At 34.4% G+C, this 72,089-nt stretch overlaps 1 protein-coding gene across 3 annotated transcripts; it reads left to right on the forward strand.

Annotated features, from left to right (window-relative positions):
- The first annotated feature begins 32,570 nt into the window (after nucleotides 1-32,570).
- On the forward strand, nucleotides 32,571-34,224 carry LOC149190306 (uncharacterized). Of its 3 annotated transcripts, none has more exons than XM_089412105.1 (3): nucleotides 32,571-32,990; nucleotides 33,104-33,220; nucleotides 33,693-34,224. In XM_089412105.1, exons 1-3 carry the CDS (start codon nucleotides 32,907-32,909, stop codon nucleotides 33,801-33,803), a joined length of 312 nt encoding a protein of 103 aa, XP_089268231.1. In that variant the 5' UTR covers nucleotides 32,571-32,906; the 3' UTR covers nucleotides 33,804-34,224. The 3 variants fall into 3 exon arrangements, with proteins under 3 accessions (XP_089268231.1, XP_089268232.1, XP_089268233.1); XM_089412106.1 differs by having other exon boundaries at nucleotides 33,696-34,224; XM_089412107.1 differs by having other exon boundaries at nucleotides 32,573-32,990; nucleotides 33,641-34,224.
- Nucleotides 34,225-72,089: the final 37,865 nt, after the last annotated feature.

The following is a 72,089-nucleotide window of genomic DNA, read 5'->3' on the forward strand; positions in this document are numbered from 1 at the left end:
ATTCCAAATATTCATGAAGGAATACCACACAATGTATCCTCCATGGAAGCTGATGAATTAAGGAACATAGGTTGCGGGCATTAGGCCTCAAAAGTTTACTAGCCAGATAGTTATGGAAGAAACAACAAGCCAAAGAAGTTGCCATAAGGAAGGTTGTTAATTCTAATGTATTAGTAGTCTCCACGAATCTCTATGGGACCTTATATACTCCTTCGACATCTCCTTCTTGCCTATCCCACTCTCCCATTCCTGCACTAGCTCCCAAGATGGCATAGACTCCCTTCCAATCTCACCCACTTCCGCTGGGCCCTTCCCCTTCGATCATGATTGATGATATGCAACTGAAATTTCAAGTCAGTGGGGCAGCTAATAATGCACAACCACAACAAGGTTTGGGTTCTTATGGTTTTCTTATCGTTGAGGAGGAGCCAGAGGATGCACTAGAACAATTGTGGCCCAATAGCACACTTGATGCTCAACAACCTCCAAAGGAAAGAAAAATGTTTGAAGCGTCCTTTTGAATGACTTGTATTCTTAGCCCTAAGGAAAATTCTCTCATGCTTTTTTTGTATTACGATAACCAGTTATGTATGGTACTAACTTTGGATTTGTCCATAAATAGATATTTCTTTCACCCTAGCTTTCAAGCAATGACCTATTGGTTTTCCCATGGTGGGAAGATGGTCTAAAATCTAGCTCCACAGAAGAACTGACAATATTATGGTTGTGTAAATTTTGTACATCATTTTTGCTAGTTTTAAGTTCTTGACATTCTTACAAAAAAAGTGTATAAAATTATTTTCTTTAAGGTTCACATTGAAATATTTTATATATTATCAACATTAGAATATTATTTCTTAATATGTGTAGTGTAGATATTGAAGTATACTAGTTGGAATGAATATTCAAATATTTTATCCAATTTCGGTACTGAAATAATTTTAAATAAATGAATTACACATCTTCCCAATATTGAAAAGAAAAAAGACAACAATAATTTTTTTGAATTATTTTATATCTCTCAAATTGAAATAAAATTATGTTAGTTATTATGGACATTAAAATATTTTCTTATTCACTTATTATTTAATATAAATATTAATTCAAATGTCATCTCAATTTCATCTTTGCTAGTTAAAGAATTACATATCTTCATTGTACTAAAGAAATAAAAAGAAATTAAATATCTATTATCATTATTATTAATTTGATTTTTTTTAATGTAAATTTTAATTATTTTCCTATATGACTAAGTTACAAAAAATAATTTATGTAACATAAAAACACTAAAATTAGTTTTATGTTATAAATATTTTTTTATTATTACGATTTTTGTGTGTACAAGAAACTAAATATAAGTAAATTTTAATTCGTAAAACTATAATTAATATTTCACTATTCAACATTAAATACACATTTCAAACTTTCCCGATTATCATTTATCATTTTTAAGATAAAAAAATATCATATCAAAATTTTGATTTTCTTAAAAAAATAATTTAAATGTAAAAATAAATATCATGTTAATAATATAAATTGTTTAGGCTGATAGACCTTCCTATGCATCAACAATTATCAACACTTTTACCTTGCTCAATATGTCGAAGGTATATATGTATTATCCATTTTATTAATCTTGTATTGTTTCTTGGGAATGACTGAAGAATTATTTAGAGGTGTTTAACAGTTAATTGATGTGCAGGAGATGGTGTTTAAATCGACCATAGACGATAAGAAAAGCAAAATGAGGGCCATGAAGGCTGTTGTAGGGTCTGGAGGCACGGATAATCATTACCTTTATTGCATATATAGGCAAAATATTTTCCATCGATTTACTAGAGTTTTGATGTTTCATACTCCTTTACTAATGTTGTGATTGCTCTGTTTGAGTGGACTCTATTGAAGTCAACAAGGAGGTAAAGATAACTGCTATGGGAGAAACATATCCTATGTATCTTGCAAAAAAATTAAGGAAATTGGGCTACAAAGCAGATTGTTGAGCATAGGTCCCGCAAAGGAGGAGAAAGAGAAGAAGGAGAATATACCTATTGTGTAGCATGTGAATCCCATTTTACTGGATAATACATATACACGATATTTTTTCCATGGGTTATCGATGGGAACTGGAGACCCATAAGCATTAAATAAGAAATTTTATATTTTCTACAAAAACTTCGTTTATGTTTATCAGATTTTCTAAATAGAAATTTCATAAGAATACTTTAATTGGTTAAAATTTCATTGTGATACATTAATCGACTAAAACTACATTGTAATATATATGGATTTGGATTGGTGTATAGTTATGTTTATAAATATCGTGTGTATATATATATATATATATATATATATATATATATATATATATAGTAAGTTTTATAAGATTATATATTTATTATGTTGAATATATTACCTCAATAATAGGGTGGGGAATTGAATAGGTAATTTCACATTAAGGAGTGAGGAATTGAACATGTAACTTTATATTAAAGAATTCCTTAACAGAACTCCTAATCACCTGAAGACCAATATGGTATATTTTATAATTTTCATTTAAAAAATAAATAAAAAAATTACAAATAGTCTAAAATTAGTAAGTTGAGAATATTCTTTGTCATCAGATGCATTTAAAAGTTTTCAAACTATTTTTTTATTACAACTTTATTGATATTACAAATTCTCATCATTAGAAATGTCACATAAATATTTTTATCACATTTTACCTCTATACTAATATTAGAAATTAGTATCATTACAAATGACACATAAATATTTTGATAACTATCCATATTTATCCCCTATTTAATCTATAAATACATGCTAATTATTAACCATTTAATCTATAAATATTTGTTACTTATACATCTAATTATCCATAAATCTTTGCTGCTTATACATCTAATTATCCATAAAGGTAGCTAGTCTGTAAGAGGATTTTTCTTCTTCATTGTCAAAAATAATATATCAGTCAAAGTGGCACATGTTCGTGTTCCCCTAGAAAATAACATTCCAACATCATCATCATATAATATATGCAAAACCACTTATGGATCTTTAGCACAATTTACTATCAGATAAATAGCTAAAATTGTGAGGGGCACTATTTTATTGACGATTCAATTTCATAAGCGCTTTCTATTCACAGGCAACATGGTCTCATTAATACTTCTTTCTGTAGTTTCGAAAAACTATTCCAAATTCTCATTATTACGCCTCGCTTTAGCCATATCGTCTTATTGATAACCAAGGTCAATCCTAAGTGATCACTAAATTCAGTCATATGTGGAATCGACGGATCAAGTTTTACTAGAATCAGAACCTTAGTCTTTGGTTGAATTTTTGGTCATGCCAGTTTTTAGAATTGGTACAACATTATAAGGACATAAAAATCTTTATTTATGTTGACAAATTTGACCAAAATTTTATTAAATTTCAAAAAATTACTTATAGCTAAAAGAAAATACATTTTTTTTTTCAAAATTTTGAAGTTAGTAATAATTAATTTTCACTTACAACTAAAAAAAATTGTTCACATTACGAGAGCTAGAGAAGTTGTATTAAAGAATAATATCATAGGAAGTTGGAGCTAGAAATCTTCTAGTAACCTAATCTAGACAAGTTTACCCAAACCACCTTAACAATCCCTCTTTTAAACTTGACTATGGGAGATTAACCTGGTCTCAATCATTCATTAGCCATCTCACATGAGATGTCACATTCCACCCTTCAAGCTAGGATACTAGTGGACCTGCAACCCTAGTACTTATTCAAGTGGTCCATTTCACAACTTGGTGACTCCATGCTCCAATGTATGACTCGTCAAAGCCTTATAACAATCCATAATCCTAGACATCACGTATGTTTGAACAACATGCCTTACATCATCCTAGGGAAATGCACTTTTATTGAACCAAAACCCTTAGGGTGTTCACACACCCCTGCTATTATCACACCATTACCACTCTCAATCACAAGCTAGCGCCTTCATATGTTCAAAGACCATTAACTCTCTAGCCACATCTCTAGCTTTTTTTATCCCTGCCTTCACTTAATCTCTCTTTCCTTACATTCATACTTTTAGTTTCCCTTCCTATCATAAACAAATTCCACAAAGCTTTGACAATTTTGAATCCATTACATTTTGTTATTCTAATATGCTCTCACAGTGGCTCTCACTTTCGTTTTGATACTAGTTGTTAGGATCACTAAACACCTAGAGAGAAGTGGTGTTGTCTAAAGACACTCCTACTAGAATCTCACTAGTCAACTAGAAAGACACTCTTGCTAGAATCCCATGGGTCACTCATACCAATTAACAAAAAATCGACTCCATTAAAAAATAAAACCATGGTGAAAACTATAGATTGTAATAAACTTGGAACTGAAAACCACTACTAATTTGACCAAGTAAAATTTTCACAGATTATCTTAAAAAACTATGTCTAAATAATAATATAAATCTAATTAATGTTATCTAACGCATTTTCAATAACAAAATTAATAAGTATGTCAACTTTAAAAAATAATACCTTTTTCAACTAGCAAAAAAATTCAAAAAATTCTATACAACATTAGACATCTAATGAATTTTCAATAACAAAGTTAATCAAGTATATCAACTAGTAATTATCTCAAAAGGTACAAAGAGAGGCCGATAGAATTATTAAATTGGAATTGTTGAATTTTTCTAGAAGAGTTAATTGGTTTGTGGAAAACCTTGTTTTCTTGGACTGGATCCTTGTGAAATTACTTTTCTTTAGATGTTTTCTTTATATCTATATTAGAAGGAACGCATTGAATGTCTTATTTCATTTTAAAGTTAATTACCCAAAATCAAGAAACCTCTATAGATGGCCAAGCATATACAAAGTTTGCTAGTGACCAAGGCAATAACCACCATGACTATCCCCTACCAATATATTTCATTGAAAACCATAATTGTATATTGCATTTAGAAAGTCAAAACATAGTATTAGAAAACATGTTGATATATTGCTATTAAAAAGTTAATTCCATTAGAAACCATGATATTATTATTATATTTTATAAAGAATAATATACATATATAGAATGATACTACATTGAAAACCATAATTGTTTAGTGAGATTAGAACGTCAAAATATAATATTCGAAACCATGCTAAATATGACATCACTGTTCTTTATTAAATTTGGTTTGTGATAGTGTATTCGTTTGAGAATAATGCTCATAAGCATAAGCTAAATAAAATTAGGTAACGAGGATGCACATAAGCATAATGCCAAATCCTATCATGTGAATTCTTTAAAACTCTATGGGTTTGGCCTAGCAACCCCAAGACACCTACACTTCTATTTGGGGTCTCAGCAATTATGTTATATATTTTTAAGATAAGTTATATATTTGATTTTGGGTAATTAACTTACTCTAAAATGAAATAAGACATTCAATGTGTTCCTTCTAATATAGATATAAACAAAACATCTAAAGAAAAGTAATTGCACAATGATCCAGTCCAAGAAAACAAGGATTTCCACAAACCAATTAACTCTTCTAGAAAAATTCAACAATTCCAATTTAATAATCCTATCGGCCTCTCTTTGTACCTTTTAGGAGAATTGCTAGTTATACATATTTTTAAATTTTAGCATAGTTAGAATGTAAAATTGAAATGCAATGTTTTACGTTACCTGTTTTTGTGAATATACAATCATTTTGTCTGTAGAACATAAAATGTTATTATAAAATTATGTAAACCTTATCGTTCAACTTTTTGGCGGCTGTGTATGAAATACAAACGAAATTATCATGTATTTTTCTCTTATTTTAAATTAAAGATATTCTTCTAATATATAAAACTTTATTAAATTTTTATATTATCTGATTTTTTGTTTTAACATTTCCATACATATTTTTAAAATATATTTTAATTTATAAATTGTTATTTTGGAAATGTATTTTAATTTTTAAATTCTTACTTTTTACTTATAGTGTTTTTAAAATCTTAGAAAACCATATTAATAATAATAATTAGAAAACAAAAAAACTCCAAAATAAAAATGTGAAGGATGTTGAACGTTACCTAATTTTCTTGAATTAGAAAACGACATGAACACAAACACAAATAGTAAGTTTTTTTTTGAAATAATTAACCACCACATCAATTAATTAATTTATAATAAAAATGAGTTTGGCTGAAAAAGTTTTCCGTTGGAAGAATTGGGAGTGCGAGTGGGAGTGGGACGATAGACCTCCCTAAAATAGAAATAACTATCATGCATGAGTTGGACGGAAACGCGTGATTTGTAAAAAGCCAAAGAAAGCCGAAATATACGCTAATCTTTAAAAAGCAAAGAAAGCCGAAATATCCGCTGATCAAAGCCGAAATATCCGCTGATGTGTAAAAAGCGAAGAAAGCGGAAGAGGTACAGAGAATTAGGCATATCGTTTATAGAGAATCAGGCATATCATTCATCTATTTTAGGTTAAAGTAAAACGAGGCGGAAGCACCTATAAATTTTAAATTTCGTTTGTGATATGTTTTCTGGGAAGAGCCTCCATTTGGGTGTCTGGTTCTTGTGTGTTTGTGGAGAGAGAACTTTATAGTTAAAATTTAATGTCCAAAATTTGTATGTTGCCAGAAGAGAATGACAATGGATTTGGACCTCTAGTCTGTTTCAGAGAATCCTCTGTTGGATGCAATTTTGATGAATTCTCGACAGAATAGATCCTCTGTTGGATGTAATTTTGATGAACTCTCGACTTTCTGTCGATGAGCACAATGGATTTTTATGAATTCTCGACTTTCTGTCGATGAGCACAATGGATTTTTATGAAATCTCTTTCTGTTCCAGAAGATCCTCTGCTACATCCAATGGATCGAGCACGATTGATTTGGTCTGTTCCAGAAGATCCTCTGCTATTTCTTGATTCGGTTATTGATTTAGATATGAGCTCTGTCCCTTTGAATGTATATATCAAAGTAAATTCATTTATCATTTTATGTACAGGAACAACCAACCGCTACGGGGAGAGTTGTTATATTACAATGCGCTCTTGTTACTGCTGCTACACAAACCCTCTTTCTCCTTGTGCTATTCTCTTTGCCTATTCAAAATTGGTTTCAGGTACTCTGTTTATTTCCTTCCTCTGTGTTTATTTAAATTAAATTTAATGTAATTTGTTCTTCTCATAAAGTCTCTATTTCATTTTCTTTAACTAGTTTAACCTCCCTCGCCTTCACCTTAGTTTAGTTGATTTTGATAATTAGTTTATCTTCTTCGATCTAGGTTTCATTTATGTCTTAGCTTTCAAATTTGTGTTGGTTGCAAGAACAAGTATAAAATCATTTTTCCAGTCTCGCTTAGGTTCAGCTTCCAGAACAAGTATAAACTCATTTTTCCATATTAGCGTAAAATCCATTGACTTCTTGATACTAATTTCAACTAGCCGACCTCTAATACTAATTTCAATTACTTGAATACTATCATTCATTGCTCCCTGACATTACGCGTGAACCATGGTCTTCGTTTTCTTCTCTGCTCTAGGGCTTTCATATTATCTGTTTGTAACGAGGATTGATCCTAAGGCTGTGCACAGAAGATTTGTGAAGCTGAACGAGAAACTTCTAAAGGCAGTTGTCAAACCCAACGCCTTTACAAACATGGAATTCGCAGATGCCACCAGTGTGTGACAGATAAGGTATGCTAAGTAGTGGGCGCTTGGAGTTGATCAAACGTTCAAACCAATTTGAATGTAGATGCCAAGTAGTGGGCGTGTATTTTTCAGAGGCAAGTTTGTTATATTATCTGAAAATAAAGAAGCATCTGACACTCATAATGCCACGTGTGTCTGTATTGCGCTCCTCCAACGTTCAATCCACACCGGAAATACGTATATACGGTGGAATGTTCCAGATGGGTTGATCCAACATTCAAACCTGAAATTCAGGTATCCGGTGTACGGTTCCAGGTGATACAAGCCGTTCAACCAACTTGGTAAATGGCTATATATCTCTCTTTCGAAGTTCATTTATTTGAATGTAGATGCCAAGTAGTGGGCGTGCTTTTGTCAGAGGCAAGTTTGTTATATTATCTAACAATAAAGAAGCGTCTTACACTCCATAATGCCACTTGTGTTTGTATTACGCTCCTCCAACGTTCAAACCCCACCGGAAATACGTATATACGGTGGAATGTTCCAGATTGGCTGATCAAACGTTCAAACCGGAAATTCATATATCCGGTGTACAGTTCCATATGATACAAGCCGTTCAACTAACTTGGTAAATGGCTATATATATCTCTTTCGAAGTTCATTTTGTAAATGGCTATATATATTTCTTTCAAAGTTCATTTTCTAAATCGTAATGTCGGAGTGTATAGATTCAATATCATCAAGAACCCTTGGGTACCCATAATTTTGATATTTGATATTTCTAATCCAAATTAAAAAAAAAAAAAAAACTTCTCGATTTTGTTATAATCTTGACGTAATTCTGTCAGGCCAGTGTAGCTCCACATTGAACGAGAGAAAACACTGATTGATTTTATTCATTAGCTAACACATTATTTATACATATACAAAACGGATCAGTTCATCTTCTAGATGACTGTCCAGCTTCACCTCATCCGTTTCGGATTAGGTGTCAACATTCCCCCCCTTAATCTAAAGGGATGTTGGTGAGTCCAAGCATCATTCTGAATCTTTCAAGCTTTTCTCTTCCAAGTGCTTTGGTGAAGATGTCTGCAATTTGCTCGTTTGTGGAACAATGACGGAGATGGATTGTTTTGGCCTCAACATGATGTCGGATCAGATGATATTTAGTATTGATGTGCTTAGTATGATCATGGAACTTTGGGTTCTTGGCCAACTTTATTGCAGATGTGTTATCAATCATGAGTGGAGTTGATTGTATTTGTTTTACCTGCAAATCTTCAAGAATTTTCCTGAGCCACACAATTTATTTCGTTGCTTCAGCTGCTGCCACATATTCTGCTTCTGTTGTGGAATCTGCTGGTACTGATTGTTTGCGTGATCTCCAGGAGACAGCTCCTGATCCAAGACTCATAGCATATCCTGAAGTAGATACCCCAGTTTCTTTGTCTCCATCGAAGTCTGAATCAGAGTATCCAATCAAGTTGAAGTCGTCCACCTGTGTATACTTGATTCCAAGGTCTTGAGTTCCCTTCAAGTACCTTAGAACTCTTTTTGCAGCAGACCAATGTCCTTCACAAGGCTTTTGCATAAACCTTGAGAGGATTCCAACAGCAAATGAAATGTCTGGTCTGGTAGTAGTGAGGTAGATGAGACTTCCTACGAGTTGTCTATACTTTGTTGCATCCTCAAATTCTTTTCCTTCAATAGATGTGAGCTTCAAGTTTTGTTCCATTGGAGTAGAAAGGGGATTGCACTCTGTCATGCCAAATCTGTTTAACAAATCTCCAATGTATTTCTTTTGAGAAAGAAATATGGACTTTGGATGTTGGGTTACTTCAATGCCAAGATAGTAGTGAACATAGCCCAAATCAGTCATTTCAAAAAAATTTCCTAATTCTTTCTTTATGGATGCAATATAACTTTCATTGTTCCCTGTCATTAAAAGATCATCTACATATACCACAAGATATACAACTGTTTTGCCAACTTTCTTGACAAATAAAGTTGCATCATCAAGATCAAAATGTTTGAAGTTGAGTTTCAGAAGATGCTCAGTTAGTTTTTCATACCAGGCTCGTGGTGCTTGTTTGAGGCCATACAAGGACTTCACAAGTTTGCATACTTTCTGTTCATGTCCTTTCACAGCAAATCCTTCAGGCTGGGACATAAAAACATTCTCTTTTAGATCTCCATTCAAGAATGCAGTTTTTACATCCATTTGATGGACTTTCCAACCGTTCTGAGCAGCTAGTGCAAAGAGTGTCCGGATGGTGGCCCATTTTGTTGTGGGACCAAAAGTTTCCTCATAATCGACCCCTTCCTTTTGTGCAAAACATTTTGCCACAAGCCTAGCTTTGTGCTTGTCAAGTGAGCCATCAGCTTTGTACTTGTTCTTGTAGACCCACTTGCAGCCAATTGGTTTGGTTCCAAATGGAGGATCAACCAGCTTCCAAGTGCCATTATTTATGAGGGCATCATACTCCTTCTGCATCGCTTCTTTCCATTCATCATGAGAAGCAACTTCTTTGAAGGAAGTTGGTTCAAAATCTGTAGACAAGTTCAATTCACAATCATAAGTAACATCCATATCAACAGGTGAATTAGAGTTATCTACATCACCTCCATCTTGTCGGTTTGAATATCTGGTTCCTGTTTTTCCAATTTCATCAGGATGAACACTTTCAAGTGTCTTTGTCAGCCACTTTGGGGGACCTTTCTGAGATGGTCCATGCTGCTCTGTTGATTGAGTTGGGTATGAATCAAGATTGAGTCTCCCAATTCTATCAATTACATCACTTAAAGCATCATCCGTTGTTGGAGTGTCATGTAGGGGAGATTGTTCTTCAGAAGAAGATTCCACATGTTGATCTAGTATAGGAATCCCCCCTTCAAGATGTGGAATCTTATTATCAAACTCTTGGAATGATTTCGGTTTTGTGAATCTATCCAAGCGATCAAGTTGCCGCTCAACAACACTGTCTGATTTGGATGATTCAAGAAAAATGACATCTCTAGATAAAACAAACTTTTTATTTACTTCATCATAAAGGCGGTATGCTTTAGATGTGTTTGAATACCCCAGGAAGATACACTTACGACTTCTAGCACCAAGTTTGTTTCTATGTACCTTTGGTATTAAAGCATAACAGGTGGAACCAAATATCCTGAGATGTTTTACCGAAGGAACATGTCCATACCACAATTCATAAGGAGTCTTGTTTCTTATAGCACTAGATGGACATCTATTCTTTATATATGCAGCACATAGAACAGCATCAGACCAAAACATTGTCTTTACATTTTTGAAGAAATGCATGGATCGTACCATATTCAAAATTGTTCTATTCATTCTTTCAGCTACACCATTCTGTTGAGGATTATAAGGCACAGTTGTTTGATGTTTAATCCCATGTTGGCGAAGATAGTGTTCAAATTCATTTGATGTATATTCTTTTCCATTATCAGTGCGAATAGACCCAATATGAGATTGTGCATCATTTTCAATCCACTTATGAAAATTCTTGAATGTTTGAAAAGCATCAGATTTGTTTTTCAATAAGTAAACCCAACACATTCTTGTGTAATCATCAATAAATGTCATGATATATTTATTTCCATTTGCAGAAGAAACAGGCATTGGACCACATAAATCTGAATGAATAAGTTTAAGCTTCCTATGTGCTCTTGAATGTGAATCATGAAAAGACAGTTTGCTATGCTTTCCTAGAATGCAAGCATCACATTGTTTATGTTTTCTAGGAATTGTAGGCAAACTAGCAACACCATTTTTCTTCAACAAGCGGAGACTATCATAGTTTAAATGTCCAAATCTAGCATGCCATAATAAACTTGATGGAAGTGCACCTTCTTCATGATGAGAAATATATGAGAAATGTTGTGCATGAGCAGAGGTTCCTTGCAGTTTAAGGAGTCTTTCTTCTTCTATACTCCTCATGACAAGTGAGTGGTCAGATGCCTTTCTTACCTCAAGCTTGCCATCAAACATGTGAATGGAGTGACCTTGCTGGCGGATGTGGACCAGGGACAACAAGTTTCTCTTCAGCTGTGGGAGATATAGAACATGATCCAGAAGAAAGTTTGGAAGACCAGGCAGTTTAAGCCTGATTGTACCAAGCCCTGATGGCTTGATTTTTGACTGATCTGCAAAGTATATTGCTCCATCAACATTGTCAGTGAAATCTTCAAAGAAATCTCTCCTATAAGTCATATGACAGGTTGCTCCTGAATCAAGCAACCTGTCATTTTTCGAAGAAGCAAGTGAAGCATTAAACAAATCTTCCTTTACTCCAATGTTACATTGTGCCTCAATATAGTGAGCGGATTCAGGTGCTTTACCTTTCTCTGAGTCATCAGTTTTACCTTTCTGCTGATTTCTTCTCTGCTCAACTTTGTCCCATGGTAGCTTGCATGTAGAAGCATCATGTGATCCATTTCGTTTGCAGCGAATGCAATGCAAATCTGCCTTTTCTGCTTGAGGATGTCTGCCCCCCCTACCTCTGAAGTATCTTCCTCTTCCTCTTCGTCCACCTCTTCCTCTTGTAGAATCTTGAGCAGGCTGCTTTTCTTTATGAGCAAGGCAAACAGTCTCTTCAGAAGATTCAGGGACTGTTTTCTTTCCAAAGGCTTTCTCTCTTTCAGCAAACTTTTTCACAAAAGTGTCAAAGGTTATATCTTTAAGATTTCCATTTGCTTGTAAAGACTCAAGATAGTTAGAGTAGGTAGGATAGAGTGCTTTGAGAAATGCAATAAGAGAGATATCCAGCTCAACCTTAGTGGATTTAATATCATGCACTATAGACTTTATTTCAGATGCAAGAGTAAGAGGATCATTATTTTTCAGTTCAAGAGTGAAGAGTTTAATCATGAGCTGAACAACTTCAAGTGCAGAATGTGTATCATAGAGTTCTTTCAGCTTTTGTAAAGCTTCAAAGGCAGTGGAATAGGATGAAATATGACGACTTACTTCCTCATTTACAGATGCTGCGATCAATGCAAAGGCTTTGCTGTTCTTGTTTTCCCAAATGGCGAGTTCTTTGTCTGATGTGGGCTGCACAGGGTCTTTATCTTCTTCTCCGACACACACACCTTTCCACAGCTCATTGTAGATGAGGGTGTGTTTTACCATCCGGTACCATTCAGAATAGTTCTCCTTGCCAGTGAGAACTATTCCGACCATAGAAATGATTGAATGCATTCTGTGTAAAAAAAAAATCTTTGCCAAAAACTTCTGTAAACAAAATCCTTCTGAAAAAAAATATCTCTGCCAAACTTCTGTAAAAAAATCCTTATATCATAGCCTTATGCATTTTATTTTTCTTCTAACATTCCATCAACATATATATATCACTGCTCACATATATATCATGTATATCACTGTTTAAAGAAAGGGCGCTCATATACATATCACTTCTCACATATATATCGATGTATATCACTGTTTAAGAAAAGGGCGCTCATATATCACTTCTCACATACATATCAATGTATATCACTATTTAAAAAAAAAAGGGCGCTCATATACATATTACTTCTCACACATATATCAATGTATATCACTGTTCAATAATAAAAGGGCGCTCATATACATATTACTTCTCACATATATATCAATGTATATCACTGTTCAACAATAAAAGGGCGCTCATATGAAAACACTGTGGTATCCTCGGGGTTTCATGCCACGTTAGCCGTTGCCCAGAGGTGGAACACATATTGATTTCTCGTTAGCTATACTATACCCCATCTGAAATGGCTCCTCCAGTACTCGGCCTTGTCTTTGCCCGTTGACATACACTGGAATGAAATAAACCAATAGTCCCGAGAACAGTCTTTAAAAAACGCAGCGATACCAATTAGAACAGTCTTTTAAAAAAAAAAAATGCAGCGGTTCAATGCACCAAGTTACCATGTCTTCAACGTAGTTACCAACAGTCACAATCAACCATTTCAAGCTTTTAAAAAAACGCAGTCATCTTTACAAGAAAGTCGATGAAGGCATTTACAATTCGTCAGCACAAAGGAGAATCACTTCTAAGCTCTCAGGCAGCATTCAATACAACGCAATTTTGAATACCATAAAAAAAACGCAGTCTACAGTAAAAAATGCAGTAGCATCTTTATAATAAAACGCAGTCTTGTTGCGTTGCTTCAAATACATTAAACGCAGGCTTCAATACATTAAACGCAGCTTCAATACGTTAAACGCAGCATCAAATACATTAAACGCAGCTTCAATACATTAAAACGTTGCTTTCCAGATGTGCAGAAGTCACAAAACACACCATTAACGCAGTCATGAAGGCACCATCAGTTTCGTTTGAATGGAAGGAGATAGGTTTTTACCAACATCAGAAAACGCATCAACGCATAGTTCCACGGACAGAGGGCGCAGTCTCCATGTCTCAGCAGTCTCAGCAGTGTCAAGAATCCCTCAGCAGAGGGCGCAGTCTCAGCAGTGTCAGGAATCCCTCAGGATGATGCAGCACTCAGCAGGAGTTACACTATTTTGGGACCTGTGCTCTGATACCATGTCAGGCCAGGGTAACTCCACATTGAACGAGAGAAAACACTGATTGATTTTATTCATTATCTAACACATTATTTATACATATACAAAACAGATCAGTTCATCTTCTAGATGACTGTCCATCTTCACCTCATCCGTTTCGGATTAGGTGTCAACAAATTCTCATTATTTTTGGACTAATTTGTGAGTTTTTTAGACTATGCTATAAAGAAAAATGAACCATCACATTAATAATTTATCATCAATATTAAATAAAATTACAACATAAATCAGCTGTGTGCTTATTTATGGATGAATATATTATAAAATTTTGTGTAAGGAATAAAATTGAAGGTTCAAATCTCCATATATCAAGCTTAAAACAAATAAAAAAATCACCATACAAATTCAAAAATGATTAAATATTATATAATTTTGTGAAAAACTAGTAATATATAAAATAAACATTATTATAAATAAATATAAAAATAAATAAATATATGTATGTAAAATTAACAAATTCAACAACTCTTGGCATATGATATTTGAAATCTTCACAAAATCCAACTCCATCATAATTTGATTGTATATATCATCAACTCATTTATGTATAAATAATGTTAAAAATGAGAATAACATTTGAAATGAAAATAGCAACAACAAAAAATTAATCCTCAAAAGGTTTTTGTCATAAGTAGAACAATTTAAATAATTTTTAAGAATGATGTTAATGAAATCTAAAATCAAAATAGAGAAAGCATAAGAATGTTGGAGAATGGTGGTCGACTAGGGTTAATGTTAATGGAATTTAAATTCAAAATAGAGGAAAAAATATTTAATGATGGTGACTGAAAATATGTTGATGAAATTTTGAATTAAAATGAAAACAAAAGCATAAATAAATAGAAAAACGTCATACTGAAAATATGTTGATGAAATTTTGAATTAAAACAAAAAAAAAAGCATAAATAAACTGAAAAACGTCATAATGATTGTATTTGAAAAGCATTGCAAATGTGACAATCGATATCTAAAAAAAGAAAAAAAAGGGAGCATCCACTAATGTTGACTAAAAAAAATACATTAACTGAAGCTTTTAAGGACCAAAGAGTTTAATGATCATGAGTGAAAAGCCTTAAGACATCTAGTGATCGTGATCGAAATCCATTAACTAAGTCATTGATGGAGAGCTCTTGCAACTTTTTTAAACTTTAAAAACTAAAGAGAAAAATGACGAGAGAGATGGTAACTGAAAAGCACATACAAAGTGAACCGTTGAGAATATATATTAAACATAATGAATCGATGGTCAATATCAAAAATTCATCCAACGCTAAGTATAATAAGAATTTGAAATCCCTAAATATAATAAACAATTTAAATCAAAATAACAGAAACATTGAAACAACTGTGGCACCCAAAAAAAATAGATAAATAGAATTTTTTAGATAATATATGTTAAAAATGAAGATAATGGAACCTAAAATCAAAATAGAAAAAACACAAATACTTTCCAGGATGGTAACTAAGCATAAATGTTAATTAAATTTAAAATGAAAATAGTAAAAACTGTCATAGAATCATTTAACTTTCCATAAAATAAATTGCCATAATAATGTTTAAAAATAAAATAGCAAAAACTTGGAAATTTTAAAAGGGATGCCCAAAAAAATAAAAATGAAAATTAAAAAATATAATAAAATATAAAATCAAAACCAAAATTTAAAATAAATTTTGAATTAACGAAACAAATAAGAATATCGTAAGACAACGTCTTGATGATGGTATACTAAACCCATCATAAACTTGACCGTTGAGAAAAAACATGATCATCCACTGAAGAGCGTCCACTCACTGTACCATTGATGGGACAAAAGCGTTTAATGATTCTGAGATAAAAGCGATATAATCTTAACCGTTGATGAAAAAGAAAGAACATATTGAGATTGGGACTGAAATCTAATAACTGAACACCTTTGTTGTAATTATTTTGAAATTTAAAATGAAAATAGAAACTAAAGCGTCTTTCAGTTAAATCCATTAACTGAAAGACCGTTGTTGCAATTATTTTAAAATTTAAAATGAAAATAGAAAATTATTATAAAATTTAAAATGAAAATAGAAAAAGCACGAGAGATCGTGACTTAAAAGAACATACAAAATAACCGTTGATCACTTCTATTTTGGGAGAACTCAAGGAAGTCCACAAAATGAAACATCAAACATTGTCTCTCTCCTATATATATATAAGATCCATCTATGATTTTGTTGGAAACGCTTTTTATCTGTGTCTCTATGCTATATATATATGATCCATCTAGGTAAATGTCTATATATATGTTTTGTTGGAAACGCTTCCTATTTGTGTCCCTCTGCTTGGGTGTCCAAGACCAATTTAAATTTGGTTTTTATTTATGTCTCAGATTTAAATTTGGTTTTGTTTTGTGTCTGCGAGTATTAGAGAATTCAATTTGGGAGAAACAGAGAACGCTGGATGGAAAGAGAATTGGATTTTAATGTCTCGCAGAAATGAAAACCCACTTGCTTATTCGAATTCTACATTAAATCCAAATGCTTGACCATCAAAGCACTCAAACAAAACGCGAATATAGAGAGTTATCAAAGGCTCTGCATAAGCCGATGGCTGCTATGTACCCAGTATCATTATTATCCCGGAAACTTCTTTCTCAATGAATTCTTAGCGCTTTTTTTAAATTCTATTGACGGGCTTGTTTTGCATGCATTTACTTTCGTTTTTAATTATTGCTCTGGAAGAATCCAATAATTATCGATTTGAATTCCAGCAAATATAACTCATATTAAATTTTAATGTCTTGCAGAAGTGAATGAGCAGCTTGTACCATCTTTTGGCAGATTTTTGTGTTTGTGGTTGCACTTTGTGGGTTCTGCAAGTGATGCGAACTTTGTTGCTTCATCTAACTAATCATGGAATACTCGTTGTAGAAAAATCTATTTCAGATACAAGCTTTCGATATATTTTTTCAGCATTTACTTTTGCAATTGTGAACGTCGTTTCTTTTCCCAATTTGACAATTCCATCCATATCAATGTTTCCTATATAATGGTTTCTTTTAATTTAGAGATCATATCTGTCTTTTTCTTTCTGCGCGTGAATTAGTTTCAGAGTTTCTTAGCTTTCCTGTTCACCTTGGGGCTTGAATTTCCTCTATTCTCCTTGGGGTTTTTATTTTAAAAGATGGTATGTATGTATTGCAGGCTTCCGTTAATTTATGTGCCTTTTTCATCTCTTTGTGCATTTCTTCATTAAGGTATTCTATCATTGCAGGATTTGGACTTGACGATTTGGGTTTGCTTTCTGGCTTTATTCGAACTCTGCTTTAAACCCAATTCCTTGACCGCCATAGCATTCAAACTAAACGCGAATACATGAGAGTTATCAATGTCTCTGCATGCGCCGATGGCTGCTCTGTCGTTCAAGCGCTTTTTCATCTTTGAATATTTTGTTGCAACTCCAATTAATTGTGTTTTTCAATCTCCGAACTCCACATCATCTGAATAACCTGCTTGACTTGGTTAGAGGGTTTGAAATATGGTTTTAATATTAGTTGAGATGTTTACCTTTGTCTCTATGTTATTCTATACTATTCTCCTCCCTAGTTTCTCTTTTTCCAGCCCTAGCATATTTTGAGTCATGGAAATGAATTTTCCATATATAATGTGTATGTATATACTAGAGACTTCCATTGATTTAGAAATCAGCTCTGTGTGTTTTTTTATATATTGTTATATCTCTCCATGAATTCATATATGAGCTCTTGATTTAATTTTTCTGCAATTTTAGCGGGATCCCTTTGCCTTGGATGGTTTGGACTTGACTTACCTCTATTCGCCTTTTAGGGTTTGGCTTCAATTTCCTCTATTCTTATGGGAGGCCGTGAAGAACAAATAAATAAGTATGAAGTCAACCTCGAGGCATGTGATGGTCGTTTGAATGTCATTTTATCTTTGAACATATTGTTGCAACTCCAGGTATGTATGTGTCTTAATCTGAGTTTTTTTATTTAACATGTTTAACTCTAATTTAGTGTCTGATATTTGCTTTTGATTATGTTTAGTGATTTATTTTTTCCTATACTGTTCTCTTCTCTACCTTACTTTAGATTATGCTTTTTTTTCCCATGTTTTCAGCCTTGCTCTAGTTTAGTTTATGCTCTTTATTTTTCCATGGCTTTAATTAAATAGAGTTCTATTTTTGAAAAGGCCTGCCTTAGTTTAGTTTATGCTCTTTCTTTTTCCCTGGCTTCAGCTCTTTCTTTTTCCTTGGCTTCAGTCGTACGCTAGTTTAGTTTATGCTTTTTATTTTTCCATGACTTCAATTTCAATAGAATTTTACTTTTGAAAAGTAAAAGTTGATAAGTTTTTCTAGCAGCGAATTTAAAGAGCCTTTCACCATCATATATGTGAGATATTAAGCAACTACACTATCCATATACACCATGTTTTAATTTATTTAACAATTCGTCTTTTTCAAAAAGTTTGTGTGACTTAAATTTTTTTACTCATGCTAGTTTGTATTTAGTAGACAAAAATATTTTGAATATCTTATATTATTTATATTTCAATTTTATAATCTTTGTATATTTTTTATTATTATATTTTATTTATAAGTATTTATTCATATTTTTTATATAGGTGCATTTACTAAACTTGGAAATAGGAAAAAAAAATTTCCTCCTTTTTATATTAATATGGAAGGTTCATTTTTTTTTTTTCATATTAATTTGTTTAGGATAGAATATGATATGCTAGGCTAGGTTATGTCACCTTAGGCAAGGCGAGGAAAGACTATGTTAGGCTAGGCTAGGTTATGTTACTATAGGCTAGGCTAGACTACATTAAATTAGTATAGGCTAGGTTAGGCTAGGTAAACGTAGGCTAGGTTAGGCGGCTTGGTTGGGCTACACTAGGCTAGGTTAGTCTAGGCTAAGCAACACAAGGCTAAGGCTAGGTTAGGTAAGGTTAGGTTAGGCAAGGCAAGGTTAGGCTCTGATAAGGCTGCGTTAGGTTAGGTTAGGTTAGGTTAGGATAGGTTCGGTTAGGTTAGGTTAGGTTAGGTTAGGCTAGGTAAAGCTATTTTAAGATAGCCTACATTACGTTACGTTAGGCTAGGCTAGGTTAACTTAGCCAAGGCTACGTTCACCTAGGCTAGGCTAGGATAGGCTAGCCCAAGGTAGGCTAGGTTAGTCTAGGCTGGGCTAGGTTAGGCAAGGTTAGGTTAGGCTAGGAAGAGGTACAGAGAATCAAGCATAAATTTCGTTTGTGATATGTTTTCTGAGAAGAGCTTTCATTTGGGTGTTTGTTTTTTTGTGTCTTTGTGGAGAGTCTCCGTCCAAAATTTTTATGTTGACAGAAGAGGATGACAATGGATCTGGACCTCTGTTCGATGCAATTTTGATGATTTCTCTTTAATTAGCACAATGGATTTTGATGAATTCTATTTCTGTTCCAGAAGATCCTCTGCTACATCCAATCGATCGAGCTCTGTAACTGTTCCTGAAGATCCTCTCCTATTTCTTGATTCGGTTATTGATTTAGATATACGCTCTGTCCCTTTGTATGTATATATCAAAGTAAATTCATTTACAAATTCATTTATGATTTGATGCACAGGAACCACCAACCGCCAAGGGGAGAGTTGTTATATTACAATGCGCTCTTCTTGCTGCTGCTACGCAAACCCTCATTCTCATTGTGCTATTCTGTTTCACTACTCCAAATTGGTTTCAGGTAGTCTGTTTATTTCCTTCCTTTGTGTTTATTTAAATTAAATTAAGTGTAATTTGTTCTTCGCATAAAGTTTCTATTTCATTTTCTTCAACTTAGTTTAACCTCCCTCGCCTTAGTTTAATTGATTTTGATAATTAGTTCGATTAGGTTTCAATTCTATGTTGGCTTTCAAAATCACTTGTAAGATTTTGAGGGTCTCCCTTAGGTTCGTCTTCCGTATTAGTATAAAATCCATTGAGACGAATTTCAACAAACCGACCTAGGAAGCATGAGATCAGGAGACAATGCTTATTTGTGATGAAGCACAATAACTGTTCAATTACTATCCTTCATTGCCATTTTCGATAGATTTCAAGGAAACTGCACTAGCTCTCGCTGTATGGTGGCCCAGCATGTAAAACAATGACTTCTATCTTCATTTAAATCGTCCAGTTTCCAGTGAAGCCCGTAGGAGAACGAATCCTTCCTCCAGCTGTGCAACCCAGATTTTCACAATTTCAACCAACCTAAGACTATCCTTCATTGCCATTTTCAATAGATTTCAGCGGCAATGTTTGGACCTCATCTCATCTCATCTTCTCGTCGGAGGAGATAAACTTCCATCTTCATTTAAATCGTCCAGTTTCCAGTGAAGCCCGTAGGAGATCGAATGCTTCCTCCAGCTTTGCAACCCAGATTTTCGCAATTTCAACCAACGTGAACACTATCTTTCATTGCCATTTTCAATAGATTTCAGCAGCAATGTTTGGACCTCATCTCATCTCATCTTCTCTTCGGAGGAGATCAAATCCTTCGTCGAGGAGTTTCTAGTGAAGTCCGTATAGAAAAAAAATCAGAGGAGATCAAATCCTTGGACTACGGACTAAGAGATTGTTTCATCGTTTCTATTTCTATTTCTGACAAGGGGATCAAGTTCAGCAAAATATAATATCACCCAAATCTGAAGGGTAGTCAAATTGAAAGCAATCCATCTATCAATGCCACAAAATCTGTACTACCTAACCAAATAAATAGTGAGCTATTCATCTATAATTGTGAGATTTCCTTCCCGAGTCATCCCTTTCCAGTTGACTATCTATTCTGTTCGGAAAGACGCCGATGCACTATCCTGTTAGTGTTTGTTTTGGAAATATGTAGTTTAATCTTTTACAAATAATGTAGTATAAGACACAACCCATCATTTAACGTCAAATAATGGCGTGATTGTCAAGTTGTGCTATTTGAATTTTTATTGCATTCAAGGACCTATGAACTTCGAACATTAAAAATGAACTTCTTGTTTACGGAACGTTTGAAACGCTCCCTCTTCTTCCAGCCTTGTTTTCTGCATTTATGGATAATTTGAAATGTTGACTACTTGTTTATAATTATTTTTCTTCGACTATTGAAATACAGCTTAGTGAACCAATACATACCGACAGTACTGTTGTTTTTGTAACCTTGTGTTTCGGCCACCCTAACTTGATTCGGCCCAATGACGAGGAACATATTTGTAGTTCCATTTCAGAGCAGATGTGCGAGATTATAATATTATTATTATAGCGGAGGTTTTCTGAAGTATTGTTGTCTTTGTGTTATACTTATATTTAGAGGTTTCTAGAATCTATGTTTAAGATAACTGTGATTGTAGTTTATTTTATTTTTTAAAGATTTTATATAATTAATTTATTGATTTTAAATAGTTTTGGCCATTAAGAATAAACATTGACTTCTATGCGATCTCTTTCAACTGCGTTTCATTATATTTATATAAATCTTACAATTTTTTATTAATTAAATTGTTGTTTTCATAATTACTTATTTCTATTGCAATTTGTTTTTACATATTATTTGTTATATTATTAGGTATATTGATATATGAATTATCATGCTAAAGAATGAATCAATAAGTATTATAAATAAAGAGGTGGTGGTGTAGGAGGAGGTGGATGTGGTGGAGGAGGAGGTAGAGGAGGAGGTGGCGGTGGTGGTGGAGGAGGAGGTGGTCGAGGTGGGGGAGTAGGATGAGGAGGAGGTAGATGAGGAGGTGGCGGTGGTGGTGGAGGAGGTGGTGGTTGAGGTGGGCGAGTAGGATGAGGAGGAGGAAGAGGTGGTTGAGGTGTAGGAGGAAGAGGAGGCAGAGGTGGTAGAGGAGGAGGTGGTAGAGGAGTAGGTGGTCGAGGAGGAGGAGGAAGAGGTGGTTGAGGTGGAGGTGGAGGTGGACGAGGTGATGTTGGAGGTGGAGGAGGAAGAGGAGGCAGAGGTGGTAGAGGAGTAGGTGGTCGAGGAGGAGTTGGAAGAGGAGGAGTAGGTCGAGGTGGAGGAGGAGGAGGAGGGGTTGGATGTTGAGGTGTTGGATGTGGAGGAGGGGGTGGAGGTTGAGGTGGTAGAGGAGGAGGTGGAGGAGGTGATGGTGGAGGTGGTGAAGGCATAGGTGGTGGAGGTGGCAGAGTTGGAGAAGGAGGAGGAGGTGCTGGAAAAGGATGGGGAGGAGGAGGAGGGGGAGGATGAGGAGGAAGCGATGGAGGAAGTGGAGGTGAAGGTGGAAGAGTTGGAGTTGGAGTTGGAGTTGGAGTTGGAGGAGGAGGAGGAGGAGGAAGAGGAGGAGGAGGTCGAGGTTGTGGAGGGGATGTGGAGGAGGAGGAGTTGGATGTGGAGTAGTACGAGGAGCAGGTGGACGTGTAGGAGGAGGCGTAGGTGAAGGTTGAGGAGGAGGAGGTAGAGGTGGAGGTGGAGATGGAGGTTGAGGAGATGAAGTTAGAGGTGGAGGAGGTGGAGGAGGTGGAGGTGGAGGTGGAGGAAGAGGAGGTGCTGGAGGAGGACGTGGAGGAGGAGAAGGGGGAGGATGAGGAGGAAGCAGTGGAGGAGGTGGAGGTGGAGGAGTTGGAGTTGGAGTTGGAGGTGGAGAAGGAGGTTGAGGTTGTGGAGGGGATGTGGAGGAGGAGTAGTTGGATGTGGAGTAGTAGGAGGAGGAGGTGGAGGTGGAGCAGTAGGAGGAGGCATAGGTGAAGGTTGAGGAGGAGTAGGTACAGATGGAGGTGGAGGTGGAGGTGGAGGTTGAGGAGGTGATGGTGGAGGTGGAGGAGGCAGAGAAGGAGGAGGAGGATGTGGAGGCGAAGTTGGTGGAGGAAGAGGCGGTGGTAGAGGAGGAAGAGGAGGAGGAGGTGGTTGAGGAGGAGGAGGAGAGGAGGAGGAGGAGGAGGAGGGGTTCGAGGTCGAGGTGGTGCATGTGGAGGAGGGGGTGGAGGTTGAGGTGGTAGAGGAGGAGGTGGAGGTGGAGGTGGAGGGATGAGGAGGAGGAAGAGGTGGACGTGGAGGAGAAGGAGGAGAAGGAGGAGGAGGAGGAAGCGAGGGGAAGGTGGTGGAGGAGATGGAGGTGCAGCAAGAGGAGGTGGCGGAGGAGGATGTGGAGGAAGAGGAGGACGAGGACGAGGAGGGTGTGGAGGTCGAGGTTGTCGAGGGGATGGTGGAGGTGGAGGATGTGGTGGTGGAGGAGGAGGGGGGTTGGAGGTTGAGGTGGTGGATGTGGAGGAGGGGGCGGAGGTTGAGGTGGTGGAGGAGGATGTGGAGGGTGAGGTGGAGGAGGAAGAGGAGGTGGAGGTGGAGGTTGAGGTGGTGGAGGAAGAGGATGTGTAGGTGGAGGAAGAGGAGGAGGCAAAGGCGGAGGCGGAGGAGGTGGAGGTAAAGGAAGAGTAGGTGGTGGAGGAGGAGGAGGAGGATGGGGAGGAAGCAAAGGAGGAGGAGGAGGTGGTCGAGGAGGTGGAGGTGGTGGTGGTGGAAGAGGAGGAGGACAAGTAGGAGGAGGCATATGCAGAGTTGGTGGAGGAGGTGGAGGTGGAGGAGGTGGAGGTGGTGGAAGAGTAGGTGGTAGAGGAGGATGTGGAGGAGTAGGAGGAGGGGGCGGAGGAGGAGGAGGGGAAGGTGGTCGAGGAGGTGGAGGAGGAGGAAGAGGAGGTGTTGGAGGTTGAGGTGGAGGTGGTGGTGGAGGAGGAGGTGCTGGAGGTGGTGGTGATGTAGGAGGAGGAGGAGGAGGTTGAGGAGGAGGAGGTGGTTGAGGATGATGTGGAAGTGGGGTTGGAGGTGGAGGTGGAGGTAGAGGTAGAGGAGATTGAGGCAAAGGCGGAGGGGGAGGAGGAGCAGGAGGAGGTGGTGGTTGGTGGGGTGGAGATGGTGGGGGACGGGTGGAGGTTGAGGTTGTGGAGGTGTAGAAGGTGGAGGTGAGTGTTAGAAGGTGGTGGAGGTTGAGGTGGTTGAGGAGGAGGAGGCGAGGAGGAGGAGGGAGGAGGGAGGAGGTGGATGAGGAGGAAGAGGAGGAGGAGGACGACGTGGTGGAGGAGGAGGTGGAGGTAGAGGTAGAGGTGGTCGTCGAGTAGGTGGAGGAGGAGGAGGAGGAGGATGAGGAGGATGAGGAGGAAGCATAGGAGGGGAAGGAGGTGGTCGAGGAGGTGGAGGAGGAGGAGGAGGAGGAGGAGGAGGCATAGGCAGAGCTGGTGGAGAAGGTGGAGCAAGGTGAGGAGGTGGAGGAGAGTAGGTGGTAGAGGTGGATGTGGAGGAGGAGGAGGAGGGTTGAGGTCAAGGTTTTGGAGGAAGAGGAGGTTGTTTATTAAATATGAAGCCTTATGTCTTCCTGTTTTTGTTTACTTGAGGAACATAGGAAATTAGGAATCATGTATGGCTTTGTTTATTCTTTGGGTATTCAACATATTTTGTGAAATTATTATTACTTTTTTTATATATCTAATAGTTTAAAGAAAAAAAATTAATTTCCAATTCACTTTCTGGGATGAACGAAGATTCTTGGCTTTTTAGATAATCCAATATTTATCTTGTATTTTATTTTAAAATGTTTATCAAGAAAGGTAAATATGTTCTACTTGGGAAAGGCTAAAGGAGCAATACATGGAATTACTGGAGGTTGAGAGATTGTTCAGTGTATTATGATTTTTGAAGTTGAAATCCCTTGATGATACTTATTCTGTGACATGTTATACTAAGTAATGAACATTTTTCTTTGTGGGCTATATTCTTGAACTCGAAAATTGTGGATTTATAGTGAGTTTGTCTTAATAGATTTTTTTATCATATAGGAAATTAACTTTAATTACATATTTTGTTGTTCAGTCAATCTTGTTGCGCATATTGTGTTATTTCAAAAAATTGTGCATTGATCTACAATTATTACAGTTTTGATTGTAGAAGAAAACACAATAGCTTCTATCATAGTTACACACATGAAGGTGTTGAAAATCTTATAGATGGTGTTGAATGCCCAAATCCTAAATATGTTGGTTTATTTGAAGGGGAGTAATTGGATAACTGTTTTTCTATTAGAGAATCAATGCATAAGAAGGAAAAATCACCTGATGTAGAGGTTCAATGAGGGAGAAATAAACTGATGTAAAGGTTCATTGAGGGAAAAATAATTAATGTATTTTAAGTTCTAATTCATATCAAATATTGAAGGAATTATACATCTCCATGATGTCATTGAATTAGAAAGCACAAATTAATTAAATAAAAAATATCCTTCACTTTATTTATTTATTGTTTACATTGAATTTCTTCTTGCCATTAATATTTTCTAAATGTATCGTATGAAATTTTATTAAGTATTAAAGAAATTTAACATCTCCTTGATATTACTGAGTGGAAAGAAAAAAGTTTAACAAAGGAAAAAATATTTTAATTTCAAGTTTTTTCTCTTTATAAATGTTAAGTTGATATAAAATTCCCCCTAATTTGGGTGGCAATTGATGGTTGTCCTGAATGCATTTATCATCACCATGCATTCACATGGAAAGTGGCTCTCATCCAACTTTTATATGCCCACTCAGTATGCTAATCCATCGATTTTCATGATGCCTAATCCACTGATCCATATCCTATGTGTGATCTCCTTTTACTTAACAATAATGCTTCATTCACTTGCTTGGTGATGGAAAACATTATGTATGTCTAAATATTTCTTGGGTCTTTTGTCACGCAACTTGTTCATGATTCGTCACTAAAACAGTCATACTCTTATTTCCTTCCAAAAGAAAAGCTACAATTCCCTCAATGATTCTAAATTCCTCCTCCTCATTCTCCCACTTAATACTATGGTTCACGAGAGTAGATGTGTAAGCAATGGAGGTGATGGATGTGATCATGAACGTCATCCCCATGCTGTAGATTTTGACGAAAAAATCTAATGTCTTCATTCCAAATATTCATGAAGGCATACCACACAATGTATCCTCCATGGAAGCTGATGAATTAAGGAACATAGGTTGCGGGCATTAGGCCTCAAAAGTTTACTAGCCAGATAGTTATGGAAGAAACAACAAGCCAAAGAAGTTGCCATAAGGAAGGTTGTTAATTCTAATGTATTAGTAGTCTCCACGAATCTCTATGGGACCTTATATACTCCTTCGACATCTCCTTCTTGCCTATCCCACTCTCCCATTCCTGCACTAGCTCCCAAGATGGCATAGACTCCCTTCCAATCTCACCCACTTCCGCTGGGCCCTTCCCCTTCGATCATGATTGATGATATGCAACTGAAATGTCAAGTCAGTGGGGCAGCTAATAATGCACAACCACAACAAGGTTTGAGTTCTTATGGTTTTCTTATCGTTGAGGAGGAGCCAGAGGATGCACTAGAACAATTGTGGCCCAATAGCACACTTGATGCTCAACAACCTCCAAAGGAAAGAAAAATGTTTGAAGCGTCCTTTTGAATGACTTGTATTCTTAGCCCTAAGGAAAATTCTCTCATGCTTTTTTTGTATTACGATAACCAGTTATGTATGGTACTAACTTTGGATTTGTCCATAAATAGATATTTCTTTCACCCTAGCTTTCAAGCAATGACCTATTGGTTTTCCCATGGTGGGAAGATGGTCTAAAATCTAGCTCCACAGAAGAACTGACAATATTATGGTTGTGTAAATTTTGTACATCATTTTTGCTAGTTTTAAGTTCTTGACATTCTTACAAAAAAAGTGTATAAAATTATTTTCTTTAAGGTTCACATTGAAATATTTTATATATTATCAACATTAGAATATTATTTCTTAATATGTGTAGTGTAGATATTGAAGTATACTAGTTGGAATGAATATTCAAATATTTTATCCAATTTCGGTACTGAAATAATTTTAAATAAATGAATTACACATCTTCCCAATATTGAAAAGAAAAAAGACAACAATAATTTTTTTGAATTATTTTATATCTCTCAAATTGAAATAAAATTATGTTAGTTATTATGGACATTAAAATATTTTCTTATTCACTTATTATTTAATATAAATATTAATTCAAATGTCATCTCAATTTCATCTTTGCTAGTTAAAGAATTACATATCTTCATTGTACTAAAGAAATAAAAAGAAATTAAATATCTATTATCATTATTATTAATTTGATTTTTTTTAATGTAAATTTTAATTATTTTCCTATATGACTAAGTTACAAAAAATAATTTATGTAACATAAAAACACTAAAATTAGTTTTATGTTATAAATATTTTTTTATTATTACGATTTTTGTGTGTACAAGAAACTAAATATAAGTAAATTTTAATTCGTAAAACTATAATTAATATTTCACTATTCAACATTAAATACACATTTCAAACTTTCCCGATTATCATTTATCATTTTTAAGATAAAAAATATCATATCAAAATTTTGATTTTCTTAAAAAAATAATTTAAATGTAAAAATAAATATCATGTTAATAATATAAAATGTTTAGGCTGATAGACCTTCCTATGCATCAACAATTATCAACACTTTTACCTTGCTCAATATGTCGAAGGTATATATGTATTATCCATTTTATTAATCTTGTATTGTTTCTTGGGAATGACTGAAGAATTATTTAGAGGTGTTTAACAGTTAATTGATGTGCAGGAGATGGTGTTTAAATCGACCATAGACGATAAGAAAAGCAAAATGAGGGCCATGAAGGCTGTTGTAGGGTCTGGAGGCACGGATAATCATTACCTTTATTGCATATATAGGCAAAATATTTTCCATCGATTTACTAGAGTTTTGATGTTTCATACTCCTTTACTAATGTTGTGATTGCTCTGTTTGAGTGGACTCTATTGAAGTCAACAAGGAGGTAAAGATAACTGCTATGGGAGAAACATATCCTATGTATCTTGCAAAAAAATTAAGGAAATTGGGCTACAAAGCAGATTGTTGAGCATAGGTCCGCAAAGGAGGAGAAAGAGAAGAAGGAGAATATACCTATTGTGTAGCATGTGAATCCCATTTTACTGGATAATACATATACACGATATTTTTTCCATGGGTTATCGATGGGAACTGGAGACCCATAAGCATTAAATAAGAAATTTTATATTTTCTACAAAAACTTCGTTTATGTTTATCAGATTTTCTAAATAGAAATTTCATAAGAATACTTTAATTGGTTAAAATTTCATTGTGATACATTAATCGACTAAAACTACATTGTAATATATATGGATTTGGATTGGTGTATAGTTATGTTTATAAATATCGTGTATATATATATATATATATATATATATATATATATATATATATAGTAAGTTTTATAAGATTATATATTTATTATGTTGAATATATTACCTCAATAATAGGGTGGGGAATTGAATAGGTAATTTCACATTAAGGAGTGAGGAATTGAACATGTAACTTTATATTAAAGAATTCCTTAACAGAACTCCTAATCACCTGAAGACCAATATGGTATATTTTATAATTTTCATTTAAAAAATAAATAAAAAAATTACAAATAGTCTAAAATTAGTAAGTTGAGAATATTCTTTGTCATCAGATGCATTTAAAAGTTTTCAAACTATTTTTTTATTACAACTTTATTGATATTACAAATTCTCATCATTAGAAATGTCACATAAATATTTTTATCACATTTTACTTCTATACTAATATTAGAAATTAGTATCATTACAAATGACACATAAATATTTTGATAACTATCCATATTTATCCCCTATTTAATCTATAAATACATGCTAATTATTAACCATTTAATCTATAAATATTTGTTACTTATACATCTAATTATCCATAAATCTTTGCTGCTTATACATCTAATTATCCATAAAGGTAGCTAGTCTGTAAGAGGATTTTTCTTCTTCATTGTCAAAAATAATATATCAGTCAAAGTGGCACATGTTCGTGTTCCCCTAGAAAATAACATTCCAACATCATCATCATATAATATATGCAAAACCACTTATGGATCTTTAGCACAATTTACTATCAGATAAATAGCTAAAATTGTGAGGGGCACTATTTTATTGACGATTCAATTTCATAAGCGCTTTATATTCACAGGCAACATGGTCTCATTAATACTTCTTTCTGTAGTTTCGAAAAACTATTCCAAATTCTCATTATTACGCCTCGCTTTAGCCATATCGTCTGATTGATAACCAAGGTCAATCCTAAGTGATCACTAAATTCAGTCATATGTGGAATCGACGGATCAAGTTTTACTAGAATCAAAACCTTAGTCTTTGGTTGAATTTTTGGTCATGCCAGTTTTTAGAATTGGTACAACATTATAAGGACAGAAAAATCTTTATTTATATTGACAAATTTGACCAAAATTTTATTAAATTTCAAAAAATTACTTATAGCTAAAAGAAAATACATTTTTTTTTCAAAATTTTGAAGTTAGTATTAATTAATTTTCACTTACAACTAAAAAAAATTGTTCACATTACGACAGCTAGAGAAGTTGTATTAAAGAATAATATCATAGGAAGTTGGAGCTAGAAATCTTCTAGTAACCTAATCTAGACAAGTTTACCCAAACCACCTTAACAATCCCTCTTTTAAACTTGACTATGGGAGATTAACCTGGTCTCAATCATTCATTAGCCATCTCACATGAGATGTCACATTCCACCCTTCAAGCTAGGATACTAGTGGACCTGCAACCCTAGTACTTATTCAAGTGGTCCATTTCACAACTTGGTGACTCCATGCTCCAATGCACTACATGTATGCCTCGTCAAAGCCTTATAACAATCCATAATCCTAGACATCACGTATGTTTGAACAACATGCCTTACATCGTCCTAGGGAAATGCACTTTTATTGAACCAAAACCCTTAGGGTGTTCACACACCCCTGCTATTATCACACCATTACCACTCTCAATCACAAGCTAGCTCCTTCATATGTTCAAAGACCATTAACTCTCTAGCCACATCTCTAGCTTTTTTTATCCCTGCCTTCACTTAATCTCTCTTTCCTTACATTCATACTTTGAGTTTCCCTTCCTATCATAAACAAATTCCACAAAGCTTTGACAATTTTGAATCCATTACATTTTGTTATTCTAATATGCTCTCACAGTGGCTCTCACTTTGGTTTTGATACTAGTTGTTAGGATCACTAAACACCTAGAGAGAAGTGGTGTTGTCTAAAGACACTCCTACTAGAATCTCACTAGTCAACTAGAAAGACACTCTTGCTAGAATCCCATGGGTCACTCATACCAATTAACAAAAAATCGACTCCATTAAAAAATAAAACCATGGTGAAAACTATAGATTGTAATAAACTTGGAACTGAAAACCACTACTAATTTGACCAAGTAAAATTTTCGCAGATTATCTTAACAAACTATGTCTAAATAATAATATAAATCTAATTAATGTTATCTAACGAATTTTCAATAACAAAATTAATAAGTATGTCAACTTTAAAAAATAATACCTTTTTCAACTAGCAAAAAAATTCAAAAAATTCTATACAACATTAGACATCTAATGAATTTTCAATAACAAAGTTAATCAAGTATATCAACTAGTAATTATCTCAAAAGGTACAAAGAGAGGCCGACAGAATTATTAAATTGGAATTGTTGAATTTTTCTAGAAGAGTTAATTGGTTTGTGGAAAACCTTGTTTTCTTGGACTGGATCATTGTGCAATTACTTTTCTTTAGATGTTTTCTTTATATCTATATTAGAAGGAACGCATTGAATGTCTTATTTCATTTTAAAGTTAATTACCCAAAATCAAGAAACCTCTATAGATGGCCAAGCATATACAAAGCTTGCTAGTGACCAAGGCAATAACCACCATGACTATCCCCTACCAATATATTTCATTGAAAACCATAATTGTATATTGCATTTAGAAAGTCAAAACATAGTATTAGAAAACATGTTGATATATTGCTATTAAAAAGTTAATTCCATTAGAAACCATGATATTATTATTATATTTTATAAAGAATAATATACATATATAGAATGATACTACATTGAAAACCATAATTGTTTAGTGAGATTAGAAAGTCAAAATATAATATTCGAAACCATGCTAAATATGACATCACTGTTCTTTATTAAATTTGGTTTGTGATAGTGTATTCGTTTGAGCATAATGCTCATAAGCATAAGCTAAATAAAATTAGGTAACGAGGATGCACATAAGCATAATGCCAAATCCTATCATGTGAATTCTTTAAAACTCTATGGGTTTGGCCTAGCAACCCCAAGACACCTACACTTCTATTTGGGGTCTCAGCAATTATGTTATATATTTTTAAGATAAGTTATATATTTGATTTTGGGTAATTAACTTACTCTAAAATGAAATAAGACATTCAATGTGTTCCTTGTAATATAGATATAAACAAAACATCTAAAGAAAAGTAATTGCACAATGATCCAGTCCAAGAAAACAAGGTTTTCCACAAACCAATTAACTCTTCTAGAAAAATTCAACAATTCCAATTTAATAATCCTATCGGCCTCTCTTTGTACCTTTTAGGAGAATTGCTAGTTATACATATTTTTAAATTTTAGCATAGTTAGAATGTAAAATTGAAATGCAATGTTTTACGTTACCTGTTTTTGTGAATATACAATCATTTTGTCCGTAGAACATAAAATGTTATTATAAAATTATGTAAACCTTATCGTTCAACTTTTTAACGGCTGTGTATGAAATACAAACGAAATTATCATGTATTTTTCTCTTATTTTAAATTAAAGATATTCTTCTAATATATAAAACTTTATTAAATTTTTATATTATCTGATTTTTTGTTTTAACATTTCCATACATATTTTTAAAATATATTTTAATTTATAAATTGTTATTTTGGAAATGTATTTTAATTTTTAAATTGTTACTTTTTACTTATAGTGTTTTAAAAATCTTAGAAAACCATATTAATAATAATAATTAGAAAACAAAAAAACTCCAAAATAAAAATGTGAAGGATGTTGAACGTTACCTAATTTTCTTGAATTAGAAAACGACATGAACACAAACACAAATAGTAAGTTTTTTTTGAAATAATTAACCACCACATCAATTAATTAATTTATAATAAAAATGAGTTTGGCTGAAAAAGTTTTCCGTTGGAAGAATTGGGAGTGCGAGTGGTAGTGGGACTATAGACCTCCGTAAAATAGAAATAACTATCATGCATGAGTTGGTCGGAAACGCGTGATTTGTAAAAAGCCAAAGAAAGCCGAAATATACGCTGATCTTTAAAAAGCAAAGAAAGCCGAAATATCCGCTGATCAAAGCCGAAATATCCGCTGATGTGTAAAAAGCGAAGAAAGCGGAAGAGGTACAGAGAATCAGGCATATCATTTATAGAGAATCAGGCATATCATTCATCTATTTTAGGTTAAAGTAAAACGAGGCGGAAGCACCTATAAATTTTAAATTTCGTTTGTGATATGTTTTCTGGGAAGAGCCTCCATTTGGGTGTCTGGTTCTTGTGTGTTTGTGGAGAGAGACTTTATAGTTAAAATTTAATGTCCAAAATTTGTATGTTGCCAGAAGAGAATGACAATGGATTTGGACCTCTAGTCCGTTTCAGAGAATCCTCTGTTGGATGCAATTTTGATGAATTCTCGACAGAATAGATCCTCTGTTGGATGCAATTTTGATGAACTCTCGACTTTCTGTCGATGAGCACAATGGATTTTTATGAATTCTCGACTTTCTGTCGATGAGCACAATGGATTTTTATGAAATCTCTTTCTGTTCCAGAAGATCCTCTGCTACATCCAATGGATCGAGCACGATTGATTTGGTCTGTTCCAGAAGATCCTCTGCTATTTCTTGATTCGGTTATTGATTTAGATATGCGCTCTGTCCCTTTGAATGTATATATCAAAGTAAATTCATTTATCATTTTATGTACAGGAACAACCAACCGCTACGGGGAGAGTTGTTATATTACAATGCGCTCTTGTTACTGCTGCTACACAAACCCTCTTTCTCCTTGTGCTATTCTCTTTGCCTATTCAAAATTGGTTTCAGGTACTCTGTTTATTTCCTTCCTCTGTGTTTATTTAAATTAAATTTAATGTAATTTGTTCTTCTCATAAATTCTCTATTTCATTTTCTTTAACTAGTTTAACCTCCCTCGCCTTCACCTTAGTTTAGTTGATTTTGATAATTAGTTTATCTTGTTCGATCTAGGTTTCATTTATGTCTTGGCTTTCAAATTTGTGTTGGTTGCAAGAACAAGTATAAAATCATTTTTCCAGTCTCGCTTAGGTTCAGCTTCCAGAACAAGTATAAACTCATTTTTCCATATTAGCGTAAAATCCATTGACTTCTTGATACTAATTTCAACCAGCCGACCTCTAATACTAATTTCAATTACTTGAATACTATCCTTCATTGCTCCCTGACATTACGCGTGAACCATGGTCTTCGTTTTCTTCTCTGCTCTAGGGCTTTCATATTATCTGTTTGTAACGAGGATTGATCCTAAGGCTGTGCACAGAAGATTTGTGAAGCTGAACGAGAAACTTCTAAAGGCAGCTGTCAAACCCAACGCTTGTACAAACATGGAATTCGCAGATGCCACCAGTGTGTGACAGATAAGGTATGCTAAGTAGTGGGCGCTTGGAGTTGATCAAACGTTCAAACCAATTTGAATGTAGATGCCAAGTCGTGGGCGTGTATTTGTCAGAGGCAAGTTTGTTATATTATCTGACAATAAAGAAGCATCTGACACTCATAATGCCACGTGTGTCTGTATTGCGCTCCTCCAACGTTCAATCCACACCGGAAATACGTATATACGGTGGAATGTTCCAGATGGGTTGATCCAACGTTCAAACCTGAAATTCAGGTATCCGGTGTACGGTTCCAGGTGATACAAGCCGTTCAACCAACTTGGTAAATGGCTATATATATCTCTTTCGAAGTTCATTTATTTGAATGTAGATGCCAAGTAGTGGGCGTGCTTTTGTCAGAGGCAAGTTTGTTATATTATCTGACAATAAAGAAGCGTCTTACACTCCATAATGCCACTTGTGTTTGTATTACGCTCCTCCAACGTTCAAACCCCACCGGAAATACGTATATACGGTGGAATGTTCCAGATGGGCTGATCAAACGTTCAAACCAGAAATTCATATATCGGTGTACAGTTCCAGATGATACAAGCCGTTCAATTAACTTGGTAAATGGCTATATATATCTCTTTCGAAGTTCATTTTGTAAATGGCTATATATATTTCTTTCGAAGTTCATTTTCTAAATCGTAATGTCGGAGTGTATAGATTCAATATCATCAAGAACCCTTGGGTACCCATAATTTTGATATTTGATATTTCTAATCCAAATTAAAAAAAATAAATAAACTTCTCGATTTTGTTATAATCTTGACGTAATTCTCATTATTTTTGGACTAATTTGTGAGTTTTTTAGCTAGACTATGCTATAAAGAAAAATGAACTATCACATTAATAATTTATCATCAATATTAAATAAAATTACAACATAAATCAGCTGTGTGCTTATTTATGGATGAATATATTATAAAATTTTGTGTAAGGAATAAAATTGAAGGTTCAAATCTCCATATATCAAGCTTAAAACAAATAAAAAAATTACCATACAAATTCAAAAAATGATTAAATATTATATAATTTTGTGAAAAATAGTAATATATAAAATAAACATTATTATAAATAAATATAAAAATAAATAAATATATGTATGTAAAATTAACAAATTCAACAACTCTTGGCATATGATATTTGAAATCTTCACAAAATCCAACTCCATCATAATTTGATTGTATATATCATCAACTCATTTATGTATAAATAATGTTAAAAATGAGAATAACATTTGAAATGAAAATAACAACAAAAAATTAATCCTCAAAAGGTTTTTGTCATAAGTAGAACAGTTTAAATAATTTTTAAGAATGATGTTAATGAAATCTAAAATCAAAATAGAGAAAGCATAAGAATGTTTGAGAATGGTGGTCGACTAGGGTTAATGTTAATGAAATTTAAATTCAAAATAGAGGAAAAAATATTTAATGATGGTGACTGAAAATATGTTGATGAAATTTTGAATTAAAACGAAAAACAAAAGCATAAATAAACAGAAAAACGTCATACTGAAAATATGTTGATGAAATTTTGAATTAAAACAAAAAAAAAGCATAAATAAACTGAAAAACGTCATAATGATGGTATTTGAAAAGCACTGCAAATGTGACAATCGATATCTGAAAAAAGAAAAAAAAAGGGGCATCCACTAATGTTGACTAAAAAAAAGCATCCACTAATGTTGACTAAAAAAATACATTAACTGAAACTTTTAAGGACCAAAGAGTTTAATGATCATGAGTGAAAAGCCTTAAGACATCTAGTGATCGTGATCGAAATCCATTAACTAAGTCATTGATGGAGAGCTCTTGCAACTTTTTTAAACTTTAAAAACTAAAGAGAAAAATGACGAGAGAGATGGTAACTGAAAAGCACATACAAAGTGAACCGTTGAGAATATATATTAAACATAATGAATCGATGGTCAATATCAACAATTCATCCAACCCTAAGTATAATAAGAATTTGAAATCCCTAAATATAATAAACAATTTAAATCAAAATAACAGAAACGTTGAAACAACTGTGGCACCCAAAAAAAATAGATAAATAGAATTTTTTAGATAATATATGTTAAAAATGAAGATAATGGAACCTAAAATCAAAATAGAAAAAACACAAATACTTTCCAGGATGGTAACTAAGCATAAATGTTAATTAAATTTAAAATGAAAATAGTAAAAACTGTCATAGAATCATTTAACTTTCCATAAAATAAATTGCCATAATAATGTTTAAAAATAAAATAGCAAAAACTTAGAAATTTTAAAAGGGATGCCCAAAAAAATAAAAATCAAAATTAAAAAATATAATAAAATATAAAATCAAAACCAAAATTTAAAATAAATTTTGAATTAACGAAACAAATAATAATATCGTAAGACAACGTCTTGATGATGGTATACTAAACCCATCATAAACTTGACCGTTGAAAAAAAACATGATCATCCACTGAAGAGCGTCCACTCACTGTAGCATTGATGGGACAAAAGCGTTTAATGATTCTGAGATAAAAGCGATATAATCTTAACCGTTGATGAAAAAGAAAGAACATATTGAGATTGGGACTGAAATCTAATAACTGAACACCTTTGTTGTAATTATTTTGAAATTTAAAATGAAAATAGAAACTAAAGCGTCTTTCAGTTAAATCCATTAACTGAAAGACCGTTGTTGCAATTATTTTAAAATTTAAAATGAAAATAGAAAATTATTTTAAAATTTAAAATGAAAATAGAAAAAGCACGAGAGATCGTGACTTAAAAGAACATACAAAATAACCGTTGATCACTTCTATTTTGGGAGAACTCAAGGAAGTCCACAAAATGAAACATCAAACATTGTCTCTCTCCTATATATATATGATCCATCTATGATTTTGTTGGAAACGCTTTTTATCTGTGTCTCTATGCTATATATATATGATCCATCTAGGTAAATGTCTATATATATGTTTTGTTGGAAACGCTTCCTATTTGTGTCTCTCTGCTTGGGTGTCCAAGTCCGATTTAAATTTGGTTTTTATTTATGTCTCAGATTTAAATTTGGTTTTGTTTTGTGTCTGCGAGTATTAGAGAATTCGATTTGGGAGAAACAGAGAACGCTGGATGGAAAGAGAATTGGATTTTAATGTCTCGCAGAAATGAAAACCCGCTTGCTTATTCGAATTCTGCATTAAATCCAAATGCTTGACCATCAAAGCACTCAAACAAAACGCGAATACAGAGAGTTATCAAAGGCTCTGCATAAGCCGATGGCTGCTATGTACCCAGTATCATTATTATCCCGGAAACTTCTTTCTCAATGAATTCTTAGCGCTTTTTTTAAATTCTATTGACGGGCTTGGTTTGCATGCATTTACTTTCGTTTTTAATTATTGGTCTGGAAGAATCCAATAATTATCGATTTGAATTCCAGCAAATATAACTCATATTAAATTTTAATGTCTTGCAGAAGTGAATGAGCAGCTTGTACCATCTTTTGGCAGATTTTTGTGTTTGTGGTTGCACTTTGTGGGTTCTGCAAGTGCTGCGAACTTTGTTGCTTCATCTCACTAATCATGGAATAATCGTTGTAGAAAAATCTATTTCAGATACAAGCTTTCGATATATTTTTTCAGCATTTACTTTTGCAATTGTGAACGTCGTTTCTTTTCCCAATTTGACAATTCCATGCATATCAATATTTCACAATTCGATCCATATCAATATTAGACAATTTCGTGGATATGAATGTTTCCTATATAATGGTTTCTTTTAATTTAGAGATCATATCTGTCTTTTTCTTTCTGCGTGTGAATTAATTTCAGAGTTTCTTAGCTTTCCTGTTCACCTTGGGGCTTGAATTTCCTCTATTCTCCTTGGGGTTTTTATTTTAAAAGATGGTATGTATGTATTGCAGGCTTCCGTTAATTTATGTGCCTTTTTCATCTCTTTGTGCATTTCTTCATTAAGGTATTCTATCATTGCAGGATTTGGACTTGACGATTTGGGTTTGCTTTCTGGCTTTATTCGAACTCTGCTTTAAACCCAATTCCTTGACTGCCATAGCATTCAAACTAAACGCGAATACATGAGAATTATCAAAGTCTCTGCATGCGCCGATGGCTGCTCTGTCGTTCAAGCGCTTTTTCATCTTTGAATATTTTGCTGCAACTCCAATTAATTGTGTTTTTCAATCTCCGAACTCCACATCATTTGAATAACCTGCTTGACTTGGTTAGAGGGTTTGAAATATGGTTTTGATATTAGTTGAGATGTTTACCTTTGTCTCTATGTTATTCTATACTATTCTCCTCCCTAGTTTCTCTTTTTCCAACCCCAGCATATTTTGAGTCATGGAAATGAATTTTCCATATATAATGTGTATGTATATACTAGAGACTTCCATTGATTTAGAAATCAGCTGTGTGTGTTTTTTTATATATTGTTATATCTCTCCATGAATTCATATATGAGTTCTTGATTTAATTTTTCTGCAATTTCAGCGGGATCCCTTTGCCTTGGATGGTTTGGACTTGACTTACTTCTATTCGCCTTTTAGGATTTGACTTAAATTTCCTCTATTCTTATGGGAGGCCGTGAAGAACAAATAAATAAGTATGAATTCAACCTCGAGGCATGTGATGGTCGTTCGAATGTCATTTTATCTTTGAACATATTGTTGCAACTCCAGGTATGTATGTGTCTTAATCTGAGTTTTTTTATTTAACATGTTTAACTCTAATTTAGTGTTTGATATTTGCTTTTGATTATGTTTAGTGATTTATTTTTCATATTTGTTTTTACATTTAATTATATCATTTTATATTTTTTTCGTCTTTTTTTCAAATTATTTGGGTACTAAGTTACAAATTAATAATTTTATTTTTAAGCATTTAATTATTTTTATTGATTTTTTCTTTGAGAACAAATATGATGCAATATCTATTAATTTTGAATTTCGTTGATTATTTTTAAATTTAATTACATTTTATCTTTTTTTAGTGTTTATTTTTTCAATATTTAGTACAATACTATATTTTACAAATTTTATTAGATATTATTATTTATTTATTTATTAAAAGTGAATACATATACAATTATATATATGTTTATATTTTGCCCAAGATCATATAGTATTAAGTACATCTACATGTAACATGGGAAATTTATTTTAAAATATATAGTGAGCTCCTAATATATTAGTGTTTGAGTGTATCTTTTTGTTTTATGTTTTTAACTTATAACATTTTAAAAACGTGAAATATATTTAACATCATGAAAATACAAATGTATATATATACTAATCATCTCGATTTACATGTTTATATTTTTCTCAAAATCATATGATATTAAGTTCGTCTACATGTAACATGGAGGATTTGGTTTAGGGTATATGGTGGGCTCCTAATATAGTAGTGCATGAGTGTACTTTTCTCTTTCTTTTTTTTTCTAAACTTATAATGTTTAAAAATTGGGAAATATTGACATCATGAAAATGCAAATCTTTGCTATATTTATGCAAGGTTTGGATGCATTTTTATTTTTTATTCTTTTATGGGATTAATTTATAATAAAATCTCATAACTAATTACTTATAAATGTGTTATGGTATTTTTTTAAATATGTACTTCGTTGCTTATATAATTTTAGGATACCCATTATTGTACTAGGATTGTCACCTACTACAAAGATTTATAGATTTTATTTGAAATATATCATGGTATTGTAAGTATTTTCTTTTAAGAGTGTGAAATTTATAATTAAAAAAGTGTCATAATCGATTATTGAGATGTGACTTGTTTATATATATATATATATATATATATATATATATATATATATATATATATATATATATATATATATATATATAATTTTGTGCCCATGCTAATGTAACTAAGGATTATATTGATGATTGTTTCATGAGTGATGGTACTAAACAATTTTTTATACAATCACTATTACTAGGGTAGAACATGTGGGTTAGTTTTGAATTTCTCTTACCAAAAAACTTCCACTTGAGCTAAATTGATGCATTTGGTAGATTGATGTTGATTTACTTGCCATCCATTGAAATTGAAACTACTCATGTGAGTGTAGAGCCTCTAACTTACACCTCATCATCCATTATTACCTATTGTTTTTCATCATTTACCCCTCTCTTTTGCCTCATTTTCATGGTAAACCTACCCAGATCATTACATTAGATGTCATTAAGCATGATCAAGTGAGCTTTGCTAATGTGTGACTGTTTTGTTTAGATTTTGACATATTTGCAGAGATTCCGCAGCTGACTGGCAATTCCGCAGCCATTCAGCGATTCCACAGCCATCTGATGATTCCGCAGCCTTTTTGTTAATCTCAAGGTTCCACATGTCATTTTGCCAAACGAGCCACATGGGCACTTAGGAATCAAGGTGCTCGAGGTTCCTATGCTATTGGTTCAGCCAGCCACGTCATCTGTACCTCCGGTCAACGAGGGTCAAGTTACGATCAACAAAGGCAGCTTAACGGTGATGCGTAAGCTGTTGGCTCACGTCAGTTCAAACGGTGATTTGTCCATCTTACGCAGGCTGTGGGGGACATAATCCAACTCTGGATTCAATGCCCATAACGACCAGAACCTCCAGCTCATCCACGAGGCTTATGACGTGTTATTGAACCTTAATTACGCATGACAGTTAGTTTATTTTTCAGTTTTAGCTTTACGCATTAGGCCATCTTTCAGATGCCTATAAAAATTTGCGTCTGCGTACGCTTAATGTTACTTTTTGGCTGCTGTAGTTTATGAACTTGATATAATTTTAGTGCATTTCTAGACTCTGTTTTTATAGTGCTGTTCTAGCACTCTTGACTGTGTATTTCTGCATATAGAGTAATAGAAACAGTGCCGTTTTGAAGTTTTCAAGTATCTGAGTATTCTGTGGGTTGTATGGATGGAGGGCCCCCATTCATGACTGCCCTTGTATAGTATTTCATGTTTATATTTCTGCAATTTCCTTATTTTACATTCAGCATTTCCTTTTCTTGAATTATGTACAGCTTGATTTCTTTTCATTGCTATTTCATTTACAGCCTTTATTTTGACTGATCAGATTTGTTTCTCTGCAGGTTTTTAACCCGGGATTGTGTGTGTGTTGTGTATTTGCTTTATATCTAGTGGTAGTTGCAGTTGTCTTATTCATAGTGCTGCCCTTTTACTCTGTTTTCTAGTTAGCTTTTAGTTTAGTTTTACAAGTTGTATGCTAACTGATTTATGGTCTCTTTATCATGAATTGTTTATCTTTAAGAGAGCAGAATACTAATGAACTGCAGCTTGTTTTGAAGTATTCTTGGCTTGTAGCACTAACTCTTTTTCCACTTGTTACACATAACCATGTATGTAGGAAGCAGTATGATGGAAAAAGGCATAGTAGTGTTATAATTTGTCCTTTAGAGTTTTTATCATTTCTTAGACTTGTCTTTAGCTACTTCCTAATCGTGTTTTACACAGTACTATGTGATAGAAGCAGAGAGTTAGGAAGAGATAAACATTATCATTGGTCTTTGAAGTGATTTTCTTATTTCTTTTAATTGCAGCAACATGAGTAGTGACTAATGCCATTAGAAAGTGGTTCTTTGCTTTCAATTCATTTCAAGTTATTTATTTCTTTTAAGTTCTTTTCCTTTACAAATTCAGCAAGTAGTTAGAAACCACCAATCACACACTCTCACTCATCTAGAATTCACCTTACACACACTTTCACTCATCTGTTTATAATCATCACTCCATCTTAGGAAGATAAATTAACCACAAACAACACCCCAAATGACAAAAAGCTCTAAGAGGTTGCTTAAGTACATATAGTACACCTTCACTTCATCAGCTTACGAGCCCCGGGTTGACAATTAATGACATCAATTTAGGAACACTAAATTGACTAAACATTTTGGCGCCGTTGCCGGGGAAGTGAAATTAAGTAGCCATATTCTTAGAAAAAAACATAAAAATTTCAAGGAAAGAAGTTGATAACCTATCAAAGTATGCTCTCCTCTTGCACTTCAAGGTGATCTGGAGGATCAGAAAAGAGAAAGTTATTGATTTGGTAGTTTCTTGAGTATGCTCTCTTCTTGCACCTAGAGTGACCTGGAAGATCAGAAAAAGAACTATTAACTTGACTTGAAGACAAAATAAAATAAAAAATGACATGCATAGAGCTAGAGATTCTAGAGGAAGGTTTTTAGCTAGAGCTCGAAGTTCAATTTTTACAAGTCCATCTGCTTCAAGGGATAGACAAGAGACACCACCCTTATCTCCAACCAGCACTCCTAGTCCTAGAATTCCTGGAATTCAAGAGCCAAGAGTTGACTCTCCTACACCTTCTATTGAGTTTGAACTAGGAAGAGACTCTTCTCTTTCTCCTACAGAAAGACCAATTGTAATTGAGGAAGTAGAATCACCTGAAGAGGAAGGAGAAATCTCTTCTCATTCACCCTTTGTAGAGGAACCAGAGGATTTTGAAATCCCTAGGAGAACCATCATGGCAGAGGAAGAAAGAGGTGGTAGAGGTAGAGGAGGAGGAGGAAACAATAATAATGGAGGTGGTAGAGGTCCCTTTGGAGGAGGAAATAGAGATGGGGATAATTCATTTGGGTTTCCCATTGTTAATGAGGATTCCTGAGCCACTATGAAAAACATATCGCCATCTGTCCTCCCAAATTTCCATGGGTTAAGAACTGAGGACCCTGAAACATTCTTGTTTGAATTTGAAGTTGTGTGTCGAACTTATGACTATCTGGATGATACTCAGAAACTCAAACTGTTCCCCTCAACATTAAAAGATCAAGCTTTGAAATGGTTCATGGGGTTACTTACTCAATCCATTAGGACTTGGGATGAAATGAAACAAACCTTTTTGGATAGGTATCAGGACTATTGTACGCCTACTAGTCACAAAGATGAGGTATTTAAAATGATCCAAAGAGAAGATGAAAGTTTGGAAGACTTGCTTGAAAGATTTCAATATAACTTGAAAAGAGCAAAAATGAGTACCTTAGATGAAGAGACCTTAAAAGCCCTCTTATTAAAAGCCATTAGGGATGAATGGATAGATATCTTAAACATGATGGGGAAAGGGGATATTTCTCAACTTTCACTCAATGATATAGCAGAACTCTGTATCCATCTCTCAAGGGGCAAATCAAAAACTCAAAAAGGGCCTAGAGATCCCTCTCTCCTTAGAGCAAATAAATCTGCAACAGGATCAGTCAGTAGGGCTGAAATCGACAATATGCTTGATGAATTTAAAACTGACATCTTAGGGAGTCTTAGTGAACAACTAGATACCCTTAAGATTCACAATAAACAAAAAGCAGAAGCTGAGGCTTTGGCTATCTTTTGCCCGAAATGTAGAAAGAAACATGCTTTAAGGGAATGTCCCTTAGATGCACACGTTGTAGAAACATGTGTAATTTGCTCAGAAACTCATGAGACCAAGGATTGTCCTTCAATTCCTGGCCTCAAAGCAGTCTTTCAAGAGGATCCAAACACACTTGAATCTCTCTGTTTTGTTGCAAGGAGACCTTGGCAAGGGCAGCAAAATCAGGGGTTTAACAACTCTATGAATTTTCAACCCCAACCAAATTGGAATCCTTGGCAACAATCTTGGCCTCAACCTCAAAATGCTTTTCAAGCATGGATACAAAGCATGCAAAATCCTTATGGGAGACTTGCTCAATTCTATCAATATCCTCCATCATTTCAGAATCAGCAAGCCCCACAACTTCCAAATCAAGGTCAACAATTATCATTTCCATACCCTCAACAACAACAACCTCCTCCACAAAATCAAAATTCTCAACTCTCGCTTCAATCCCAGCAGAAGTCAAATCAACTTCCCTCTCAGCCATTACCAAATCCAAATAATAGGAACCCTCAAAATGCTTACATGATGGAAGGTCAACCATTCCCTACCTATATGGTTGTTCCTCTCAATGAAGTACAACTCAGATCAGGTAGAATCCTAGATCAACCTTCCACAAGTGTTCAACAACCAAGCATTTCTGAGGAAGAATCTCTCAAAGTCAATAAAGGTTCTGAAGTATCACTTCAAAACCAAAATATCGAAAAAGAAAAAGAAAAAGAATCAACCTCCACAACTCCCATAGTTGAGCAACCTACATCTTTAGCTACACCTCCTTTTCCTGAAAGATTACAAATTGACAAAGGAATGGAAAAGCAAATTTGGTTGCCTAACTATAGTTTTCTAGATGAATTGAAGAATGTCTGTATCAAGATCCCCTTGTTACAATCCATTAAAGAAATTCCCATTCTAGCAAAGACAATAAAGGAGTTGAGTTTGAAGAAAACAGCAAAAAGAACCAGAGATACCAAAAGGATACATCTAGTTGGAAAAATTGCAGACATTATGATGGGTAAGATTACCATGTAAAAGTATGTGGATCCCGGTAGTCCTATTGTCAAAACTCATATTAATGGGGTTGAAATCCCAAATACTTTGATTGACTTAGGAGCCGCTATCAACATCATGAGTAGACAGACCATGGATCAATTAAAGCTTCCTAACCTTCTCTTTACACCTACTTTACTGCAACTTGCAGATAGATCAATCATTAAACCTGATGGTGTATTGGAAGACATTCCAGTCTCTCTAGATTCTTGGGAATATCTAGTTGATTTTATGATTTTAACTCCCAAGAACAATCTAGGAGGACATCCTCTTATCTTAGGAAGACCTTGGCTAGCAACAGTTGATGCTTTCATCAGTTGTAGGTCTGGGGACATGCATATATCAGATGGTAATTCCACCAAGAAATTCAACTTGTATCCCCCAGCAAAAGCTATAACAGAAATAGGAGAAGATGAATGGGTAGAGGATGAAGATACTATACAACTTGTTTTAACCATCTCTGAGATTAGTGAAGACAGTCAAATTCTAAATACATTAGAAAATTTTGAAGTACCTTTAGAATATGACTCTGCACACTTTCAGATAGATGCAAACATTGAATATCTCTCCTCTAGACAGATGTCTCTCTTCTCAATGGAAGAGTTTGGTAGTTCTACAGTTGAAATCCTTCCAGGAAAAACTTTGAACATTAACAGAAACTTGGAAAGATCACAACAAGAAGAGTTAACCAAACTTTTGCAAAAGCATTCTACAGCATTTGCATGGGAATACACTAACATGAAAGGAATCGATCCTAAGACTTGTATTCATCACATCTATATTGAAGAAAATAGCAGACATATTAGGCAACCACAGAGGCGGATGAATCCAAACCTTAGGGAAATCGTGAAAGAAGAACTTCAGAAATTGCTCAAGGTAAACTTCATTTACCCCATTTCAGATAGCCAATGGGTTTCTCCTTGGTTATAGTACCCAAAAACAATGGTAAATGGAGAGTTTGCATTGATTATCGAGAATTGAACAAGGCAACCTTAAAGGATCATTTTCCTCATTTGTACCTCTGGTCAACGAGGGTCAAGTTACGGTCAACAAAGGCAGCTTAACGGTGATGCGTAAGCTGTTGGGTCACGTCAGTTCAAACGGTGATTTTTCCGTCTTACGCAGGCTGTGGGGGACATAATCCAACTCTGGATTCAATGCCCATAACGACCAGAACCTCCAGCTCATCCACGAGGCTTATGACGTGTTATTGAACCTTAATTACGCATGACAGTTAGTTTATTTTTCAGTTTTAGCTTTATGCATTAGGCCATCTTTTAGATGCCTATAAAAACTTGCGTCTGCGTACGCTTAATGTTACTTTTTGGCTGCTGTAGTTTATGAACTTGAATAATTTTAGTGCATTTCTAGACTCTGTTTTTATAGTGCTGTTCTAGCACTCTTGACTGTGTATTTCTACATATGGAGTAATAGAAACAGTGTTGTTTTGAAGTTTTCAAGTATCTGAGTATTCTGTGGGTTGTATGGATGGAGGGCCCCCGTTCATGACTGCCCTTGTATAGTATTTCATGTTTATATTTCTGCAATTTCCTTATTTTACATTCAGCATTTCCTTTTCTTGAATTATGTACAGCTTGATTTCTTTTCATTGTTATTTCATTTACAACCTTTATTTTGACTTATCAGATTTGTTTCTCTGTAGGTTTTTAACCCGGGATTGTGTGTGTGTTGTGTATTTGCTTTATATCTAGTGGTAGTTGCAGTTGTCTTATTCATAGTGCTGCCCTTTTACTCTGTTTTCTAGTTAGCTTTTAGTTTAGTTTTACAAGTTGTATGCTAACTGATTTATGGTCTCTTTATCATGAATTGTTTATCTTTAAGAGAGCAGAATACTAATGAACTGCAGCTTGTTTTGAAGTAGTCTTGGCTTGTAGCACTAACTCTTTTTCCACTTGTTACACATAACCATGTATGTAGGAAGCAGTATGATGGAAAAAGGCATAGTAGTGTTATAATTTGTCATTTAGAGTTTTTATCATTTCTTAGACTTGTCTTTAGCTACTTCCTAATCGTGTTTTACACAGTACTATGTGATAGAAGCAGAGAGTTAGGAAGAGATAAACATTATCATTGGTCTTTGAAGTGATTTTCTTATTTCTTTTAATTGCAGCAACATGAGTAGTGACTAATGCCATTAGAAAGTGGTTCTTTGCTTTCAATTCATTTCAAGTTATTTATTTCTTTTAAGTTCTTTTCCTTTACAAATTCAGCAAGTAGTTAGAAACCACCAATCACACACTCTCACTCATCTAGAATTCACCTTACACACACTTTCACTCATCTGTTTATAATCATCACTCCATCTTAGGAAGATAAATTAACCACAAACAACACCCCAAACGACAAAAAGCTCTAAGAGGTTGCTTAAGTACATATAGTACACCTTCACTTCATCAGCTTACGAGCCCCGGGTTGACAATTAATGACATCAATTTAGGAACACTAAATTGACTAAACAGTGAGGTCAATATGAAATCATGGTAGATTGGTCTAAATTCTACATTTTTTCTATTGTGAAATCTTTATAGGTCAATTTAGCCATTGTATTTAGTTGGGCTTGGTATCCATAATTTTGTAGTAGTTGTAATTGAAGGGAGGGAATCATCCATTGTATTGAGGTGGGCTTAGTATCCACACTTTTGTAGTGGTTAATATTCAAGGGAGGGAATTTTTATGACGGGTCAATCTATGCCTCATCTCAAGAAATGCGTCAAGATAGATTTAGAAATATTTGTGTCTATGTAAACACATTGTAAAATGTGAGCCTTCAATCTCCATTGATATTTAACTATATTCAATTATCTTAATGATGCTTGTATAGGAAGCTAAACACAAATGGGTTAAAATATCCAAATTATCCGGATGTGGGGAGTCGAGAGCTATAAATGCCGAAAGAGAAGATAAAAATGCATAAAGAACAATTTTATTAAAATAAGGAAAATTGTTCTAGCTACATTGCATGGACCAATCTACCCTTTCACAAAGTGAGGCCCAAATTTATAGCCTTTTTAGTTATAATACATGGGCAATTACAATGAGTAGATACCATGGGTAATTACCATGAGAAGATACCGTGGGTAACTACCATGGGTGGATGCAACTTTCCATTTAGATTATTCCTCCCTCATTAAGAAGCAATGGTCCCGATTGCGTAAATTTCCCCCCTCAGAAAATTTTGTTGGACATGATCCAATGAACAGAACAGTTTTATGTGGTTGACCCGTGACTTCAAGTTTGCAGATGACCCATAATCATGATGAATGAAGATACGAGGATAGAGATACCTTGTAATGATTATGAGCCAATTATGATACTTACAATGTGTGGCCTAGGAAATGGACTCTGATGGAAAGGGTTTCGTGTGGTCGATCCATAATCGTAGGTTTGTGGATGACCCATAAGAATGATGGACGAAGATTTGAGGATAGAGATACCCGGTAATGCCTATGGTCCAACTGTCATGTTGAAAATATGTAGCCTAGCAAATGGACTTCAGTGACATGGTTTATGTGGGGTTGACCCCTAACCGTAATGATCTAGTTCACTTTCTGGTCTTCCCTGTAGAAATCTGGATGTGCAAAGGCTTCCTCCTAGTTTTCAAGTTTCACAGTTGTGATTCCCAATATTGTGATTTGATAGTCCCACCATGACACTACCTTGGCATTAGAAGGGATATGTAGCCAAAATCACAATTCAAGATAGTCAACAATGATATCCCAATCACCATCGACATCCCTAACTACTTAATTAGTTAAGTATATTCCGACACATAGGAAATAGTTAAGTATAACTTGGTCTAGTGTAGAGTTAGGTAAAGTATGTTGCTTTACTATGTACTTTTGTAACTTATAATCTGACGGTCATGATACATTCTAGACATGAAGTGATCCGACGGTTCATTCTCTCCTCAGTATTACCAACACTTGATCTGTGGCTTAACACCTAATTAGTCCATGATCTCTATTTAAAGAGCATGGAGGGTCATTTGTAGGGTAACCGTTCATGAGAGAAGATTATGTAAACTTTCATTCTTTTATTAATAAATTTCCTGAAGTTTTGTGTTGGCTCAAATTGTGGACTGTTTCCCCCTTTGAGGGTTTTAACCACATCAAGAATAATAGTGTATTGATCTGTGATCTATTTGTGAGTGGTGTCCTTCGGTGTTTTGTCTGAGGAAATTATATTTTAAAGTCCTACATGGTATCAGATCTATTTGACAGCCGCATCCATTGGTGATCCAAATCTGAAGCCGGTACAACTGCATCTGACTATCATTTCCTAGATCTATTATTTCTGACTGCTTTCAGGATGAGAGGATTGCTCTATTATGTTAGGAACATCTATTCCAATGTGGAACCCCTTTTGTTTCATGCGAAAAGGTTTCCAGTAGCCTTATCTATGTCATTTTTAAGCTCTGGAGGTAAACAATCTTTATTTGCAGTTCTAGCTATTCATCTCTCTGTTTATTTCAGTTTATTTAGCTCTCTGTTTTTATTACCAGATTTATACCTTTCATTTCTGTGTATGTTCTTTGCTCCACAACTCTGTACGATCTGGGAAAATCAGAAACAGAAAGGAAGGATTTTTCTAATGCATATGTTCTTTTTCGCCACACCTCCGTGTGATCTCGGAAAATCAGAAACATTGAGGAAAATATTTAGTTTCCAACTAAAGCTAACTTCAAGCTGTATGGTTTGTTTTTTTGTTTTGTATGCCCGTGTTGGGTTTTGTGGTTTTTGTTTTGTAGGAAAAAAAGAGCTTTTTCAGGTAAGCATGCACCCCAAAGCTTCAGTGACAAAAAAAAAAAACCTTCCTGTTTTCTAAAAATTTCTAGAGGTCTTGAGTTCAAGTCTTTCTTTTTGCTGAGTTACTTTTTCAAAAAGCACATGTAACTTATGTTTTAAAGTTACTTTATGTAAAAGTGTTCTCACCCATTATAAAAAGTGAGTCACTTATAATTCTAAAGTCTCTTTATCTTTTATTTAAATTACAATTTAGTAGGTAGCTCATAGAGTACCATTGTAAAAGTGACTTTCACTTATTTATAAAAGTGAGTCACATAGTTTTTTTTTTTAAGTGAGCTAATTAGATTAATTTTGGAAGTGGGGGGGCTTAAATATAACATTATAATTCATTTCTGCACATTCACGCACTTCGTCGACATCTTCAACAACTTTTCTTCAAAAAAGTCATAACTTCTTCATCCACAAGCCATTTTCAGAGCCATTTTTTTTAATCAACCTAATTTTTCAAGATCTTTCCATTGGAATACATAGTTTCAACATCTATAGCTTTAGTTCCTATTAAAATGGAAAGTCCATGCCAAGTTATTCTTTATAGCACCAACTACTTCCAATGGTGGTCGTACATTGTGTATTTACTTAGAAGTAAAGGTCTTTACGGAATAGCCTCAGGCCAAGAAACCAAACCTCAAGATGAAGATAAGGAAGCTAAATGGGAAAATAGGCAAGATCAAGCACGTGGGTTGATAGGGATGTCTATTTCTTCAAGCCTTAGATTCCATATCGCAGAACTTGATACTCCTAATGAAGCAATGAAATAGCTCACTAAAGTTTTTGGAATTAAAAATGAAATTAGAGCCCATCAACTCGAAAATTAGTTGCTTACATTGGACCCCAATAACTCGAAAATGAGTTGCTTACATTGGACCCCAATAATTTTTCTTCCATTGAATATTTTTTTTCCAAGTTCAAGACCCTTAGACTTCTTTTGGAAGGAGTTAAGGTTAAGAAAGAAGATGGTAGTCTTATCTATTCCATTCTTACTAAGTTGGGACCAGCCTACTCTGTGTTTGTTTCCATCTTCCATTCTACTAGAGAATCCTTTATTTCTCAAGGACAAGACTACAAGTCCCTCTCTTTTGATGCCTTTTGTGATTATTTAATAAGAGAACAAGAAAAGATCTTATATATTGGTCTTATTAATCTTGGAAACTCTTCTAAGAAATCCTTAGCTTCCCAGCAGCAACCAAATTCAAAGAATCCTAAGAAGCAATATCCTAAAAAGAATGGTCTTAAACCAAACAATGGTCCTAAGCAATTTCATTCTCAAAATGAAAAATCATTTTAACAAAATGATAAGGAAAATAAAAAACAAAGGGAAGAAGACTGATAGACATTTCCACTTTTATAATCAAGATGGCCACATATAATCCAAATGCTTTAAGAAGATGGAAGCCTTGGAAGCAACAATGAAGAAGCATAAAATCCATTTGGAGCACTCTTCAACTTTATCTTCATCTTCAGGAATAACACTTTATGCATGTTGTTGTCAAGCATCTCAGTCTGGTTATGCACTAAATGTATCCTTCTTCTCATTCTCATGAGTGGCTCATTGATTCTGGAGCTTCTTATCACATGGCCAAAAACAAAGCCATGTTTTCTTCTTTAAATGATTGTATAACCAAAAAAATATATGCTAATGATGATAGATATCTTAGTATTATAGGGACTGGAACTATTCATCTAGACAATGATCAATTTAATGATGTATTATGTGTTCCAACCTTATCCTGCAACCTTCTATTTGTATATCAGATAATTCATTTAGGTGAAGGTAAAATCGTTGAAATTTCACCTCACAATGTTGTAATTAAGGACCTAAGAGATCCTATATAGATTTTAGCTACTAGCATTGCTGATGATTCTACAAGGTTGTATAAGTTTAACAAATTTGGGTCATCAAATGCTCCCTCGGTATTTGTTACTCATAATCATGAAGTGAGCAAACTTTGGCATGAGCAATTTGGTCACTTAAACTATCGCTCCCTTCATAATCTATGTAAAGAAAATATGGTGACACGTCTTCCAATGGTATCTTCTAGAGATGGTGTTTGTTATGGATGTGTACTAGAAACACATCATCGGGATAGTTTTGAAAAACATGCCTCTTGGCACGCCTCATCCCCTTTATAGCTTGTGCATAGTGATTTATGTGGTCCACTTCTAGTTTCTTCATTCTCTGACTACAAGTATTTCTTAAATTTCATTGATGATTTCTCCAGACGCACTTGGGTATACTTCTTAAAACTCAAGAGTGAAGTATTTAACATGTTCTTGGCCATTAAGGCCTTTGTTGAAAAACAATCTGTGCATCAAATTCTTAAGCTAAGATCTAATAATGGTAGAGAATATGTTAGCAACCAATTCATCAACTTTTGCACTGAGAATGGAATTCAAATGCAACATATTGTTCCATATACTCCACAACAAAATGGTGTAGTTGAAAGGAAGAATCACACCTTAAAGGAAATAGCTAATTGTATGCTTCAATCTAAAGGACTTAGTCTTAATTTTTGGGCAGAAGCAATTAATTGTGAAAATTACATAGTAAATCTCACTCCTACTAAGGTTTTAAAGAATATCACTCCAGAAGAAGCATGGAGCTTAATTAAACCATATCTAAGTCACTTTCGTGTTTTTGGAAGTGAAGCATGGGCCCATATTCCAAACGAGAAACATAAAGCTTTAGAACCTAAGAGTGAAAAATGTATTTTTGTTGGATATTCTGAAGATGTCGAAGGATATATACGTATTCCACTTAAGTCTAAAAATGTTATCATTAGAAGAGATGTAAAGTTTGCTGAAAATATATCGGCCTATGAGCCTAGTTCGATAGATGTGCCACCTCTCTCTATCCCTTCTACTTCTAAAAATATTTCTTCTTCAGATGATGAGAGTGAGGATGAGAATCCTCCCCTACCTTCTCAAGATCCGCGTTCAACTCCTCATCTTCCAAAATGGGTCTATGCTACTTGGCATGCAGTGGGTGCTCTTGTCGGTGATTCTATAGATTAGCGATGTACACATTCTTAGTTCGATAGAGACTCCTCTCTAATAGCTCAAGCTTCACCGAATTATGATCATGACAGCTTTGCAGAAGCCTCAGGCCATCTAGAATGGGATGCAGCTATGAATGAATAATATCGTTCATTATTGGCAAATGATACACGTGATCTTGTTCCTCTTCCAAAGGGACGAAAACTTTTTGGATGCAAATGGGTTTATAGAACCAAGTATGGACCAAATGGAAAAGTTGATAAACATAAAGCTCGTCTTGTTGCTAAGGGTTTTTCACAAGTTAAAGGCATTGACTATACTAAAACCTTCTCCTCTATTGCCAAAGTGAACTCTATCCACCTTGTTCTTTCCCTTGCTGCCTGTGATAATTTAAATTAATTAATTTAATTTGTCTAAACTTTATTTTTTATTAAATTTTATATTTAATTTAATTAAAGATATAGGAGAAAAAAATTGTAAAAAAAAAAGAAAATGATTCAAAATATATATTAACCAAATTCTCTTAAAAGATTAAAAGCCAATCTAATTAACTTAACTTATCTAAACTTTAATTTTTATTATATTTTATTTTAACGAAATTACAGTTTTAATCTCAATGAAGAGAATGGGCAATCATGTAAGAAATTAATGAAATACAACAAGAGACTAGCAGCTCCTATTGAAAATGCATGTGGATCCAGTCATCCATATGTCGATGTCCCACCATCCTAATTTAGAAAATGGGCAAGATAATAATTACCTCAATGCAAATGCTTACATTACCTTTATCGATTCTCCTAGGAATATGGGCATCCATGGCCATCGACCTACAAGTATAGTCACAAAATGAAATCTATGTGATAAGAAAAAAAGATTGTCTCACAATTCAATATATATGTTCTGCATTATATTTAATACAAAAATTGAAAAATCTATATTAACCTATAAATGATTTAATGCAGTTGCATAGAATGAGTTATTCATCTGGAAAAACTATAACGTATACCCAATATTTGCAAAACTCAATTAAAATACAAAATAATACAGCATTTATCATTGATGATAACACATCGTGCACATTTATAAAGGCCAACCATTGGAAATCTACACAATAAAAAAGACACATGAGAATCCCTCACCATGTAAAACATCCCTAAGTTGCAATGAACAATCTTCAATATGCAATACAAAACCATGCACAAAATCTTATGGATCCATAACACTCTCAAAGCTATGATACATGTTATGGATTCCTAATCTATAAAGCCAAAACCTTCAAGGATCGATTAAAACCTACAAAGTTAACATTAAAACCCTCACAAAAAAATAAAATAACTCCCCTCTTCAAACCATAATAAACCAAGCAACAACAATGAGACAAAACTAGTAGAACCTAGAAAAACCCTTTATCATAATAATAATTGAAAAAGATAAATGAAAATTACAAAAGAAAAACTCTCATTTCAGAATTGAAAAGAAAATAAAAAGCATTGATGCAAAAAGGATAAACAGAAGCCTAGATATAGAATGGATCCAAACCTTGGACTATGAGTACATTCCATTTTAGTGCAAAGCTTGGACTATGAGTAGAGCCCTGATTTTTCACCAAAATAAAGCCCACACAACTCCAAAAGGAAAAAAACTTGAGAAGAAGGAAGAGGAACTTCAAGAGTCTAAGGAAGAATCACATAAAATAGAAAGGGATACCTAAATGATGTAGATTGACATTGTAGCCCCCTTACTGGATCATGGAGAATATAACTTGGAAAATATATAATTTCAATAATTCTAGTAGCTGAAAAAAGAAATATCTGGGAAGAAATATCAAATTTGTTAAGTCATCGTAAAAATCTAATGAAGTTAAAGGACTAGGTATTATGACCTCTCTCAAATATCAAAGTAAGATAAATGAATGCGTGGGAGAACAATGGAATATGAAAATATATAAAATAGAAACTAAATAAAGTCAAAAGACTCTTAGTAGAATGATAATAGGCCATTAACCTAAATGATAAGTACCTCCCTTCTCATCCTAAGTTACCAATGATTGTTCTCTATTTGAATATACAAGGTCTCAACACACCTAGAAAACATCACATGTTAAAGATAATAATGAATCAAGAAAAACCCACTATGGTGTTGAACTGCAAGAAACAAAGTGTGACAAGAAAACAATCATTCTCTCTTGTGAAGATATGTTAGAACACATGTAAAGTAACAATGATACCATCCAGATGACTCCTCAATGGATTGAGAATTCTCTAGGATCCCAACTTAATCAAAATAGAAAACATCATGTGCTACAAAGGGAGAGCAGGATATGTGGGAAAGGAAAATAGGCTCCTCTATAATGGATGACAGTAAACCATGGTACCTATGAATAGTGGATAAAAGTTTTTATGTTAGCTAAAAGAATTATATAATCAATGCTCAACAAAATCTAGTTCTCTCCTATCAAAAAATGTAAATAGTGTAAAGTTGCTATGTGAGTGACTATCCTTATTGATATGGTACCTATGTATAGTGGATCAAAGATTTTATGTTAGCTAAAAGAATTATTTAATCAATTCTCAACAAAACCCAGTGCTCTCCAATCAAATAGTGTAAATAGTGTAAAGTTGCTATGTCAGTGACTATCTTAACTAGTGTAAAGTTGCTATATCAGTGACTATCCTTATTGATATATTTATTTAGTAGCTCTAGTTTAAAATATTTCATCCAATGGTAAATTTTGAATTTGTCATTTTCGAAAAAAACTTTGAATAAACCTATTTCATCCAATGGTAAATTTTGAATTTGTTATTTTGGACTTTTTTTTTTAATAAACCTCTTGCGTCACAAACCAGTCCAAATGCCTAAAAGAAGTAAATGGGAAAAATTTTAATTACTTCAATGGAAATTCTTACACTACCCTAACCTAATCTAGCCTACCCTACCTAGCCTACGCTACCCTACATAGCCAACCCTAACCTACCCTACCCTATCTAGCCTAGCCTAGTCTAGCCTACCTAGCCTAGCATGCCCTAACCTAGCCTAGCTTACCTAGGCTAGCTTTTATAACCTACCCTATCTAGCCTACCCCACCCTACCTTGCCCTACCTAGCCTAGCATAACCTAGTCTTCCCTAGCCTACCTAGCCTACCCTAGCATAACCTAGCCTACCCTAGCCTACCCCAACATACCTTATCTTGTTCCTACCCTAGCCTAACTAAGCCAAGCCTATCACATCCTATCTTAGCCTATCCTACCTTAGCCTAGACTACCCTAGCCTAACCTATCCTAACCTAAACTACCTACCCTAGCCTACCCTACCCTACCCTAGCATACCCTAGCCTGCCCTGGCCTACCCTATTGTAGCCTACATTGGCCTATCTTACCCTAGCCTAGCCTACCCTATCCTAGCCTAGCCTACTCTACCTTAACCTAGCCTAGCCTACTCTACCTTAACCTAGCCTAGACTAACCTAGCCTAACCTATCCTAGCTTAGCATATGTTAACATAACCTAACCTAGCCTCACCTAACTTACCCTACCTAAGCTTATCCTAACTAGCGTACCCTAGCCTTTCTTACCGTAACATAGCCTAGCCTACCCTGGCCTACCTTGAACTACCCTACACTACCCTACCCTACGTAGCATACACTGGCCTAGCCCAACCTAGCCTACCCTAACTTACCGTAGCCTACCTAGCCTAACTTAGCCTACCCTAACCGACCCTAACCTATGGTAGCCTACACTAGCTTACCTAGCCCAGCCTAGCCTAACCTAACCTAGCCTACTATACCATATCCTACCCTACCCTACTCTACCCTAACATAGCGCACCCTACCCTACCCTACCCAGCCTAGCCTATCCTACCTAGCCTACCCTAGCCTAGCCTGACTACCATACCCTACGCTAGCGAAGCCCACCTAGCCTACCCTAGCCTAGCCTACTCTAGCCTAGCCTGCTCTAACCTAGCCTACTCTAGCCTAGCCTAACCTGGCATGACTGAGCCTACCCTAGCCTGGACTGCCCTAGCCTAGCCTAGCCTAGCCTACCCTAGCCTAGCGTAGCCTACCCTAGCCTAACCTAGCGTAGCCTATCCTACCCTACCCTACCCTATCCTAGCCTATCTAGCCTAGCTTAGCCTACCTTACCCTACCTTAGCCTAAGCTACTTTGCCTAGCCTAGCCTACCTAGCCTACCCTAACCTACCCTACCTTACACTACCCTAACCTAACCTACCCTACCCTAACTAGCCTATGCTACCCTACGTAGCCAACCCTTGCCTACCCTACCCTACCCTAACTAGCCTAGCATATCCTAACCTACCCTAGCTTACCTAGCCTACCCTAGGATAACCTAGGCTACCCTAGGCTACCCTAGGCTACCTCAGCATACCCTATCCTAATCCTAGCCTAGCCTACCTAAGCCAAGCCTATCCCATCCTATCCTAGCCTAGCCTACCTTAGCCTAGCCTACCCTAGCCTAACCTACCTTAGCCTAAACTACCCTAGCCTACGCTAGCCTATGTTAGCCTATCTTGCCCTAGCCTACCCTACCCTGCCCTAGCCTAGCCTATTCTACCTCAACCTACCATAACCTATCCTAGCATATGCTAACCTATCCTAACCTAGCCTCGCCTATCCTACCCTACCCAAGCTTATCTTAACTAGCGTACCCTAGCCTTTCGTACCCTACCATAGCCTACCGTACCCTACCCTACCCTGCGTAGCCTACACTAGCCTAGCCCAACCTAGCCTACCCTAGCCTAACGTAGCCTACCTAGCCCACCCTAAGCTACCTTAACCTACGCTAGCCTACCTTAGTTTTCCTAACCGAGCCTAGCATAGCCTAGCATAGCTTACCCAATGCTACCCTTCCCTACCCTACACTACCCTAACATAACCTAACCTACTCTACCCTACCCTACCCTACCTAGCCTAGCCTAGCCTAACCTAACCTAGCCTACCCTAGCTTAGCTTGACCTACCATACCTTAGCCTAGTCAAGCCCACCTAGCCTACCCTAGCTTACCCTATGCTAGTCTTCCCTAGCCTACACTACCCTAGCATAACCTACCCTACTCTAGCCTACCTAGCCTATCCTAACCTAGCCTAACCTAACCTACCTAGCCTAGCGTGACCTACCATGCCCTAGCCTAGCCAAGCCCACCTAGCCTAGCAAAGCCTAACTAGCCTACTCTAGCCTACCCTACCCTAACTTACATAGCCTAACCTAGCCTAGCCTACCTAACCTAGCCAACCCTAGCCTACCTAGCCTACCCTAGCCTACCCTAGCCCAAGCTACCTAGCCTAGGTAGCCTACCTTACCCTAGCCTAGCCTAACCCTAGCCTATGCTACCTAAGCTAAGTTTACCCTAGCCTACTCTAGCCTAGCCTAGCCTAGCCTATATATATATATATATATATATATATATATATATGTTCGATTAAGTAATTAAATAATAAACTTATAAAAATATATAAACACTTTAAAAGATAAAATCACAAATATAAAATTCATATATTACATCATTAAAATATATAAAAACTAAGAAGAATCATATAAAAGATATGAATGCTTAAGAAATTATAAAAAGCCAATTTACTTTATTGAAAGCATACAATTTTCTTTTTTTTCCTAGAAGAGATGATTTTTTACTAAAAGCAAATTAATATAAAAAATAACTTTCTATATTAATTAAGAAAAAAAATCCTATTTATTATTTTAGTAAATAAAACGATATAAATAAATACTTATAATAAGAAAAATAATAAATATAAATCTTATAAGATACTCAAAATATTTTCATATAAATTAAAACACTATATATATATATATATATATATATATATATATATATGACTGTGAAAGCAATGGGATTAGAGGTGCCAATAAAAACCTATTGCAACAACAAAAAGGAAATTAATACACATGGTACAATTAAAGTCTGCCATCGTTAAATTTCTGAAATCACTCTATAATAAAAAAAAAAAATCTGAAATCACTGTATAATAAAAAAAAATAGTAATAATGAAAATCAAGAATATATTATTTTTATTTTTTATTTAAAAAGAAAAAAAAAAACTAAATACAATGAATTTGATATTTGATTTAAAAGTCTAAAGTGTCCATAGATCATAAAAAATACAAACAATCACTATGACTTGCTGTTTATTAAACTCACATCATGAGAGTGATTCATTCGAAATCGCTGTTAATTCATTCGAAATTCAATGGTGATTCATTCGAAATTCAAGGGAGTGCTGAGCTCCGCTTCTTGACCGCAATTTCGCCTAATTCTGGGTTTATTTGATATTCCGTATATTCTCTGACAGCATATTCGAAACGAGGGGATGCTTATTTTCTTGATTCTCGGCTCGAATTCAATGGAAAATCGGGGGTGAGTGGGGAAGTTGTGAGTAGCGTGAAGCTAGCCGACATGCCTACTGGACCTAGTAGACAAAGTATCAAATAAACCCAGAAATTTGCCGTCAAGAATAGCGTTGCTAGCACAAGCCAAGGTCTATCATTCGAAATTACAATCATATGAAGATCAGTAACTCGATAATACAGGTGGGTTCAGATTTAAAATAAATCCATAAATTTCATAAAGCCAGATGGATTCATTTCATTGAAATAAGGAAATAATACCTAAAAAGAGGCCGATGGCTTAAGCTAACAATAAAACTAACCCTAGACGAAAACACAGAATATTAATTTACACAATAGACGAAGAGGCTAGAGTAAATCCTTTATTAAAATAAAAATGAATTAATCCAAACCAGCAGATACATGGAGCCGTGGCAAAACTATTGGATCCATACATACCTACCTGTAGCTTGATTTCATTTTCTGAATCTTACTTCTTCCATTCAGTTCTCAACCATTGAACTTCTCCACCCGACGATCTGGTTGCCGGTTGCCTCCGATCATGAATAAACTAAAATCACTGAATTATTTCTAAGGAAATCAAGGCAAAAAGAGAAATGATCATTAACCATTGATCTGGTTGCCTCCGATCTGCTCCACGGGAAGTACAGGGTTCTGTGTGTAGTCAACAAAGAAGTAGGCTACCTACAATAATAGACAACCAGACAAAAAGAGATGGAGGAAGAGTTAATCTTCTGAATAAACAAAACAATTTTTTCGGCGTAGTTTCAACGGATATCGGATTACTCACATCTAGCAACGGTTAACTTGAATGTTTTTTTGCCAACGGATAGTATCCACGTTCATTGCTTTTCTAAATGTGGCAATTTGTCAGTTATAGATTTTTACGTTTTTTTAAATTTGTTTTTGACTTTAATGATTTTTTTTGCTTTTTAAAATTTATTTTGAATGTAATGATCTTTTAATCCTTGTTTTAAAAAACAGATGATTTATCACTAATTTAATCATATTTGTATTTAAATCTAATTATATCATTTTATATTTTTTTTGTCTTTTTTTTATTTAATTAGGTACTAAGTTACAAATTAATAATTTTTTTAGGCATTTAATTATTTTTATTGACTTTTTCTTCGAGAACAAATATGATGCAATATCTATTAACTTTGAATTTCGTTAATTATTTTTAAATTTAATTACATTTTCTTTTTTTTAGCGTTTTTTTTCAATATTTAGTACAATACTATATTTTACAAATTTTATTAGATATTATTATTTTTTTATTTATTAAAACTGAATACATATACAATTATATATGTGTGTGTGTGTGTGTGTTTATATTTTGCTCGAAATCATATAGTATTAAGTACATCTACATGTAACATGGAAAATTTAGTTTTAAATATATAGTGAGTTCCTAATATACTAGACTTTGAGTGTATCTTTTTGTTTTATATTATTCACTTATAATATTTTAAAAATGTGAAATATAATTAATATCATGAAAATAGAAATGTATATATATACTAATCATCTCGATTTTCATGTTTATATTTTTCTCAAAATCATATGATATTAAGTTCGTCTACATGTAACATGGAAGATTTGGTTTATGGTATATGGTGGGCTCCTAATATAGTAGTGTATGAGTGTACTTTTCTGTTTTTTTTTTAACTTATAATGTTTAAAAATTGGGAAATATTAACATCATGAAAATGCAAATGTTTGCTATATTTATACAAGGTTTGGATGCATTTATATTTTTTACTCTTTTATGGGATGAATTTATAATAAAATATCATAACTAATTACTTATAAATGTGTTATGGTATTTTTTTAAACATATACTTCATTGCTTATATAATTTTAGGATACCCACTATTGATTGTCGCCTATGACAAAGAATTATAGATTTTATTTGAAATATATCATGGTATTATAAATATTTTCTTTTAAGAGTGTGAAATTTATAATTAAAAAAGTGTAATAATCCATTATTAAGATGTGACTTGTTTATATATATATATATATATATATATATATATATATATATATATATATATATATATATATATATATATTTTGTACCCATGCTAATGTAACTAAGGATTATAGTGATGGTTGTTTCATGAGTGATGGTACTAAACAATTTTTTACACGATCACTATTACTAGGGTAGAACATGTGGGTTAGTTTTGAATTTCTCTTACTAAAAAACTTCCACTTGACCTAAATTGATGCATTTGGTAGATTGATGTTGATTTACATTCCATCCATTGAAATTGAAACTACTCTTGTGAGGTCAATATGAAATCATGGAAGATTGGTCTAAATTCTACATTTTTTTTGTTGTGAAATCTTTATAGGTCAATTTAGCCATTGTATTTAGTTGGGCTTGGTATCCATAATTTTGTAGTAGTTATAATTGAAGGGAGGGAGTTATCCATTGTATTGAGGTGGGCTTACTATCCATACTTTTGTAGTGGTTATCATTCAAGGGAGGGAATTTTTATGATGGGTCAATCTATGCCTCATCTCAAGAAATGCGTCAAGATAGATTTAGAAATATTTGCGTCTATGTAACCACATTGTAACATATGAGTCTTCAATCTCCATTGATATGTAAATGTATTCAATTATCTTAGTGATTCTTGTATAGGAAGCTAAACACAAATTGGCTAAATATCCAAACTATCCAAATGTGGGGAGTCAAGAGATAAAAATTCCCAAAGAGAAGATAAAAATGCATAAAGAACCATTTTATTAAAATAAGGAAAATTGTTCTAGCTATATTGCATGGACCAATCTACCCTTTTACAAAGTGAGGCCCAAATTTATAGCCATTTTAATTACAATACATGGGTAATTACGATGAGTAGATACCATGGGTAATTACCATTAGTAGATACCATGGGTAACTACCATGGGTGGATGCGACTTCCCATTTAGATTATTCCTCCCTCATTAAGAAGCAATGGTCTCGTTGTGTAAATTTCCCTCCTCAAAATTTTTTTTGGACATGATCCAATGAATAGAACAGTTTTATGTGGTTTACCCATAACTTCAAGTTTGCAAATGACCCATAATCATGATGAATGAAGATCTGAGGATAGAGATACCTTGTAACGATTATGAGCCAATTATGATACTTACAATGTGTGGCCTAGGAAATGGACTTCGATGGAAACGGTTTCATGTGGTCGATCCATAACCACAGGTTTGTGGATGGCCCATAAGAATGATGGACGAAGATCTGAGGATAGCGATACCTAATAATGCTTGTGTCCAACTATCATGTTGACAATATGCAACCAGGAAAATGGACTTCAGTTACATAGTTATTGTGGGTTGACCCCTAACCATGATGATCTAGTTCACTTTTTGGTCTTCATCGTAGAAATCTAGATGTGTAAAGGCTTCCTCCTAGTTTTCAAGTTTCACAGTTGTGATTCCCATTGTTGTGATTTGATAGTCCCACCATGAGACTACCTTTGCATTATAAGGGATATGTAGCCAAAATCACACTTCAAGATAGTCAACAATGATATCCCAATCACCATTGACATCCCTAACTACTTAATGCATAGATAGAAGGGTAGAATACATAGCTTGCAAATAGATAACGTATCAATAAGTATGATGCCTAAAGGATTCCAAATGTTGTTGTCCAGGTAAAGGAGAATGATTTAGATGACTAAGTGTCACAACCACTTACTCTCTCATGATAAACTTGTGATACTTTAACTGTGAATTCTGTCAAACAACTATTGGGCACTCCATGATGGAAATGAGTCCTTCTCAACAATATCTACACAAATTTGAAAGAAATACTAAGCACTTTTCAGAAAAAAGCTACATAATTCCCTGGTGACATTCATTGCATACCTTGATCTACGAGACTACACAATCCTATGTTATAGTCAACTGCACAAATTCTTGATAGAGTAAAGTGCACAACCCTTTGTGACAAGAAACTACGCCATCAACAAATGGCAGCAAACTGCACACTTCTTTGTCACAATGAACTATGCACATCACTAAGATATCCAAGTGTGCAATCTCTTGGGCCATTAGACCCACGAGAAAAAAAAAAAAAGTGAAACCCACATCACCATGGCTATTTAGGATATGGCAAGGCTAGGAAGAACTACTGTCAATGTAGGAAATCCTCCACGTCAATGATGGATCATGACCAAATAACCACATGCATATGACATGCATGCCAAAAATAGTAAGGAAATCATACGTGCAACTCAGCATATGCAAGCAAAACTGTTTGTAGTTGCTGGTCTCAATGTCCTCCAAGAGTTCCCGAAGAAAAAATCTAAGTGTCTAAGAGTACGAGAGAGAGAGAGAGAGAGAGAAAATGGGATCTCCAAAACCAAACTAATCAAAATCCATGAGCTGATCCTCATAAGATTTTTTATTAATGAGACCTCTATTTTCATCAAATTTTTATTATTTTCCTTCATTTTCCTCCTCACATGCAACCAATTACATATCACCTCCCTTTTCTCCTATTTTCCACTATTTCCATAAATAAAATGCCAATTAATGCCACTTTGCCTTTCCAAAGCCATTGCCTTTGTCATTTTCCATAGCCATTAATAATCTGAATGAACACCCAGTAGGATATTTTTCCCAACATTCAACTCGGAATACATGTCCCATGACCAAGGTCTTATTTTACCTTTGTTAAATTTTATATGGATTTTTTACTAGGGCTATTATAATATTATTTTGGTGATTTTTGTTTTGATCAAAGGTTGTCAATTTGACAGATTAATTGGATCCAACAGAACACTATTGAACATAATGATAATTCAACACATACTCTTTCCTTAGAATATCCACTGTTCGATGAGAAGTTGATTTGAGAATGATTTTATAGTTAATTTATGTGTGTATCTTTGAGATTTTTCATGCATATATAGTACATGATGCCTCGCAAATATACTAACTTAGATTAACAATAAACGTACCAAATTGCTATTGTATAATTTTGCTGGAATTTTTTACATCTATCACAATGTCCTGGCATACCACTGTCTCCACCTTCTTTGGCTTACCTCACATGCGCTTTCGCCATTTTCTTCACTTTCCTTCACCACTTAGGATGAGCCTCAAAGGAAGCCACTTCCTTTGATGACATCACACATGAGACTGGAGCTTCATGCGATATGGAGAAGAGTCATTTGCCGAAGAGGTAGTTAGGGAGAAACTATCATGAGTGGAAGTAGAAATAAAACATGGATTAATCGCAACACATCCAATCGAGACATTTATAATTGTGTTCACATTAGGACCATTAAATGCATTTCTTTCCTCAGTAGAGCCAAAATCCTAAGGTCAATAATGGAAATTTCTAACATAGAACTCCTCCTGCACTGAAAAGCCCAACCTTTATGAGGACAGTGTCATAATCAATGAGCTCGAAATTTGAATCCTTCATCACCATATGCTACGATTCTTAGGACAGGAAAATGCATCCAGAAAATGAATGACACACTGTCTCTATGTTTCACTAACCACCTACTCGCCTGAGAACTACCCCTGAGAAAAGCCTTCTTAAAAAGAAGTGATCTTAAACCATAGAAGAAAAACCAAAATTATGCTCATATGGTCCTTTAATCATGTTATATATATTAATGCATGATTAATTACATTTATAAAAATAAATTTTATTAATATAATATTGATTACTGTGTGGAGTGGTACTCTACAAGTTATAATAATAGCAATGTTGTTAAACCAACATAGATCCTTCTTAAGTACCGATCTAACATGAGTCAAGAGGGATCAAATTTCTTCACATGCAAACTTCTCTAGAGTGAAAAATACAATGTGCAATTTTTCAATGTTTAAATTTTAGTTTTGAAGAGGACCAAATAAACATTTTAACAAAAAAACCTTATTTTTTCATGATATATATATATATATATATATATATATATATATATATATATAAAATATATAAAATGTATACATAATTGGCATTAAAATATTTTACATAACTTATACAAAGAGACATTTTATTAGCGCAAGTTAGTTAACATATATCTATTAAATCTCCTATTGAAATATTTTTGAAAAGTATAACATTTAAACATATTACTCACATTATTTGAGAATATTTCATTATCACTATTATTATTATAGACCACATTACTTATTTTTTGTTTGATCAGATGTTGTCAATTTGACAGATGAATTGCATCCAAAAGAACACTATTGAACATAATGATACATTCAACTCGTATTTTTTCCTAAGAAAATCCACTGTTGGATGAGAAGTTGATTTGAGAATGATTTTATAGTTAATTTGTGTGTGTATCTTTGAGACTTTTCATGCATATATATTACATGGTGCCTCACAAATACACTAACTTGGATTAACAATAAACATACCAAATTAAAATTGTATAATTTTTTCTGGAATTTTTTCCATCTATCACAATGTACTGGCATACCATTGTCTCCACCTTGTTTGGATTACCTCACATGTACTTTTGCCATTTTATTCACTTTCCTTCACCGCTTCTAGGATGAGCCTCAAAGGAAACCACTTCCTTTGATGACATCACATATGAGACTGGACCTTCGTGGAATATAGGAGAGGAATTGTTTGCCGAAGACATAGATAGGGAGAAACCATCATGAGTGGAATTAGAAATAAAATATGCATTAATCGCAACATCTCCGATTAAGAAATTTATAACTATGTTCACATTATGAGCATTAAATACATTTCTTTCCTCTGTAGAGCCAAAATCCTAAGGTCCATAATGGAAATTTCTAACATAGAACTCCTCCTCACCCAAAAAGACCAACCTTTATGAGGACGGTGTCATAATCAATGAGCTTGAAATTTAAATACTTCATCACCACATGGTATGATTTTTAGGACAAGAAAAGGCATCAAGAAAATTAATGACACACCGTCTCTAAGTTTCACTAACCACCTACTTGCCTGAGAACTACCCTTTAAAAAAGCCTTATTAAAAAGAAGCGAGCTTAAACCATAGAAGAAAAACAAAGATTATGCTCTTATGGTCCTTTAATCATGTTATATATATTAATGCATGATTAATTACATTTATAAAAATAAATTGCATTAATATAATATTTATTACTGTGTGGAGTAGTACTTTAAAACTTATAACAACAGCAATGTTGTTAAATGAGTATAGATCCATCTTAAGTATAGATCTAACATGAGAGGAGAGGGATAAAATTTCTTCACATGTAAACTTCTTTAGAGTGCAAAATACAATGTGTAGTTTTTCATTGTTTAAATTGTACTTTTGAATAGGGCCAAATAAACATTTTAATTAAAAAAAAAACTTATTTTTTCATGATATATATATTTATATATATAATTTATTTTTAAATGGTATACAATGTATACATAATTGGCATTAAAATATTTTACTTAATGTATACAAAGAGACATTTTATTAGAGCAAATTAGTTAACATAGATCTATTAAATCACGTATTGAAATATTTTTGAAAAGTATAACATTTGTATACATAATTGACATTAAAATATTTTAGATAACCTATACAAAGAGACATTTTATGAGCAAAAATTAATTAACATAGCTCTATTAAATATCCTATTGATATATTTTTGAAAAGTGTAATGTTTAAAAATCTTACTCACATTTTTTAGCATATTTATAATTACTTTTATTATCTACCACATTATGTTTCTATTTAGAGGAGGTGTCAATTCAATAGACGGACAAACAATCTTACACATCCCCTCATACTAGGCTCTAGAATGAGCCTATTGGCTCAATAACTTGAAATAGTATAAATTTAACTTTTAAATAATAAAATGCATTAAAAAATGAAAAATAAAATTCAATTGAAATTAAAAACAAAACATGTTAGCCTAAAATTTTTATTATTAGAATTGAAAAAATATATATATTATTATATTAATAACACTAACAATATTTACTTTAAAGAAAATATAAGTCTACTTTAAAATGAAAAAAATAAATTTGGATTTAAAGAAAATATAAATTCAAAGGCAATATCTTAGGTTATATAACTTCATTAAAAGCTATAATGAATGGACATTTTTTGCTGAAATTAGGATCATATAAATGGTGAAGTATAATTAATGGAAACAACTTTAAAAAAATTACCGAATGGATAAATTTTGGCCGAGATTAAAATTATATAAATGGCACATTACAATTAATAGAAACAAACTTAAAAAAACAAAATACATCAGAGAAAAAAATAAAGAATAATTCGTTTTGAAGAAATATTAGTTATGCATTTATATTATTTTTTGAAATTTATATTAAAAAATGCTAAAAAAATATTATTTTAAGAAATTTATGCAAATTTTAATATTTTACATATAAAATAAACTATACTTCAATAAAATTAATACATTATAATTTTTATAAAATTATAATATAAAATTTAAAAATCTGTTTATGCCAAAAAAAAACTTAAGATATGTGTAATTAAACTACTCTTATTCTTTGTTATATAAGTATAAAAATTTTGCTAAAATTTATTTTATATTAATAATTCTTTTATAAATTATTGATAAAAATTTGAAAACATTATTTTATCATATTTTATCAACCTATATTTTTATATAGATATTTATTATGTGTGCTAATACTCTATATATATATATATATATATATATATATATATATATATATATATATATATATATATATATAAAGTAATTCTATATGGAAATCCATTCTTAAAATAAATATGATTTTTTCACAGGTAGAAAAACCGTTTATACAACATCTATCAAAAAATTAATAAACACTAAATTTATATTTTTAAAATGATATGGAAAAAAAATGTCTACAAAATAAAATATCTCAACCTAAATCAAAGAATAATTATTAATTACACCTCAATAACCCTGATGGGTGAGCAATAAATCACCTTTTCTTGAGCAAGCAATAAATTCCCTTCAAACCCAGTCATTTAAAGTAATTGAAAAATCTCATTTATATATGCATGAAACATCTCTCCATACAAAAAAGATTTATCCTTCTTTTGCTGAAGCAAGAGTCATACCTTCTATTTCATTAAATCGGAAAACAAATTACATAAAATACAACATTCCCAAAGGAACTATGGGCCAAAGAAAAAAAACTATCCTCTTAAAACCGAGGGCACTGAGCTAAAGGCTTAAACACTGAGGCAAGGTCCTGCAAACAAAACTGTCGTACCCTCAAAAAACAAACATACCCTCGAAAAACAAACAAAGTTGAGACCATTCGATCTCCCCTCAGAGATCTTATGGACGAGGCTCAAATCAGGCCGGAAATAAGCAAACACTTTAAAATTAGAATGAGATGCGATGAGGAAATAGGGAAAATCTAAAAGGACTACGAATCAAAATGGGGGGATAATCCTCGAGCATGTAGATCGTGTGAAATCCATCGATTCTCGTCTTGAAGCAAAACAAGCACAAAAGGTATTCCTCACCCAGACATGCATACTTTTTCTTAACCATCAAATCTCCTCTCCAGATGCAATGGTGGAGGATGATACCACAATACCTAGAATTATCTCTCTCTCTCTCTCTCCAAATCCCTTACTATATCCTTCCCTCTCTCCCCCATTCTCTCCATATCTCATTCTTTGTCTCTTTATCTCACCCCCAAACATGCACACTCTCTCTCTAACTCTCCCTTGTCACTCCCTTCTCTCTCCACTTCTCACTCTCTATGTATTTCTTATTTCCTCTCTCTCCTCCTCTCTCCCTCCCTCTCTACTCCTCTCTCTCATACTTCCTCTCTCTCCCTTTCTCTCCTACCTTCCTCTCTCTTCCCCCATCTCTCTCTCTCTCTATTTTCCCTCTGATCCCCTCTCTTCCCCCATCACTCCCCTCCTCTCTCTCAAGTCTTGTCTCTCATTCGTCTCTCTCTCTCTCTCTCTCTCTCTCTCTCTCTCTCTCTCTCTCTCTCTCTCGCTCTCCAAACTATGTCACTATATACCTCCCTCTCTCCTCTCTCCTTGTCCTCCCTTCTCTCTATCTATCTTTCTTTGTATCTTTATCTCACCCCTAAACATACACTCTCTCTCTCCATCTACTCTCTATACTTTTCTTTCTCTCTCTCTCATCCTTCCTTTCTCTCCATTTATCTCCTACCTTTCTCTATCTCTCTCTCTCTCTCTCTCTCTCTCTCTCTCTCTCTCTCTCTCTCTCTCTACCCTTGAATCCTCTCACTATATCCCTCTATGACACCCCTTGTGAAAAGTTAATGTTAGTAAAATAGTAAAAGTAATTATTGAGCAAAGACTTTATTTGAAATATATATATATATCCTGTTGTTAATTTTATGTTAATAAAAAAGAAACAGTTGTGTTGGTACTACTTGAATTGAGTTATGATTAATCAGGGTTAGTAACTAAGGAATCAGTTACAAGGGAACCCTAACTACCTAGAGGTAGTTGAGACCCCAGGGAAAAGGGGAATTGCCAAGTCTGGTTGGGATCAGATGGCAGAGAGGAGAAAAAGAAATATTCATGCTATGTCTGGTTGGGATCAGATGGCATAAGAGGAAGGAATTTCCTGTGCACGCTACGTCTGGTTAGGATCAGATAGCGTTACTGGCGAGACCAGTGTGATTGCGGTCGAGTAGGACCTGCAAGTGCTTGGGGGTGGAAGATTCAAGAAGGACTCTTCCTACGGACGGGTGGATTGACAAGCATTACAACAGGTTTGGCACAGAAGCAGGTATGGCTTATTGCTTATACAACTGTTAAAAGGTTTAATGTTTACCTTCTGTACTGTACAAAGAAAAGTGAAATGAGTTAAGTGTTATCTGCTTACTATTATGAAACAGTGTCAAGAAAACAGACATGACACTCTGTGTGCATTGTAGATAAACAAATTCAGCGTTAGAAAACATGTAAAATTTACTGTGTGAATTATAAAACAACAGAGTCGAGTGCATTAACGGATTTGAACAGAAATCTGAAGAAAGAACCTAAAAATCTGCATGAGAAGTATTAACAGAGTCTGCGTTTACAGTACTCCACTAAAAACCCTAGAATATACTCTATAAGGGTTTGTAATCACAGTGTAGATAACCTATTCAGAACAGAACCCCGTATATATGAACAGGAACAGAGAAAACATAAACAAGTATAAGCGAGGAGCCAGAATAAACATATACAACCATTTAGCGAAAGCAAGAAGGCATACAGCCGTTCTCTGTAACAACGAATGGGGTAAAAACTCTGATAATATATTATATACACAGAAAATGAATCTAGAGTCTCGCGTTCAAGCGAGTTAACAGAGCAATGGTGTCATCGTTATATATATTGCAATAAACAAAAAAACCCATTACCACAGCACCTTATTTATGGACAACCGAACCATAAAAATTACAGAGATTTCAAAGGAGATACATTCCCGAAGATAACCTGGATATATACGTATTCAAAATAAACAAATGTATTGCATGACATGGAAAGCACAGTATTCATCTAACGAAACAAAATAAGGGTATAAACATGAACGCCGAGACAGGGGGAAATTGTAACCGTAAGTTCATGACCCCTGGCTGTTCTTCATATCAAAATGCCGCTTGGTGAACCCCCTCAGGCCGAGCTGTAGCTTGCGCTAGGCTGGTCGAGGCACCAAGCCGGTGTCCACAATTTAAAAGACGTATTCATAAACATTAAAGGAAAAAAAATATACAGTGCCTCGACGGATATACGTGCAATTATTTTAACTGGAACAATGCTATTCATTTATGTTGAACTGGTAAAAGACCCAAAATAAATATCCATACATATTAGACTGAGTCTATATATTAACTGTGCGCTTGAACATACATATACCACAGTCAACCAGTGCAGGGACGTCTTATGGTTCGAAAATCAGATTTAACATTAAGATTACAGCTGGGTTCAAAAGAACCAGTCTAGAATCATGAGATAGAATAACCGACTACATTTAGGAATATACATATATCATCTGAGACTATTCTGCCTCTTAGCAGAGGAGTTCCGAGCTTGAACAGAGAAGAAACTGAATCAATCCGGTAATCCCTGCCAAGGGAATAGTGTTTTAGCTAAACCTTGAAAACCCACATAAGAATAAAGTCCAGTGTTCAAAATCTTACCCGGTTCTGGGTAACCGGCGAGAAGAGGGACCCCCTTGCTCCGGAGGTGAGGACGATAACCATCTGCACACCACCATGAATAAAATGTTAACAGAAACCCTGGCAGAACTTAGTTAAAAAAAAACTGTAAAACAAACATTGGAAAGCAAGGTCCATCACCTATAAAAACAAGACCTGGAGGAAACAATGCCTTCAGCGATGAAGCATGCCGAACCTGGAAGCCATGGCTGCATGCCTGTGGACCTTGGAAGACGGAGGATGTGGAGCAGCGTTGGAAGGTTGCGGAGCTGCAGCTGCAACGCTGTGTATGAAATGGAAAAGACCAAAGCCGTATTACAAAAGCCGACATACAAATAGCCCAGCTCAATTACCGACTCGTGGCTTAACTGGAGCCGTGGATCTGCGGTGAGTACATCCGCACCGTTCGTTAGCCGGTGATCCTCGGGATGGGTTTTGGCGCGGAGACAGCAAGTCCAATGTAAGAGTACAAGCACATGGCCGCACGTCAACTAACCGTTGATCTATCCAAATGGACATCATCAATGCCACCAAGTGGATCGATGCCAGAGCCGGACTTGCCAACTCATCCATTAGATTTCTCGGAATATGAAAAGCGCAGTTGCCATAAATAATTCAATGAATGCCTTGCCAACTGTGGTTCCGTAACATCAAATCATGTAATTGCATAGAGTAAACCTTACCTTTTATACCGTGAATCATATGTGCGGATAATCAACAGTTGACTTATACATATAATATGCTAACGCATACACATTGACATGAAATATATACATTATGATTATTACATAACTTAGGTTATGATTTCAGATGCGGGTTTAATTGATATGTTTTAACATGTTAAGTAATGGTAATAGTAGATGTGAAAGGAGTTAATATAAAAAAAAAAATTATTTGCTTGTAGTTTACTTATGGGAACGTGACAAATTGGCATCAGAGCCCAAGGTTTACAACTCTGTGACCTTTGGGAAAATTTTTAAGATTACAGCAACATGAATATAAACAGTATTATGCTAACAGTTCAGCAATACACCAAGATAAATTAAATCTGTTTAATGAGTTGTTCTGAAGCAGGTAGTAGCAGAATGAGAAGAGCAAACAGTGCTCCTTATGGGAATCCGGAACCTCCGGATAACATGGAACAACCTCAAGGGAATTCTGAGTTTTGGGTACAGCTGGGAGCAGCAGGTCGCACTACTGACTCAACGCTATTGAGGACATTGCAGGAGCTAAAGGATGAAATGGCTCAGCTGCGTGCGGATAACGCAAGATTGAATGTTGAACAGGAGAGGATCCTGAAAAGCTTATCTGATAAACAACATCAACAGCAGTCACATCCGAGGCCGGAACAAGCACAAATAACAGATGAACAGAGCTATCATACTGAACAGGAGGAAGCAGAGGACAGAGGAGAGACGCGAGGAGAGAAGTCTGTTAACGCTTCTGAATATCAGACTCCAAAGAGACCCCGGATGGAATTACACGGAG

This window comes from Pinus tabuliformis, chromosome 3_1 (assembly GCF_031772625.1).
Source record: "Pinus tabuliformis cultivar Carrire ecotype Pingquan chromosome 3_1, CPIR1, whole genome shotgun sequence".
Taxonomy (NCBI): Eukaryota; Viridiplantae; Streptophyta; class Pinopsida; order Pinales; family Pinaceae; genus Pinus; species Pinus tabuliformis.

What these genes read in the sequence shown, in the direction of transcription:
- LOC149190306 (XM_089412105.1), top strand. Translation starts at nt 32,907, where the DNA reads ATGAGCACAATGGATTTTTATGAAATCTCTTTCTGTTCCAGAAGATCC. An exon ending in GATCGAGCACGATTGATTTG is followed by an intron (nt 32,991 to 33,103) that starts GTCTGTTCCAGA and finishes TTTTATGTACAG; the next exon opens with GAACAACCAACCGCTACGGG. An exon ending in CTATTCAAAATTGGTTTCAG is followed by an intron (nt 33,221 to 33,692) that starts GTACTCTGTTTA and finishes GGCTGTGCACAG; the next exon opens with AAGATTTGTGAAGCTGAACG.